Consider the following 70,642-nt stretch of genomic DNA (forward strand, 5'->3'; position numbering starts at 1 on the left):
ATCAAGCAGTGGTTTGTAGTTCTCCTTGAAGAGGTCCTTCTATCTGATCTTTGACAACATGACAAAAACAAGAAATGGGGAAAGGATTCCCTATTTAATAAATGGTGCTGGGAAAACTGGCTAGCCATATGTAGAAAGCTGAAACTGGATCCCTTCCTTACACCTTACACAAAAATTAATTCAAGATGGACTAAAGACTTAAATGTTAGACCTAAAACCATAAAAACCCTAGAAGAAAACCTAGGCAATACCATTCAGTACATAGGCATGGGCAAGGACTTCATGTCTAAAACACCAAAAGCAATGGCAACAAAAGCCAAAATCGACAAATGGGATATAATTAAACTAAAGCGCTTCTGCACAGCAAAAGAAACTACCATCAGAGTGAACAGTCAACCTACAGAATGGGAGAAAATTTTTGCAATCTACTCATCTGACAAAGGGCTAATATCCAGAATCTACATCTGACTAGTTTTTGTATTTTGAGTAGAGATGGGGTTTCGCCATGTTGGCCAGGCTGGTCTTGAACTCCTGACCTCAAGTGATCCACCTGCCTCAGCCTCCCAGAGTGCTGGGATTATAGGCACGAGCCACCGTGCCCGGCCCCCAACTCACTAATTCTCTCTTCAATTGTGTCTGACATGCATTAAACTTCTCCTGGGATATTAATATTGTAGCTTTGGTTCTAAAAATTATATATCATTTTTTTTCAAATCAACCCTGCCGCTCTTTACAATGCTTTATCCTTGAAGATATTTCCAAAATTACATTTCGTTATTTAAACTTCGTAAGCAATATTGTTTCATAGTCCTTGCCTGGTAATTCCAGTATCTGAAGTCTTTGTTGGACTGTTTCTGGAGCTATGGGGAACTGGGAGATTCTGAAGGTGTTGATACCTGGGTCATGGTGCACCCTGTCAAGTTTATGGGGAGGAAGAGGCAGAGCTAGAGCTCTCGGCCCCTCCACTCCATCTGGGCTTCCTGCAGGAACCTACCGTGTGACCTTGGCCTTGTTCCCTGCCCTCTGTGGGCTTTGTGTTCCCAGAGGCAACCATAGAGGATGCTTCTTCTGAGAATCACACCTCTGTGTCTCTCCAGATCCCTTTCCTGATATCCGTGGAGAAGAGACACCATCCTGGGAAACATCACCCAGAATCCAGTCCCATTTTTCCAAAATGCTTGGAATTGGGGCAGCCCAGCCCAGCCTCGCTGGCCGCAGGGGGTGGTGGTGGTGGTGGTGTCAGGGTTTGATGGTGAGATCTTTAGGGAGGAGGTGATGTAAAAACTGAAACCTCAAATGAGAACAGGACTGAGATAGGTGAGAGTGAGTAGTGGTGGAAGGGGTCCCAGGCAGGAGGAAGGGAGGAAAGATGGAAGAAGGGAAGAAGAGAGGAAGGAAGGAAGAGAAGGAAGAAAGGAGGGAGGGAAGCAGCAAAGGAAGGAGGGAGGCAGGAATGGAGAGGGCAATCCCAAGGTCCCCCGCCTCCCTCCTTGGACTTCGATTACCCTGCATCCTGCATCCCAGGCAGGCTCCTCAAGACACCTCTGGGAACCTGCCACTGGGGAAGACGCCTGCAGAGATGAAGCTCTCACCCTGGGTGCACTGTGCCCAGGGCCATTTACATTACATTTACAGGTCTTACAGGCCTGGCTGCAAGGCATCCCTAAAGGTCTCTGATGAAGGTAAGTGGAGTCGTCTATTTCCAAACCTGCTTTCCAGGATGAAGTGGCAAGAGTACTGGGAGGTGGAAGGGAGAAGGCAAGAGAAGCAGGGAAAATTGGAACAGAGGGAGGCACAGGTTTGGGAAAAGAAACCAGAGGGAGCATGGGATGATATGGAGTAGGGGTTCTATAGCCTCAGCCACCTGACTCCAGGCTGGGTCAGCCTGTCCTCACTCCAAGTCCCCCATAGAGTCCACCTACTGCCTAGAGCAGCCCCCTTTCCACAGCAGTCGTGGCCACCAGGGTCCATGCTGGGGTGGGGAGTGGTCTCTGTACTAAGTTGTGGAGGAGGGTGGTTCTGAGCCAAGAGGGCGACATTGAGTGTGTCACCATGCTTGTGGGTGTACTTAGGCATCACCCATGTGTACTCCTGCCTTCACTGTGTGTGTGCAGTTGTGTGCGCTTGTATGAGATTATTGTAGCTGCCATTTCAAAGTGCCGCAAACCTTGTGGCTTAAAACAAGATAAATGCATTCTTGCAGGGTTCTGGAGGCTAGACGTCTTAAGGCAAGACGTCTACAAAGCTACTCTCCCTCTGAAGATTCTAAGGGAGAAGATGCCTTGCCTCTTCCGGCTTCCGGGTGCTGCAGGCATTGATTGATTTGTAGCTGCATCGCTCCAATCTCTGCCTCTCTCTTCACGCGACCTTTTCCTCTGTGTGTCCTCCCCTCGTCTTTGAGGGGCACCAGTTGTTGGATTTAGTAAACAACCTAATTCAGAATAATCTCATTTTTATTTTTATTATTATTATTTTTTGGACAGGGTCTCGCTCTGTCACCCAGGCTGGAGTGCAGTGGCACGATCACAGCTCACTGCAGCCTCGACCTCCCAGGCTCAACTGATCCTCCCACTTGGCCTCCCAAGCAGCTGTTAGCGCAGGCACACAGCACCATGCCCAGCTAATTTTTGTAGAGATGGGGTTTTGCCATGTTGCTCAGGCTGGTCTCGAACTCCTGGATTCAAGCGATCCCCCACCCCACCCACCTTGGTCTCCCACAGTGCTGGGATTACAGGTGTGAGCCACCACACCCAGCCGATCTCATTTTTGGATCCTTACCTTAATGACATCTGCAAAAGACTCTATTGCCACCTAAGGTCACATTATTTTATTTTATTTTACTTTAGTTTAGTTTCAGGGTACATGAGCAGGATGTGCAGGTTTGTCACACAGGCAAATGTGTGCCATGGTGCTTTGCTGCACCTATCAACCTATCACCTAGGTATTATGCCCGGCATGCATTAGCTATTTTTCTGAGGTTCTCCCCACCCCTGCCCTACCCCAACAGGCCCCAGTGTATGTTGTTCCCCTCCCTGTCTCCAAAGGTCACATTCTGAGGTTCTGAGTGAACATGAATTTTGGAGGGACACGATTCAGCACACACAGTGCCCTCGCACATGGAATGGCTGTGTGTCTCCAGTTTATTCCAGCCCCAGATGAGCACCAGGCATTTGGCAAGGGCTCCGTAGGTGTGTGCAGAATGAGTGGTGGTGTCTCTGGTTCTGGCTGGGGGTGTCACCGCCAGTGCGCATTTCAGAGCCAGTGCGACTGTGTGGCATTGCTCAGATCTGTCTGCCTTTGCATCTGTGTGTTCAGTTGTATGATAAAGTGCATAAGCAGAAAGAGCTGGATGAGTTGAATTGTGTCTCCTTTGAGGAGAGAGGGCACTGGAGCAGGGTCTGGGAGCCTGCGTGTGTGCCAGCCTGGGATTCTGCATTTGCACCAGCCTGGGATTCTGCATTTGCGCCAGCCTGGGATTCTGTGTGTGCACCAGCCTAGGGTTCTGCGTGTGCACCAGTCTGGGGTTCTGCCTGGGAGCCCTCAGCTGGGAGAGGGACCCTGACCTTTCTCCTTCCCTAGGTCTAGACTTGTGGGACAGAATGTGCCAGAGAGCTGAGAGAGCCCTTTCTGTATTTCTCTTTTCTTTTTTTTTTTTTTTGAGACAGGGTCTCACTTTGTCACCCAGGCTGGAATGTAGTGGCATGAATATGGCTCACTGCAGCCTCGAATTCCTGTACTCAAGCAATCCTCTCACCTCAGCCTCCTGAGTAGCTGGAACTACAGATGCACATCACCACGCCTGGCTAATTTAGAAACAATTTTTTTGGTAACGATGGGATCTCACTATGTTGGTGAATCTCATAGTGGTGGACAGGAGGCGGAGCTCAAGTGGTAATGCTCACCCCACCCCACCCCTTCCGCCACTCTCCTGCTGTGTGGCCCAGATCTAACAGCCACAGACCGGTACCAGCTGGGCGTCTTGGGGAACCCCTGTCTTATGGGACACAACAAAACCAGTGCTGAAGAAGAAATATAACCTTGGCGTCTTCTTCAGTTGTGAGACTATTGTGACCGTGTCTGTGGGTGGCTGAGCTCTTATGTAGCTGCAGGGATTGGAGTAACTGAGGTCACTTACACTCATGACCTGGGTTCTGCCACTGCTTCCTCCACCATCTCACATCACAGCCGCTTGGGATCTCTGTTGACTCTTCGAAAGCATGGGTGGATGTGGATTCACAAAGACATTTTCCAGCCAGAAGGCTCAGAGAGGGGACTTAAACTGGAAAACTTAGGCCTAGAAATGGCCACAAGACTGGCACTGAAACAGTATGCCAGTGCTCAAGGATTAGGATGCCCCCAAGGAGGTATCACTTGGGGAAAACTGTTGATGATTATCTCTATGGAATTACAGAAATGCCAAATATATAACCCAAGAAACTTGGTGTGCATTCAATGACAGAGCATGGGAGGGAGACCTCTTACTTCTATCCAGATGTTTGTGATGTATGGGTATCTTTGGCCACCGGGTGCTCCTACCATCAAAAAGAGCTTCAAGACAGGCTTGTTGGGGCCCTGAGTCCTTTTACCCTAGTCTTTCAGCTCTTGCTAAGAAGAATCCCAGCTAAGTGTGGTGGCTCACATCTGTAAACCCAGCACTTTGGGAGGCCAAGGCAGGCGGATCACTTGAGGCCAGGAGTTCGAGACCAGCCTGGCCAACATGGTGAAACACCGTCTCTACCATAAATACAAAAAATAGCCGGCCATGGTGACACGTGCTTGTAATCCCAGCTATTTGGGAGGCTGAGGAAGGAGAATCACTTGAACCTGGGAGGCAGAGGCTGCAGTGAGCTGAGATCGTGCCACTGCACTCCAGCCTGGATGACAAGAGTGAGACCTTGCCACACACACCCATGCACACACACGAAACTGAAATGATTGTAGGCACTCCCACAGTGCCTACACACATTGGGTTTCTCTCCAGAATGAGATCATCCATGTATTCGAAATGAACTGGGAGAGTCAAAGGTTTTCCTACCCACCTTGCATTTGTAAGGTCCATCTCCACTATGCATTTTCACGTCTTTGAAGGTTTGGGGGGGAAGTGAATGTTTTCTGAAATTCCTAACATTCATAGAGGTTTTCTCCACTGTGAGGCCTTTCGTGTATGTGAAAGGAGTGGTGAAAACGAAAGGCATTCCCACATGGCTTACATGTACATGCCTTCTGTCTACATTCCTGATATTCACAGGGTTTGCGTCCGAGGCAATCTCTGATGTACCTTTCAGTGGATGGATAGCCCACACCTACCTCTCCACACACATGGCTTTCAGGTGGCTTTACTCCAGGAGGCGTTTTCTTATTCAGATTATGACCTGGAATCTGGCTGAAGGCTTCTCCACATTGACTACCTTCTTTATTTTCACAGGGTCTCTCTACCATATGATTTCTGTACAAAATAAGTACATTATTAAGTATTTTTATAAATAATTTATTTGTTATTGATGGGTATTGGATTTATGTGGAGTTTTTTGGAGACAGGGTCTCACTCACTCTGTTGCCAGGCTGGAGTGCAGTGGTGCGATCTCGGCTCACTGCAACCTCCGCCTCCCAGGTTCAAGCGATTCTCCTGCCTCAGCCTCCTAAGTAGCTGGGATTACAGGCACCCGCCACCACACCTGGCTAATTTTTGTATTTTTAGTAGATTCGGGGTTTCACCATGTTGGCCAGGCTGGTCTCAAACTCCTGACCTCAAGTGATCCACCTGCCTCAACCTCCTGGATTTATGTTTTTAACATCATCAGTGGAAGCGTAGGTAGGATTTCTAACCTGTTTCCACTGTTTGGCCATGAATGGATTGAATGGTCTGCAAGAGCGCCCAACTACAGCTGCTATGAAAATAGAAATATTAACATGGGGTTTCTTCTTCCTTTTTTTTTTTAAGACAGGGTCTAGCTCTGTCACCCAGGCTGGAGTGCAATGGCACAATCTTGGCTCACTGCAACCTCTACCTCCCAGGCTCAAGCAATCCTCCCACCTCAGCCTCCCAAGTAAGGGGTACTATAGGTGTGTGCTGGCACACCTAGCTAATTTTTTTTTTTTTTTTTTTGGTAGAGAATAGATCTCCTTATGTTGCCCAGGCTGGTCTCAAGCTCCTGACCTCAAGCAATCCACCCTTCTTGGCCTCCCAAAGTGCTGGGATTATAGGTGTGAGCCACTGCACCTAGCCTATATGTGGTTTCATAATAGTGTTTCCATGTAAACTTTTTTTGCAAACATATATATGTCTCATTTAAGTATACATTTATAGAGAAAGTTTTCTAAGAATAAACAGATTGAAACTGGGCTTGTTTTTAGAATTTCCTGACAGTCTACGATTCTCTTGACGGACACTGCTTTCTCTTGAAAATTACCTTAAATTTCTCCCAGGATTTGGGTACAGATCTTCAATGTTCTCATCTTCCCATTTCTTTCCTAAAATGCAGATAGAGAAAAATCATTATGAATTATTATAAAATTATTTTAAAATTATTGAATTCTAGGTTCATGGTACACCATGACCATGGTACACTGGACTGCAATGGCACAATCTTGGCTCACTGCCACTTCTACCTCCCAGGCTCAAGCAATCCTCCCACCTCAGCCTCCCAAGTTAGGGGGAGCTACAAGTGTGTGCCAGCACACCAGCTAATTTTTTTGCCTATTTATTTATCAAAGTATTTCCTTTCTACATTCCAAATCATTGAGCAGCTCAATTGATGAGTAAGAAAGACTTGTTCTCTAAATGACTAAGAAAAGAAATGTTGTCACCCTTAACTACAGAGGCCAGCATCCTGATGGTTTCCCGCATCACATCTCTGTAGAATTTCGTCTGGGAAGGACCCAGCAAAGCCCACTCCTCTAGGGTGAAGTTGAAAGCCACATCCTCAAAGGCCAGAGTCCTGAAGCATCCACATGTGTAGAAAAGGATGGTGAGACTGACGGCCCTGGGTATCTGTACTTACCACATAATAAGTTCACATGATTCCATGTTCTCCAAACATTTCTTCTATGACTTGGTTATCACACCTCTTACTCTGTGTATACTTACTTCCTCTCACATAGCAATTCCGATGCTAGAATTATTTGGTAAAGCAACCATGAAACAGGAATACAGCTCTCCTTGGTGGGTCCAGGGAGTAGGATGTACTGCCTGGGTCACCCTAATTTCTCTTCACACAGTGGGTCTATAGCACCTGTCATAAAAGTCCTCCTACCACCTAGTGTGCAGAAGAGACTTAACATTAGGAGTCCTGAAACTCCGTATCCTTAGAAATGTTTGTTCACAAAGTTTGATCTTTGATAACATATGGGATATGAAATTTGGATGGGATACCATGAACCCAACTGATAAAAGAGTCATATAATTTCCTAAAACTGAAACCAATAAGCAAAAACCTGTTTGGAAGCAGTAAAATTTAGGAAAACCTAAATTTGTATTGACGAATTGCTGGAGATAGTGTGGACAAATTTGAGAGTTAAAAATGCCAGGAGGCCCAGACCTAAGGGGTCCCCACTAATTAGTGACATGCACCTCCAGAAATCCTACCAGTTCTTCCAGTGAAGATGAGAGAAAAACTGCTTCCTGCTTTTGGCAGAAGATGTGAAAGATTAGCCATTTTGAAATATGCCCAGAGAATGCTATTCTTGACATCTCCTGCCTTCAAAAGAAACTATTTCCCAAAGCCTACCAACTGGGATGCTGGCAGAGCTGACCTCCTGAAGCAAGAGAAATACCCAATTCCACCCACTTCAATCTCCCTGCCACAACTAGGGAAGGGTGAGAATGAGAAGTACTTAAGAAAGCTACAACCCAGAAACACAGGATTCCAAAAAATGAGGCCAAAGCATAGGTCAATGGAATGCTTCCCCACACCCCACACCTTACTGCCACTTCAAGAGGGCTTCTGTATTACAACAGCAGAAAACAAGTGAGACAGCTGCATGCCTTATGCCACATTTACGAAGTCACTATGGGCACACATATAAGCTGAATAACATTGATGAAGTTGGCATATTTCTAGAAACACACAACATGTGACTAAGTCATAAAGAAAGAAAAAATTGGGCCAGGCGCGGTGGCTCATGCCTGTAATCCCAGCACTTCGGGAGGCTGAGGCAGGCGGATCACGAGGTCAGGACATTGAGACTATCCTGGCTAACACGGTGAAACCCCGTCTCTACTAAAAATACAAAAAAATTAGCTGGGCGTGGTGTCGGGTGCCTGTAGTCCCAGCTACTCGGGAGGCTGAGGCAGGAGAATGGCGTGAACCCTGGAGGCGGAGCTTGCAGTGAGCCAAGATCGCACCACTGCACTCCAGCCTGGGAGACAGAGCGAGACTCCGTCTCAAAAAAAAGAAAGAAAAAATTGGAGCAGATCTACAACTAATAAGGAGATTGATGCAGTAATCAAAACCCCTCAACTCACAAAAGCCCAGCACCATATAGTTTCAGCGATGAAACAGACCAAACACTTCAGGAAGATTAACAGCAATCCTCCTCAAACTCTTCCAAAAACTTTAGGAGGTAGGAACATATTCTAGTTTATTCCTTGAGGCCCCGAAATTGTGCTGACCATAAAGACAATGATACAATATTTGATTTGCAAATATCCCTTATGATTATTGATGCAACAATCCTCAAATAAATACTCCAAGGTACAGGAATCAAAACAGTGTGGTACTGGCCTAAAGACAGAGATATACATCACTGGAATAGATACAGGGGCCAAGAAAGATACCCATATATATATGGTGAAGTGATTTTTGACAAGAATGCTTAGATAATGCAATGGAAAAAGGCTGCTCTGTTTTAAAAAATGGTGCTGGGAAAACTGGATAGCCACATGTGAAAAAATAAAGTTGGACCCATAGTTTATATAACATAGAAAAATGAAATAAAAATGGATTAAAGACTTAAAGGGACCAGCTCAAACCAAACAACTCTTAGAAGAAAGTGTTAAACAAAACTTATGAGAGGCCACTGTTTTGGACTGAGCTCCTGCACTAGGCCCCAGCAGACCAGAACAAACCAAAATGGAGTCACTCAGGCTAAGTACCACATAATCAAACTGAACCTTTAAGGAAGGAGGCAAATCCTCAAATGCACCAGTTTTTCCTGAGAGCAGGAGAGTCACAGCAACCAATAAAAAAAACAAAAATAAAACCCAGCCAACCTGAGCTGGCATGATATATAATAAGGACGCTTACAATAAAAGTAACCTAATGATTTTTTAAATTGTTCTGTTTTGTTGTTCCTCTTACAAGAATCACCTATTCCATTATACAAAGCAGGAGTTCTTATTCTATTTTATAGAATGGGATGCTTCTTCGGTTCAGGAATTGCGAATAAAAGCTAAGTAGATCTTTAAATTTGTTTTAATTTTTTTTAAACCTAAGGCAAATGTTTAACCCACCCTTAGCCAAAATACAAGGCCTTCTTTATTTCCCTCTGAAGAAGAGGCAGACCTTAGGATAAAGCTTTCTTCTGGCCTCTGTCAACTCCCTGCCAACCACCACCACCACCATCACCTTCTCTCTAATCTTGTTTGCTCCTCCCTGTGAAAGAATCATTCCTAACCTTTGAGGTGTTTCTTCTTTTTCTCTCTTTTTTTTTTTTTTTTTTTTTTTTTTTTTTGAGACTGAGTCTTGCTCTATCGCCCAGGCTGGAGGCAGTGACGTGATCTCAGCTCACTCCAACCTCTGCCCCCTCTGGGATTCAAGCAATTCTCCTGCCTCAGCCTCCTGAGTAGCTGGGATTACAGGTTTCTGCCACCACGCCCAGCTAATTTTTGTATTTTTAGTAGAGACAGAGTTTTGCCATGTTACTCAGGCTGGTCTTGAACTCCTGACTTCAAGTGATCTACCCGCCTTGGCCTCCCAAAGAGCCGGGATTACAGGCGTGAGCCACCACGCCCAGCTGAGATGCTTTTTCAAGAGTCGCCTTAACATGAAGTCACTGTGTGAGGGTTTCGGCTCTCGAGTCAAGATTATTCACTTACTTTTAAAAGAAAATACTCAGCGTTTGAAGAAACCAACAAAATCCCTCAAACTCAGTGTTCATATAGATAGGCAGGGAAGACAAATTGTAAGGCGCTTGTATTTTATATAGCTCAACAAGAGAAGCACAAGTATCTATCCCTTTCAAACAACAAAGATGTGTCATTTAATTATTATTTCCATGACAATACACAGTTGAATAAATCATTATATTTGAATGCTTCTTGGTGTTGCCAAGTCCTGACCCACAGGATTTTGTATTAATCTCTGAAGTCCAGGTACCAGGAAAGAGAAGAGTTATTCACCGTCACAAGTTCTCACTCTGGAAAGGAGAAGAATGGATGTTTTAATGAATCTTTGTAATTTACCAATTTAACTATGACACTTTATTGTGGAAATGTATTCATTTCGCTGCAGCCATAATGGAAGAGTGATTTTCCTTACTTTGCTGAGATTCTCAGCCCCAGTAGCCTTCTCAAGGCTAAGCCCTGGAATTCCATTTGAAATCACCCAAAAGAAAAGAACAAATATGAGAAATGTATCACACGCCATCTGGGTAAGACAAAATGTAAATTAAAAGCTTTATCGGATGATGGGTGGCTCATGCCTGTAATCCGAGCACTTTGGGAGGCCAGCCGGTGGATCATTTGAGGTCAGAAGTTCGAGACCAGCCTGGCAAACATGGTGAAACACCATCTCTACTAAAAATACAAAAATTAGCCAGGTGTGGTGGCAGGTGCCTGTAATCCCAGCTACTCCGGAGGCTGAGGCAGGAGAATCACTTGAACCTGGGAGGCGGAGGTTGCAGTGAGCCGAGATGGCACCACTGTACTCCAGGCTGGGCAACAGATCAAGACTCTGTCTCAAAAAAAAAAAAAATTAATGGATGAAATATAAGGCTAGACATTTCTTTTCTTTTCTTTTTTCTTTTTTTCTGAAATACACCTCTTTCTTGCCTCCTTGGATATATTCTATCTTGTCTATCAAACTCTACTAATAAAATCCATTTGATATTTAATTTTTTAAAAACTGAGGTTCAGGCCGGGTGCAGTGGCTCACACCTGTAATCCCAGCACTTTGGGAGTTTGAGGCAGGAAGATTGCTTGAGCCCGGGAGTTTGAGGTCAGCCTGGGCAATGTAGCGAGACCCTGACTCTATTATAAGTAAGTAAGTGAAAAAAAAAATTTTCAAGGTGACAAACCCAGGGAGGGGTAGGGCAAACTGGAATACCGGCAAGTCTGACTCAAGTGTCAGATCAGGTCATCCTATATAACCTCAGACATGCCCCAAACCCTATGCTGCTCACATATATACTCAGTGACCACCCTCCCAGAAGACACTGCATTGTGTGCGTTTCAGCTTTTTGCATCACCTCAGTGAAGGTGGTTTTCCTGTCCTTAGCCATAGTTTTCTCCCTTCACTAGGCTAAGAGGATTCAAAGGACAGGGATCATTCCAGTCTTTTCCCTTCAATAGCAGCATCTGAGTGGCTGACCAGAGAGGTATTTCCAAGAAGTGAAAACTGGGCTTGGGGTGAGAAAAGCTAAATGTCCTAAAGGGTTTCCTTTTAGATGACGGAGGGAGATACCAGGAGACTCCTCCCTCCCAGGAGGTAGGGGGAGGGGGTGCACCCAGCGGCTCCCCTGAGAGGCCCCACAAGCACATCTCGGGCTGTCCTCTGGGAAGAAATGACCCAGGAGCTGATATTCATGACCCTCCAAGAGACCCGGCAGCTTGTGGGCATCTCAGATGAGCCCCAGGCAGTTCTGAAACCCAGGACCAGGAAAAGATAAGAGGGTGGGCTGAGGTCACATCACCCTGTAACGTTTCCAAAAGGGAACCGTCAGGCCTCTGAGCCGAAGCTCAGCCATTGTAACCCCTGTGACCTGCACATATATGTCCAGGTGGCCTACAGGAGCCAAGAAGTCTGGAGCAGCTGAAAAACAACAAGGAAGTGAAACAGCCAATTCCTGCCTTAACTAATTAACCCACCTTACGACATTCCACCATTATGACGTGTTCCTGCCCTGCCCCAACTGATCAATGGACCCTGTGACATTCTTCTGGACAATGAGTCCCATCATCTCTCCACCATGCACCTTGTGACTCCCTCCTCTGCTGACAACAGATAACCACCTTTAACTGTAACTTTCCACGGCCTACCCCAGCCCTATAAAGCTGCCCCTCTCCTATCTCCCTTCGCTGACTCTCTTTTCAGACTCAGCCCACTTGCACCCAAGTGAATTAACAGCCTTGTTGCTCACACAAAGTCTGTTTAGGTGGTCTTCTATATGGACATGCGTGACACTTGGTGCCAAAACCTGGGACAGGGGGACTCCTTCGTGAGACCGGCCCCCTGTCCTGGCCCTCACTCCGTGAAGAGATCCACCTGCGACCTCGGGTCCTCAGACCAGCCCAAGGAACATCTCACCAATTTCAAATCGGGTAAGTGGTCTCTTCACTCTTTTCTCCAGCCTCTCTCGCTACCCTCCAATCTCCCTCGCTACCCTCCAATCTCCCTGTCCAGTCTTTTTCTTCTCTAGTAGAGACAAAGGAGACACATTTTATCCATGGACCCAAAACTCCGGCGCTGGTCACAGACTCAGGAAGACAGTCTTCCCTTGGTGTCTAATCACTGCAGGGACGCCTGCCTAATTATTCACCCACATTCCACTGGTGTCTGATCACCGTGGGGATGCCTGCCTTGGTCATTCACCCACATTCCCATGGTGGCAAGTCATTTGCGGGGACGCCTGCTTTGGCTGCTCACCCCCACCCTTCTCCGTGTCTCTACTTTTCTCTTTAAACTTACCTCCTTCACTTTGGGCAATCTTCCGCCCTCCATTCCTCCCTCTTCCCCCTTAGCCTGTGTACTTAAAAACTTCTCTTAAACTAACACCTGATATAAAACTCAAACGTCTTATTTTCTTCTGCAATACTGCTTGGCCGCAATATAAACTTGACAATGGTTCCAAATGGCCAGAAAACGGCACTTTTGATTTCTCCATCCTACAAGACCTAGATCATTTTTTGTCAAAAAATGGGCAAATGGTCTGAGGTGCCTTGCGTCCAGGCATTTTTTACACTTCGCTCCCTCCCAAGCCTCTGCTCCCAATGTGACTCATCCCAAATTTTTCTTCTTTCTCTCCTGTCCGTTCCTTCAGTCTCTACCCCAACTTAGAGTCCCCTGAATCCCCCTTTTCTGCAGACCCCTCTGACCTCTCTCCCCCTCCCCAGGCCACTCCTTGGCAGGTTGAATCAAGTCCCAATTTTTCCTCAGCCTCCGCTCCCCCATCTTATAATTCTTCTATCACCTCCCCTCCTCAAACTTGGTCCGGCTTAGTTTCATTCCATGACTAGCTCTCCCCCACCTGCCCAACAATTTCCTCCTAGAGAGGTGGCTGGAGCTGAGGGCATAGTAAAGGTTCATATACCTTTTTCTCTATCAGACCTTTCCCAACCAGTCAGCGTCTGGGCTCTTTATCATCAGACCCCACTAAATATACACAGGAATTCCAATATTTGACTCAGTCCTACACTTTAACCTGCAGTGACCTAAATGTCATCCTGACCTCTACCCTCTCCCCAGATGAGCAGGAAAGAGTTTATACCCTAGCCCAATCTCACGCTAACACCTGCCGGCATCATGAGCCAGACCTCCAAGAAGGCATCAGGGCAGTTCCCTGAGAGGATCCCTGATGGGAATACCAGACAGGCTCCCCAGGTATAGCTAGGCGAGATTACATGGTCTCTTGCCTAGCTGAAGGGCTGAAAAAGGCAGCATACAAAGCTGTTAATTATGACAAGCTTTAAGAAGCCACCCAAGGTAAAGATGAAAATCCAGCCCAGTTCATGGCCTGTTTGGTGGCTACCCTTAGAAACTTTACAGCCCTAGACCTTGAAGGGCCAGAAGGCCATCTTATTCTCAATATGCATTTTATCACTCAGTCAGCTCCTGACATTACAAAAAAAGCTTCAAAAATTAGAATCTGGCCCTCAAACCCCACAACAGGAATTAATCAATCTCGCCTTCAAGGTGTTCAACAATAGAGAAGAGGCAGCCAAGCAGCAACGTATTTCAGAGCTGCAAGTGCTTGCCTCTGCTGTAAGACAAACCCCAGCCATGCCTTCGGCACACAAAAACTTCAGAGCAACCAAACCACAGCCTCTAGGCACTCCTTTAAAACCATCTCATGGACCTTACTTCAAGTGCCGCAAAACTGGCCACTGGGCCAAGGAATGCCTGCAGCCCGGGATTCCTCCTAAGCCTGTCCCACCTGTGCGGGACCCCACTGGAAATCGGACTGTCCAACTAATATCGCAGCCACTTCTAGGGTCCCTGGAGCTCTGGCTCAAAGCTCTCTGGCTGACTCCTTCCCAGATCTCCTTGGCTTAGTGGCTGAAGACTGATGCTGCCCCATCGCCTCAGAAGCCCCCTGGACCATCACAGATGCCGAGCTTCGGGTAACTCTTACGGTGGAGGGTAAGTCCATCCCCTTTTTAATCAATACGGGGGCTACCCACCCCACATTACCTTCTTTTCAAGGGCCTGTTTCCTTTGCCCCCATAACTGCTGTGGGTATTGACGGCCAAGCTTCTAAACCCCTTAAAGCTCCCCAACTCTGGTGCCAACTTGGACAACATTCTTTTATGCACTCCTTTTTAGTTATCCCCACCTGCCCAGTTCCCTTATTAGGCTGAGATATTTTAACCAAATTATCTGCTTCCCTGACTATTGCTGGGCTACAGCCACACCCCATTGCTGTCCTTTTCCCCAATTCAAGGCCTCTTTCGCATCCTCCCCTTGTATCTCCCCACCTTAATCCTCAAGTATAGGATACTTCTACTCTTTCTTTGGCAACTGACCATGCACTCCTTACCATTCCATTAAAACCTAATCACCCTTACCCTGCTCAATACCAGTATCCCAGCCTGCAGCAGGCTTTAAAGGGAACTGAAGCCTGTTATCACTTGCCTGTTACAACGTGGCCTTTTGAAGCCTACAAATTCTCCTTACAACTCCCCTATCCTATCCATCCAGAAACCAGACAAGTCCTAGAGGCTAGTTCAAGACCTTCACCTCATAAATCAGATTGTCCTTCCCATCCATCCTGTTGTGCCAAACCCTATACTCTCCTCTCCTCGATACCCCCTTCCACAACTCATTATTCTGTTATCACCTCAAAGATGCCTTCTTTACCATCCCCTTGCATCCCTCCTCCCAACCTCTTTTCACCTTTACTTGGACTGACCCTGACACCCACCAGTCCCAGCAATTCACCTGGATTGTCCTACCCCAAGGTTTCAGGGACAGCCCACACTACTTTGGTCAGGCCCTCTCTCATGACTTACTTTCTTCCTGCCCATCTGCCTCCCACCTTATTCAATATGTTGAAGACCTTCTTCTTTGCAGCCCTTCTTACCAATCTTCCCAGCAGGACACTATCCTATCCTACTTCTTCAATATCTCTACTCAAAGGGGTACCGAGTATCCCCCTCTAAAGCTCATATTTCCTCCCCTAGTGTTACATATCTCGACATAGTCCTCCATCAACATACACGCACTCTTCCTGCAGACTGTGTTCAGTTAATCTCCCAGACCCCATTCCCCACCACCAAACAACAACTCCTTTCCTTCTTAGGCATTGTTGGATACTTCTGACTCTGGGTACCAGGTTTTGCCATTCTAACCAAACTGCTTTACAAACTCACTAAAGGTAATTTAGCTGATCCCATAGACCGTAAGTCCTTTCCCCATGCTTCCTTTCATTCTCTCAAAAAGGCCCTAGAAACAGCTCCCACACTAGCACTCCCTGACTTGTCCCAACCTTTTTCCTTACACACAGCTGAAACACAAGGCTGTGCTGCTGGAGTTCTCACACAGGAGCCAGGCCCACGACCTATAGCCTTTCTATCCAAACAACTTGACCTCACAATTCTAGGCTGGCCCTCATGTCTACATGTGGTGGCAGCCGCCGCTTTAACACTTCCAGAGTCCCTCAAAATCACAGGCTATGCTCCACTTACCCTCTACAGTTCTCACAACCTTCAAGCATTAATATCCTCCTCACTCCTTTCACACTTATTGTCTGCCCCTCGACATCTCCAGCTCTATTCACTCTTTATTGAAACCCCAACAGTAACTACTGCCCACGGGCCCGATTTCAACCCAGCTTCTCACTTAGCACCCAACACAAGCCCTGGCCAACATGACTATATCTCCCTAATACACATAGCATCTTCCCCCTTTCCTCATATTTCTATTTTTCCAATCCCAAATCCAGACCACACTTGGTTTATTCATGGCAGTTCCTCTAAACCCAGTCAAATCTCGCCAGCTAAAGCTGGTTATGCTGTCGTGTCCCATACCTCTATTATTGAGGCTGCTGCACTTCCTCCCTCCACTACTTCCCAACAAGCCAAACTGATTGCTTTAACTTGTGCACTCTCTGTCGCCAAAGGAATGCACATTAAAATTTATATTGACTCCTAATACGCTTTCCACATCCTCCACAACCATGCTACCCTTTGGACTGAAAGAGGTTTTCTCACCACACAAGGCTCTTCCATTATCAATACCTCTCTAATAAAGGCCCTCCTTAATGCTGCTCTCTTGCTGGCCAAAGCTGGGGTCATTCATTGTAAAGGACACCAGAAACCAACTGATCTTATTGCTAAAGGAAATGCCTACGCCAACAGGACAGCAAAAGAAACAGCAAATGCCTCCACGCCTGCAAATATTCTAGCCCTCACCCCAAAAGGCCAGTACTTTTCTTTCTTCTCTATCACCCCCACCTACTCCTCTTCTAAAAAAACCTGCTCTACCAGTCTTTTCCAACTCAGGGCAAGTGGTTCTTAGATCATGGAAAATTCGTTCTTCCTGCCTCACAAGCCCAGCCTACTCTCTCTTCCCTTCATGACCATTTCCATATAGGATATAAGCCTCTGGCTGGCCTCCTACAGCCCCTCATTTCCTTCCCATCATGGCAATCCATCCTTAAAACCATCACCTCTCAATACTCTGTCTGCCATGCCACGAACCCCCAAGGTTTTCTCTGGCCTCCTCCTTTTCCTACGCATCAGGCTCATGGATTTCCTCTGACACAAGATTGGCAAATTGACTTTATTCATATGCTGCGTGTCTGTAAATTTAAGTACCTCCTGGTTTGGGCCAATACCTTCACCGGATGGGTTGAGGCCTTTCCCACTAGCTCTGAAAAGGCTACTACAGTCATTTCTTCCCTTCTGACAGATATAATCCCCCAGTTTGGCCTCCCTACTTCCACAGTTTCTCAGGCTCTTGGTATTCAGTGGAAACTTCATACCCCCTACCGTCCTCAATCTTCAGGAAAGGTAGAACGGATGAATGGTCTTTTAAAAACACACCACATCAAGCTCAGCCTCCAACTTAAAAAGGACTAGACAGTACTTTTCCCACTTGCCCTCCTCAGAATTAGGGTCTGTCCTTGAGAAGCCACAGGGTACAACCCATTTGAATTTTATATGGATGCACCTTCTTACTCAGCCACAATCTTGTTCCAGACACCAGCCCCCTGGGCAACTATCTTCCAGTCCTCTAGCAGGCTAGACAGGAAATTTGCCAAGCTGCTAATCTTCTCTTGCCTACTCCAGATTCCCAGCCATATGAAGACACCCTAGCTGGACGATCAGTCCTTGTCAAAAGTCTGACCCCTCAAACTCTACAGCCTCAATGGACCAGACCCTACCCAGTCATTTATAGCACACCAACTGCCGTCCATCTGCAGGACCCTCTCCATTGGGTTCACCATTCCAGAATAAAGCCATGCCCATCAGCCAGCCAGCTTGATCTCTCCTCTTCCTCCTGGAAGCCACAAGATTAGGCCGAGAGCCGATCAGACAAACAACCTACAACCCTTAAGCTCCTGGCAGCGCCCAGTCAAGGCCATGCTTCCATGCAACACTCCTTCCAAACGGCCATCCCAGCATGCTTCCAAGCAGGCTTCATCCGTTCCTCTGGACCCTCATCTCTTAAGACCTGCCGCCTATAAAAAGGATTATATCTTGAGACCCTATCCTCTAAAATTTTTTCCACACCCAAAACAAAAAAATCTCTGGGTCAAAAGTCTAAAACGCTTAGGCTGGCAACCATCAGATCCTTGCCCATGGTGTTCTCAAGCCTACTCTTATGAAATGGACAACAGTACATGCATACAGGGCCAGTTCCACATATTTGGCAACCAGACCAGCATCCAGGACAACACAAAGTATGTCGTTTGTTGTTAGAGGGCTTGGGACATTTCACTCTTTGCCAGCCTCAGCTTAATCCAGGAGACAAAGATTATTTTCCTTATTATCTCTCCTGCATAGGATCTGCAATCAGAACTATTGAACTTCTCCATTCAGACCGCCACTCACACCTATGGGAAAAGGGTAATATATCATCGGCTTAGCAACAGGGAATACTATTCGTATGACGGAAAATGGGGACAAAAGGCTTTGGTACATAAAACATTATTCCTTCCTTGGCCTAAAAACTCATCGCCACCTACATTAAAGCTAATATGCCTGATTACTGTTTTTAGAGAACTTATTTTATTAGGGCAGTTCCAAGCTCAAAAATACGCTAACTGGCACCTTGTTAGCTACATAAAAATGCACCCTAGACCCGAAACTTACTAGACTCATTATAAAATTTTCTTTAAGGTGTCCACGCAGTCCCTGGTCACACTTGAAGCAGTCCGGAGAAATATCAGCTCTACCCCAGTAATCCCCAGAAGGAACTTACACTTTTTTTTTTATCTTTTCCTACAACTTCATATTTTATAAATAAAAAGACAAAAATGTCAGGCCTGTGAGCCGAAGCTTAGCCATTGTAACCCCTGTGACCTGCACATATCCGTCCAGGTGGCCTGCAGGAGCCAAGAAGTCTGGAGCAGCCAAAAAACCACAAAGAAGTGAAACAGCCAGTTCCCGCCTTAGCTAATTAACCCACCTTACGACATTCCACCATTATGACTTGTCCACCATTATGACTTGTTCCTGCCCTGCCCCAACTGATCAATCAACCCTGTGACATTCTTCTCCTGGACAATGAGTCACATCATCTCTCCACCATGCACCTTGTGACCCCCTCCTCTGCTGAGGATAACCACCTTTAACTGTAACTTTCCACGCCTACCCAAGCCCTATAAAGCTGCCCCTCTCCTATCTCCCTTCGCTGACTCTCTTTTCGGACTCAGCCCACTTGCACCCAAGTGAATTAACAGCCTTGTTGCTCACACAAAGCCTGATTGGGTGTCTTCTATACGGACACGCGTGACAGGAACCTCAACCCAAAGGCAGTCTGATGAGGTGTCTAAGATAAAAGTAGCGGCACAAAGGCTTTTGTAAACAGAGGCGTTTCATGTGGTTTTCCTTTCCTTTCCTTATATGTGAAAAGGTGACAGAAAAGAAATCTTCCTAAAAGAGTCAGCCACTGCTCTGTGGAACGATGATCATTTAAATGCCACGTCGATTTGAAACGTACAACAAAGGGACTAACAGTTGAGAACCATGTGGATTGCAGTGGAGACGCTGGCGTTAGAGAATGCGGGGAGGGAAACGTTCATTACAGGATTTACGGCCAGCCCAAGGGCGAGCGAGGCTGGGGGACCGGGTCGCGGAGACCCGGCTTCGCACACCTTTTGGAAGACTCAGGGAGAAGCGGGGGCCGCCTTCGGGGGGAAAGGCGGGACTGGGGAGCCCACAGGCCATGGCTCCTCCCACAGGATCCCCAGGCCGGAGGCGGGATCCCCCCATGATCCTCCCGTGGCCCCCGCACAATCTGGGGAGATGCGGAGCTGCCCAGAGAGGGCTCTGGGGCGACAGTCACTGCGCAGGGACAGGACAGGACTCCCGGAGTCCCAGCTGCCGGCCCAGCCCCACCCTGCGGCCGAGAGGACCGAGGGCCGAGCCGCTCCAGGGGAACTCGGGTCCCAGACCCCGGAGTCGCAGCGGACAGGCCCGGGTCCCGCCACAGCCAGATCCGGCTGGTTCCACCAGCTCCTCCTCCGGTCTCGGGACGTCCGGCCCCGCACACTCAGCATTTCCGGCTTCCGGGTGTCCCGGCGTCTTCCCCTGGGCCTGCTCACGTCGCAGAGGGGCGGCGACGGGGATTAGCGGGGAGGAGGGCCTGCGCGAGCAGCAAAGACCCCAAACCCCAAAAAACAAAGAAACCGCCAGAAACTGAAGCTTCCACAGCCCGCCACGTCCGCCGGCTACGGCTACGCTCCTGATTGGATAGTTAGTACGGCCCCTAGTGCCCCTGATTGGATACCGCTTCAGGTCCCGCCCCCTGGGGTTAGAATGACAGGAGACCCGAGAAGACACTTGGCTGCGTGGAGCCCAAATGGGCGGTTCCTGGCAACTGGGCTTGTTGTCTTCCTCGTGTCAGGATGTAAAAAGAAAAGTAGAGGTTCTTCTTCAAAGACTTCCTTCTTCATCTAATTAAGAATAAATAGTGTTTGAAATGCTTGGTTTTTGGTGCCATAAAGAAATGGCACTTTAACATTAATTTATTTAGCAAGGCCATTTTTACTCCCTGCCGAAAGGGTACACTCGCCAGCAGTTTTGCCACGAGCGTACACCGAGCAAAGGAGACAGGGTCATTTATAACCTGAGGTGTCCACCCTACTGCTGTGTCCAGTTTCCATTGGCTGGAACGGGACCTCACATTCTGTGTTTGTCCCGATTGGCTAGCAACTTAGAACGTTTTAAAAGAGGCAAAGGTGGAGGAGAACAGAGGAAGAAGGAAGTAACTTGTGGATGCTGAGAAAGGTAAAAACACCTTCAAATAAGGAAGAGGAAGAGGCTATGACTTAATGCTTGCTTGGACCAGTATAAGCATGCCAGGGCAAATATTTAGGCTAAATTGTGGGAGCTAAGAACATAAAGTATATTGATTCCTTTATTATGGCTAGCAGATATTTAAGAATGTTAGCACAGGTCTTTGAATAAATTTTGCTTTTAAGAGAAGTTACTATTTATTCCTAATCGAATGGGAAGGAAAGCTTTTGAAGAGGAACCTCTACTTTACTTTTTACAAACAATAACTTGTTTTAGAAGCAAAATTTATTTAAAGACTTGTACTAATATTCTTAAATATTTGCTAGCTGTAATAAAGAAATCGATGTACTTTATGTTCCTAGCTTTTACATTTTAGCTTAAATATTTGCTTTGGCATGCGTATACCAGTCTAACCAAGTATTAGGTCGTAGCTTGTTCTTTATTTGAAGGTGTTTTTACTTTTCTTAGCGTTCTACAAGTTACTTCTTTCTTTTGTTTTCTTCTGCTTTTGCCTTTTTAAAAAAAGTTCTAAGTTGCTAGCTGATCGGGATAAATACAGAGTGTGAGGTCTTGTTCCAGCTAATGGTAACTGGACACAGCAGTAGGGTAGACGCGTCAAGTTATAAATGACCTTGTCTCTTTTGTTCAGTGTACTCTCGTGGCAAAAACTGCTAGCAAGTGTATCTTTTCTGCGGAAAGTAAGAAACTGGCCTTGCTGAAGAAATTAAATTCATGTTCAAGTGCTATTCTTTACAGCGCCCGAGAACAAGCATTTCAAACAAGGACCTCTGGGGATTGGGGGTGGGGGTGGGGTGACATTTGCAAGTGGACACTGGCATTCATCAGTACTCACTGGGCCCTTCCTCTTTCTTCCTCCTGGACTAGGGGAAATTCCACACAGTGTTGTCCATCAAGAAAAATGCCCAGACAAGGCTCAATCATTTTAGGAGGTTTATTTGCCAAAGTTAAGGACGTGCACCCCTGACACAGCCTCAGGAAGTTCTGACATGTGCCCAAGGTGGTCAGGGAACAGTTTGGTTTTATACATTTTAGGGAGACATGAGACATCAATCAATATATATAAGGAGTATTTGGTTCTATCCAGAAAGATGGGGACAATTCGAAGCAGGGAGGGGGCTTCCAGGTCACGGAGAGGCAAGTGGTTGCCTTCTCCTGAGTTTCCAATATGCCTTTCCAAAGGAGGCAATCAGAATATGCGTCTATCTCAGTGAGCTGGAGGGATGACTTCGAATAGAATGGAAGGCAGGTTTGTCCTGAGCAGTTCCCAGCTTGAATTTTCCCTTTAGCTCAGTGATTTTGGGGGCCCAGTGGAGCCAAGGATCCCGTGGCGTCAGAGCAGGAGGGGAGGCCAGGCCAGGCAAGACTGGAACAGGAGGGAGGACCTTTGGGATGAGGCTGTTGGCAACAAAAGTAAGGGTTTCTCATACCTTATCATTCAATCTATTCCTTTTCATACAAGAAGATAAAGACACAGCAGCAAGAACAATTATTAAATGCATGAAAAAAACAGAGTTATATGACAGCAATATTCCATAAAGGAATCAAAACACAAAAAGGCAAAAAATGAGCTTGTTCAGATAAGCAGGGTGCCACACCCACAGTTCAAAAAGAAAATCGCCTTCAAGGGGTTAAACTTATTCCCAAGCTTGAGAGCCAGGTTCTGCTGAAGTGGAGACCCAGGGTGGACCAGACCAGGGGTGACGAGGCAGGGAAACCTAAGGATTTAACTCTGTCAGCCTACCATGTTCTCTTGCCCCATTCTCACAGTGTGGAAATGCTTCCCTCCTTCAATGCCTTGGTTTTCGCCAACAGAAAATTCTCACAAGGAGTTGTTACAGGAGAGGGGTCCTGATCCAGACCCCAAGAGAGGGTTCTTGGATCTCACACAAGAAAAAATTCAGGGCAAGTCCCTAAGCTGAAAGCAAGTTTATTTAAAAAGTAGAGGAATAAGGGCTGGGCATGGTGGCTCATGCCTGTAATCCCAGCACTTAGGGAGGCCGAGGCAGACAGGTCACCTGAGGTCAGGAGTTCAAGACCAGCCTGACTAACATCTAGTGAAACTCTGTCTCTACTAAAAATACAAAAATTAGCTTGGCATAGGGGTGCACGCCTGTAATCCCAGCTACTTGGGAAGCTGAGGCAGAAGAATCGCTTGAATCCAGGAGGATGAAGTTGCAGTGAGCCGAGATAGCGCCACTGCAATCCAGTCTGGGTAACAGAGTGAGACTCTGTCTCTCAAAAAAAAAAAAAAAAAAAAAGTAAAGGAATAAAAGAATGGCTACTCCATAGAGCAGTCCCAAGGGCTGCTGGTGGCCCATTTTTATGGTTATTTCTTGATGATATGCTAAACAAGCGGTAGATTATTCATGCCTCCCCTTTTTAGACCATATATGGTAACTTCCTGACGTTGCTATGGCATTTGTAAACTGTCGTGGGTCTGGTGGGAGTGTAGCAGTGGGGACCACCAGAGGCCACTCTCGTCGCCATCTTGGTTTTGGCCAGCTTCTTTACTGCAACCTGTTTTATCAGCAAGCTCTTTATGACCTGTATCTTGTGCCAACGTCCTATCTCATCCAATGACTTAGACTGCCTTAACCACCTGGGAATGCAGCCCAGTAGGTCTCAGCCTCATTTTACCCAGCTCCTATTCAAGATGGAGTTGCTCTGGTTCACATGCCTCCGACAGACTCAGTTTAAGATTCAGACCTGAATAAACTGTCAAATTCAAAAACTGTTGTTACTGGAAAGGTGTCTCCATCCAAACCCCAAGAGAGGGTTCTTGGACCTCGTGCAAGAAAGAATTCAGAGCAAGTCCATAAAGTGAAAGCAAGTTTATTAAGAAAGCAAAAGGATGGGCCGGGCCCAGTGGCTCACGCCTGTAAATCCCAGCACTTTGGGAGGCAGAGGCGGGCAGATGACAAGGTCAAGAGATCGAGACCAGCCTGGCCAACATGGTGAAACCCCATCTGTACTAAAAATACAAAAATTAGCTGGGCATGGTGGTGCACGCCTGTAATCCCAGCTACTCAGGAGGCTGAGGCTGGAGATCGCTTGAACCCGGGAGGTAGAGGTTTCAGTGAGCCAAGATCGTGCCACCGCACTCCAGCCTAGAGACAGAGTGACACTCTGTCTCAAAAAAAAAAAAAGAAAGCAAAAGGATGAAACAGTGGCTACTCCATAGGCAGAGCAGCCCGAGAGCTGCTAGTTGGCTATTTTTATAGTTATTTCTTGATTATATGCTAACCAAGGGGTAGATTATTCGTGAGTTTTCTGGGGAAATAGGTGGGCAATTCCCAGAATAAGTGTTCCTCCCCTTTTTAGACCATATAGGGTATCTTCCTGACGTTGCCATGGCATTTGTAATCTGTCATGGTGCTGGTGGGAGTGTCTTTTAGCATGCTAATGTATTATAATTAATGCATAATGAGCAGTGAGGCCAACCAGAGGTCACTTTGGTCACCATCTTGGTTTTAGTGGGTTTTGGCTGGCAGCTTTTTTTTTTTTTTTTTTTTGAGATGGAGTCTCGCTCTGTCGCCCAGGCTGGAGTGCAGTGGCACCATCTCAGTTCACTGCAACCTTCACCTCCCGGGTTCAAGCGATTCTTCTGCCTCAGCCTCCTCAGTAGCTGAGACTACAGGCACGCGCCACCACGCCCAGCTAACTTCTGTATTTTTAGTAGCGATAGGGTTTGGCCATTTTGGCCAGTCTGATCTCAAACTCCTGACCTCAGGGATCTTACTGCCTCAGCCTCCCAAAGTGCTGGGATTACAGGCATGAGCCACCGCACCCGGCCAAAACAAGTATAACTAATTTATACATTCTATTACTTGATGTGTTTTTTAACCCTCTGGATGCTGCTATCGTTTTTCTTTCTTTCTTTCTTTCTTTCTTTCTTTCTTTTTTTTTTTTGAGACATAGGCTCGCTCTGTCACCCAGGCTGGAGTGCAGTGATGTTATCACGGCTCACTGCAACCTCCGCCTCCCAAGTTCAAGTGATTCTCACGCCTCAGCCTCCCGAGTAGTTGGGATTATAGGTGCCCGCCACCACGCCTAGCTAATTTTTGTATTTTTAGTAGAGACGGGGTTTCACCATATTGGACAGGCTGGTATTGAACTCCTGACCTCAAGTGATCCACCCGCCTGGGCCTCCCAAAGTGCTGGGATTACAGGCGTGAGACACCGGGCCTGGCCAGAGAAAAGTATTTTGTTGCTGCTTCTGGGTGCCCAGAGAAATGAGACATGGGGCTGGGTTCACAGGAAACGAGATGAGTTGTGAGACAGGGGCTGGGGTGGGGACACTAAGGTTGCAGTTCAGCTGCATCTTGCGGCCCTACCTGGTGGGGGCGCTGTGACCCTGGACCAGCAGCTTGGCCTCTCTGGACCTCATTTTCCATTTTGTAAAGTAGGCCTGGATTATTCCAGTAAGAGACACACTATGTGTGAGGATGCTGGCCCAGAGTAGGTGCTTGGTTGGGGTGAACGCTCCTTCGTCTTTCCCCATTTCATTTTTCTCTTGAACTGTGCACATTATTCCTTCATTCGTCCCACAAATATTTGTTGAGTGCCTGCTATGTACCCAGCAGTGTGTGGCAAATAAGCAAAAAGTCCCTTTGAACCTCAGCCTTGTGGCTCCACTCAGCTTTTCTCCCAGGCAGGACCCTTGCATTTCTGAATCTCTCCACTGGGCTTCACCCAGGGATGACCAAAAAATATGAGTTCCAGAAGATACAGTCCCCAAACGTGCATCAGCCCTTCCTTTGCACCAGAACCTGTGCTCACAGCTGCAAAGAGGCGTGGATGAGACCCATCCCTCCCTCAAGAAACATCTTCTCCATCTACTTCCCTTCACTGCACCCTGCCCTTGAGTCAGGGACTATGATACGATTTTCCTCATTTATTCAATCTGATCCCAAATACATTTATCTGATCCCAAACACATGAAATCTGGCAGATGCTCATTTTTAAATTGACAAAGAAAATATGCATATGGGCCAAGGGCAGTGGCTCACACCTGTAATCCCAGCACTTTGGGAGGCCCAGGCAGGCAGATCACTTGAGGCCAGGAGTTCGAGACCAGCCTGGGCAACATGGCGAAACCCCATCTCTACTAAAAATACAAAAATTAGCCAGGCATGGTGGTGCACGCCTCCTAGCTACTTGGGAGGCTGAGGCACGAGAATCACTTGAATCCAGGAGGCTGAGGTTGCAATGAGCCAAAATCACGCCACTGCACTCCAGCCTGGGTGACAGAGCGACACTCTGTTTCTAAATGAATGAATGAATAAATAAATAAAATATCCATGTGGCTAGCCAGTTAACCCAGTGCCATTTATCGAATATGTCAACTTAAAAAAGAGTATCTGCCAGATTTCATGTGTTTGGGATCAGATACATGAAATAAGTGTATTTTATTGGAAATAAAAATATATTTATTTATTTGTATATATTTATGCTGCACAACACAACATTTGGATATATGTATACGTAGTGGAATGGCTCCATCAAGCCAGTTAATATATGCATTACCTCACACATTTATCATTTCTTTTGGTGGTGAGCATGCTTAAAATCTACTCTCAATAATTTTCAAATATACAATAGATTGTTATAACTATAGTCACCATCATGTATACTAGATCTCTTGGTCCTCCTGCCTAACTGAAATTGTGTGTGCTTTGATCAACATCAAAAAGATGAAAGATAACAAGTGTTGGCAAGAAAGTGAAGAGATCATGTTAAAACCCTCAACAAATAAGGCATTAAAGGAACATACCTGAAAATAATAAGAGCCATCTATGGTCAACCCACAGCCAACATCACACTGAATGAGCAAACGCTGGAAGTATTCCCTTTGAGAACCAGAATAAGACAAGGATACCCACTCTTATCACTCCTATTCGACATAGTACTAAAAGTCCTAGCCAGAGCAATCAGGCAAGAGAAAGAAATAAAAGACATCCAAATAGGAAGAGAGGAAGTCAAACTATCTCTGTTTGCAGATGATATGAGTTTATACTTAGAAAACTCCATAGTCTCTGCCCAAAAGCTCCTCAATCTGATAAACAACTGGTAAAGTTTCAGAATAAAAACCAATGTGCAAAAACTCAATAGGATTTCTATAAACCAACAATGTCCAAGCTGAGTGCCAAATCAAAAACACCATCTCATTCACAATAGCCACACAAAAAAATAAAATACTGAGGAATACAGCTAACAGGGAAGGTGAAATATCTGCCTGTGGTCCCAGCTACTTAGGAGGCTGAGGCAGGAGGATCACTTGAGCCTGGAAAGTCAAGGCTGCAGTGAGCTGTGATTGCGCCACCGCACTCCAGGCTGGGAATGGACTGAGAGCTTGTCTTTTTTTTTTTGATCTAGAGTTTCGCTCTTGCTGCCAAGGCTGGAGTGCAATGGTGTGATCTCAGCTCACTGCAACCTCCACCTACCGAGTTCAAGTGATTTTCCTGCCTCAGCCTCTCGAGTAGCTGGGGTTACAGGCGCACACAACCACGCCTGGCTAGTTTTTTGTATTTTTAGTAGAAACAGAGTCTCACCATGTTGGCCAGGCTGGTCTTGAACTCCTGACCTCAGGTGATCCACCTGCCTCAGCCTCCCAAAGTGCCAGGATTATGCGTGAGCCACCGCACCCAGCCTCTAAATTTAAAAAAAAAAAAAAAGTTATAAAAGGTCCAGGCACAGTGGTTCACACCCATAGTCCCAGCCCTTTGGGAGGCCAAGATGGGAGGATCACTTGAGTTCAGGAGTTCAAGACCAGCCTGGGCAACATGGTAAGACCCCAACTTTACAAAAAAATTTTTTTCAATTAAAAAATAAAAACATCTTGCTAAAGAGGTCTCCTCTTTCTGAGATAAACGGCTGCTTGACAGTAAATAGAGGCAGGAAACCTCATGTTTGATCTGCTGCTTGATAACAGGAAGACATCAAAACCACCACACTAGCTGCTTAAGATGATACAAATGACCATCCTCAGTACATAAAGACTGTGCATGAAATAACTTCTCTCCAGCTTAGAGGAAGTTCTGCCCCAGCTACCACACATTTAACAGATCTTCCCAGAACATCTGAGCTCATCACTGAGCCAGGAGCTGGGGTGACTGCAGTGGCCAGGGCAGACATGATACCTGCTCTTGTGGACTTTACACTGGACGGAGAAGGCGGAGGATGAATTATTGGCTGAGTTTTAGAAAAGAGCATGAGGTGTGTGAGGAAGAGACGGCAGTGGCTATGGGGGCTGAACAACCTCGTCCTCAGAAATCAGGGCACGTGGTTGGGACTTCACGGAGGAGATGGCATTTCAGCCAAGACATTCTGCTCCAGGAGCAGAGGGAGAGGAAAGGGTGCACCAGGCAGAGGGAAGAGCATGTTCCAAGGACCTGAGGTGGGAAGATGATTGCCCATCCAAGGAAAAGAAGAAAGACAATATGGGCCGGGTGTGATGGCTCATGCTTGTAATCCCAGCACTTTGGGAGGCCGAGATGGGTGGATCACTTGAGGTCAGGAGTTCAAGACCAGCCTGGCCAACATGATGAAATTCTGTCTCTATTAAAAATAGGAAAATTAGCCAGGCATGGTGATGCACACCTGTAATCCCAGCTACTCAGGAGGCTGAGGCAGGAGAATTGCTTGAACCCAGGAGGCGGAGGTTGCAGTGAGCTGAGATCGTGCCACTGCACTCCAGCCTGGGCGACAGAGTGAGACTCCATCTCAAGAAGAAGAAGAAAGAGAAGGAGAAGGAAAAGGAGAAGAAGAAGGAGAAGCAGAAGGAGAAGAAGAGGAAGAAGAGAGAGAAGGAAGAAGGAGGAGGATGAGAAGGAGAAGGAGAAGAAAGCCAATATGGGCCGGGCACGGTTGCTCACACCCGTAATCCCAGCACTTTGGGAGGCTGAGGCGGGTGGAACACTTGAGCCCAGGGGTTCGAGACCAGCCTGGCCAACATGGTGAAATTCCGTCTCCACTGAAAGTAGGACAATTAGCCCGGTGTGGTGATGCGTGCCTGTAATCCCAGCTACTCAGGAGGCTGAGGCAGGAGAATCGCTTGAACCCAGAAGGCGGAAGTTGCAGTGATCTGAGATCATGCCACTGCACTCCAACCTAGGCAATAGAGCAAGACTCCATCTCAAAAAAAAAAAAAAAGAAAAGAAAAGAGAAAGAAAAAAAGAAGAAGAAGAGGAAGAAAGAAAGACAGACAGACAATATGACAGGGGCCTTGGGCAGCAAGGAGTGGGGAGTGGCTCATGGAGCCAAAACAGACAGTCAGGGGTCTGATTTCAAAGGGTCCCAACAGCCCCAAGATTACACTCATCTACACGGGCCATACTGTCTGTCCGTGACAAACACAGAAGGAACAGTGGGTTCAAATGAGGTCAATCACACCTGGAAAATGAATTTCAAATAAACTCAGGAATAGCCATTCACATTTCAGAAGGATTTTGCAACTCACAAATCTCCATAGCATTGGAATGAGAGAGTCATTTGCTTGTTTTCTCAGCAAGTATTTATTGAGCACCTATTAGATGCTGGGTGGTGGGACACAATGATGAGCGAGTCCAAAGTGGTCCTGCCTCCTCAGGTGGCCAGTCTAGTGGAAGGAACAAGGGATATGTCTATTAAGTAACTTATATGACATAATGCAGTTAGCATCACAATAGAAGTAGAAGCCTCGGCCCCTCTCAGAGCTCTGGAAACCTTCCCCTCCATCTACTCCGGCAGCATGGGAAGTTCATGGGGGCCACAGTTGGCACCAAGTGTTTTCCACGCTTTGCTTCTGAGGGCCAAGATGCCATGGTGCTTTCTGTAGCATTTAACTGTGTGGAGCTCTGGGACTCTTGTGTCTTGGGGGAAGAAAGGACCACTTTTTTTTTTTTTTTGACAGAATCTTGCTCTGTCTTGCCCAGGCTGGAGGGCAGCAAATGATCTCGGCTCACTGCAGCCTCCGCCTCCTAGGTGCAAGTGATTCTCCTACCTCAGCCTCTTGAGTAGCTGGGATTACAGGCGCCTGCCACCACACCCGACTAATTTTTGTATTTTTAGTAGAGATGGGGTTTCACCATGTTAGCCAGGCTGGTCTTGACTTCAGGTGATCCACCCGCCTCGGCCTCCCAATGTGCTGGGATTACAGGCATGAGCCACTGCGCCCAGCTGAAGGACCACTTCTAATTCCTACCTATGTCTCTTGCTGCTAATTAAACATCTAAGTTTAGAGGCTAAGGGGGATACTACCTGGGGACCATTCCTCCGGACTGGAGTGAGCCTGTGTTTCTGTCTTCATCTTAGCCCCGAGCTATGGATCAAACCTCATCTGCCTGCAGCTCTGTGGTTGATCCTGAGGGACTCCTTCATTTGCACAAATGAAGTGTAGATAAGAATTGTGTGTCAACTTTTAATGAGCCCTCAAGGGTCATTGAAAAATTCCATGGCTTTTTCACTGATGAAACTTAGAATTGGCTTCCCAGGGATTGTTATGACAATAGAGTTTGGTAGATCATGCCAGCAGGTGTTCCATTGGGCTGTTTGATGCCACTCAAGGCTCTAGCCAAGCGCATCTCTGATGTGTCCTCCAGAAAGGGTGTCCAGGGGCTTTGACCGATGAGCACGGGGAGTTTTGGAGGAGGGCTGGACGTGGCGAGTTCAGATGAATTCTACTAATTGCTTGGTATGTGGACCCCATGACATCACTTCAACTGAATTCTCTGGGAGTTTGTTTTTTTTGTTTTTTTTTTTCTGAGATGGAGTCTCGCTCTGTCACCCAGGTTGGAATGCAGTGGCACAATCTCGGTTCACTGCAACCACTGCCTCCAGGGTTCAAGTGATTCTTCTGCCTCAGCCTCCTGAGTAGCTGCGATTACAGGCACCTGCTACCACACCCAGCTAATTTTTGTATTTTTAGTAGAGATGGCATTTTGCCATGTTGGCCAGGCTGGTCTTGAACTCCTGAACTTAAGTGATCCTCCCACCTTGGCCTCCCAAAGTGCTGGGATTACAGGCATGAACCACTGCGCCCAGCCATTGTTTTCTTTGTTTCAGCAGAGATCCACTGGCCGTATGAATTGTTGATTTCTCTTTGGGTTCTTAAACACAGATTAACAGGCAGAGGGTGACTTGTATAATAGTCTAAGTGGCTTCATGCCTCAGGACCCTGGCTCACATCAGATAAACTTGACTCGAATCCTGGCCTACCTATTTCCTGGTTGTGTGACCTTAGTGAAGTGAATTGACCTCTCTGAACCTCTGTCTGCAAATGGGGAGGCCAATAATAATAGCACCTGCCCCACAGCATGATGCCTGTAAACGTATCAGCATTTCATAAATCCTCAATACGTGCTAGATAGTATGATTGTGTCACCCAGTAGAGTCTTGTAGGGATCTGGGTACAATTGATGGAGTCAGCTCATGGCTTTACTTACCTCACCCCCATGCCTTTAAAACTCATCTATTCATGCCTGTATTAAGGATTTATTCAACACTTTTTGTGTTCCAGGCTGTAGGAACCAAACCTTGTCTGCCTGCAGCTCAAACAAGAGAACAAGCAAGATGAGATCCTCTGCCCTGCTGGTGTTTTTTTTTTTTTGTTCTCATGGGGAGAAAATGTATTAAAATATGAGTTACTGCATCAGACATATAAAATAATAATTTCAAGAAAATGGATCTGTGATTGTAAATATTGGGTAAAATTTAGCCTCAGAGTAAACAAATAAATGGATATTATGTCACAATCAGGGCGGACTGTAATTAAATGACTTTCTAGGGTGCGGCTGCATCCCCATGAAGCTCAGACTCCATTGTTGCCTTTTTATTTTATTTTATTTTATTTATTTATTTTTGAGACAGAGCCTGTTGCCCAGGCTGGAGTGCAATGGCGTGATCTCAGCTCACTGCAGCCTCTGCCTCCTGGGTTCAAGCGATTCTCCTGCCTCAGCCTCCCGAGTAGCTGGGATTACAGGCGCCTGCCATCACACCTGGCTAATTTTTTGTATTTTTAGTAGAGATGGGGTTTTACCATGTTGGCCAGGCTGGTCTCAAACTCTTGGCCTCAGCCTCCCAAAGAGCTGAGATTACAGGCGTGAGCTGCCGCTCCCGATCTGGTCTTGATTTCTCTTTTTTTAAGGACACTAACCCCACTGGGCGACCCTACTTTCTTGGCTTAATCTTAACCTAATTACATTCCAAAGGCCCCATCTCCAAGTATTATCACATGGGGGGTTAGGGCTTCAACACATGAATTTTTGGGGATACACACATTCAGCTCATAACCCTGATCTGAAGCTAAGTTTCTGAACCAGGAGCAAGAAACTACTCTTAGTTTCTGATAGCTTGTCTCCATGACCCTGGAAGAAAAATCAAACATTATGTTTCTCTTCTCTGCAGCAAGGATGCAGGCATCTATCTCATTCCCACACAGTTCCAGGTTCAGTTCCCTTGCAGTCCTAAGGTTCAGGGCAGTGAGAGCAAGAACCAGACCAGGTTCCTATTTGACCTAATTCCTTTTTTCTTTTTTTTCTTTTTTTGAGACAAGGTCTACTCCGTCACCCAGGCTGGGGTGCAGTGTTATGGTACGATCAAGGCTCACTGCAGCCTCAAAGTCCTGGCCTCAAGCAACCCTCCTGCCTCTGCCTCCTGAGTACTCGGGAGTACAAGTGAGTGCCACCATGCCTGGATAACTTTAGTATTTTATTTTATATTTTATTTTATTTATAGAGATGGGGTTTCACCATGTTTCCCAGGCTGGTCTTGAACTCCTGGGCTCAAGCGACCTGCCCGCCTCGGCTTTTCAAAGTCCTGGGATTACAGGCATGAGCCACTGACCATGGCCTAATCCAAAATGATATTTGTTGGGGAAGAAGTGTTCCTACGGATCGTGACCTTGTTATGCCATGACTGTTCGGCTGTGAGTGATATTCCTGTAAATATGTGAGTTTGAGCCAGGTTCAAGGAACGATCACACCTAATTCTTTTTTTATTCTTTCAATAAATATTTATTGAGCAAGGATTCTGATGGGTTTGAACGGGGCCTGGATGCAGCAACAGGACTGGGAGGATCACATCCCTTAGCCAGTTCCTCACATTGATCCACCATTGCCTCACAGACTTTGGTCTTTTACTGCCTTAATAATTTTCACTAAGAACCATCTGCACTATGATGTGTTTCTCTCGATGGACTCACTCTCTTTTTTTTTTTTTTTTGAGACAAGGTGTTTGTTGCCCAGGCTGGGGTGCAATGGCACAATCTCAGTTCACTGCAACCTCTACCTTTGGGTTCGAGTGATCCTCCTGCCTCAGCCTCCTGAGTAGCTGGAATTACAGGCACATGCCACCATGCCAAGCTAATTTTTGTATTTTTAGTAGAGATGGGGTTTCACCATGTTGGCCAGGCTGGTCTTAAACTCCTGGCCTCAAGCGATTCACCTGCTTTGGCCTCCCAAAGTGCTGGGATTACAGGCATGAGCCACTGCACCTGGCCAAAGCTGCCACTTTTAAACCATCAGATCTCGTGAGAACTCACTCACTATCATGAGAACAGCATGGGGGAAACCACCCCCATGAGCCAATCACCTCCCACCAGGTCCCTCCCTCCATGAGTGGGGATTACAATTCGAGATGAGATTTGGGTGGGGACAGACAGCCAAACTATATCAGGACCTGAGGGGCTCAGCTATCTTTTTCCTGAAAGCTTCAGGCTAATTGCATCAGAAGAAAGCCTCTGATCTGGGTGTTTAGTGAAATGGAACTTGGTCCCCTGTGTTGGTCAACCTAGGTTTGGAATGCTGCAGTAACAAGTAGTGACCTTGAAATTTTAGCAACCATAAACCAAAACTAAAATTCTAAGGCCTCCCAACCACCTGAAAGGACTCCTCCTTTCTCGGCCAAGGGTATTCCAAAGTTAACCTGAAAAACCTGGACCTAGTTCAGGCCATGATGGGAAGAGAAGGTAGAAGTAGAAGGGGCCAGACATGCCTCATTACAGCCTCCTCCCTTTTGGTATTCAGGAAAAGCTGACCAGCATAAACGTCAATGCAGACCTTAAGTCTGATAAGAAACATTTACCATCTATTCTCTCTGAGGCCTGCTACCTGGAGACTTCATCTACATAATAAAACCTTGGTCTCCACAACCCTGTATCATAACCCAGACATTCCTTTCTATTGATAATAACTCTTTCAACGAATTGCCAATCAGAATTTTTTTTTTTTTGAGACACAGTCTTCCTCTGTCACCCAGGCTAGAATGCAACGTTACAATCTTGGCCCACTGCAACCTCTGCCTCCCAGGTTCAAGTGATTCTTCTGCCTCAGCCTCTGAGTAGCTGGGATTACAGGTGCCCACCACCACGCCCAGTTAATTTTTTGGTATTTTTAGTAGAGATGGGATTTCACCAGGTTTGCCAGGCTGGTCTCAAACTCCTGACCTCAGGTGATCCACCTGACTCAGCCTCCCAAAGTGCAGGGATTACAGGCATGAGTCACCGCACCTGGCCTGCCAATCAGAAAATTTTTAAATCTACTTATGACCGGGAAGCCCCTACTCTGCCAACCCTGCACCGCTGCCCAGCTTCAAGTCATCCCACACTTCCAGATTCAACTAATGTAAATCTTACATGTATTGACTGATGTATTATGTCTCCCTAAAATGTATAAAGCCAAGCTGTACCCTAACCACCTTGGGCACATGTTGTCAGTACCTCCTGAGGCTGTTTCAGGGGTACATCCTTAACCTGGGCAAAATAAACTTTCTAAATTGATTGAGACCTGTCTCAGATACTTTCGGATTCACACAACTGACAACCACAAAGCTTCATTTCTTGGCTACATTTATATCCATAGTGGGTCCACAGAAGCTCTGTTCTGCAGGGTCTTCTTCCTTGCAGGACCAAGCGTGAAAAAGTGGCCTCTCTCTGGGATGGGCTGTTCTTGTAGCAAGGGAAAAGCAAAGATAATATAACCACATAAGGCTCTTAAGGCTCCTGCTCAGTGGTGGTACATGCCAATTCCCATTCCATCTCATTACCCCAAGCAGGAGCATGGCCAAGCCTGGCTTTAATGGGAGTGGGAACTACAATCCCCTTGCAGGGATAGACGGACCCAACATTGCTCCTGGGGCGTTTCTTCCACTCAGCAGAAATCAGAAAAGGACATGAAAAGTGAGCAAGCCTTGTGCCAAGAAAGACTCTAGGCTTTGGAGAAACGTCCTTTATTGTTGCCTCTGGGGATTCAGAGCCCAGAGAGGGCAGAGATGGAGGTTGGGGATGCACAACAAGAGGTTTACATCAATCTTATGGGGTAGGGGCCTAGGTCAGCAGCTCTGCCTCTTCTCACAGATGTAAACAGGAGACTCTGATTTGCAAGAGGAGTTGCTCCAGTGTCCCTGGTAAAGCATCATCACACAGGCTTGGGTGGTTCCATTATCATCCAATTTCCCGGAGTCCAAGTTTCTGTGAAGAGATGCCCACCACATCCCTTTCTGATGGGACCAGAGCCTGAAGCCCCAACTCCTGCCCTCTGTGAGTCAGGATCTGCCACCTGAAGCTCAAGAGGCCCCCAGTGGGAGCCACTTATTGAGCCCATTGTATGGTAACCATCTGGTCAACCCCTTCCCATTTTTTTTTCCAAGTGGAGCTGAGATAGGAGTAGCAACAAGGCCACAGTCTTCAGAAAAGCTGAAAGTCTTCCAGCTCCTGGGCCACCATCCGACTGCCCCATCTCTCTGGGCTTCTCCCCTTCTCCAAGGTCCATTCCGCTTGAAACCAGACAGACCCCATTCAAATTCCAGCTCTGCCACTTGTATCTGTTTGACTACGGTCTTAATGTCTATGAGCTGCCGTTTCCTGTTTTGCAAAATAGAAATTCATTCTGAGGATATGATGACCAGTGCACATAAGGTATACAGAAAGTGCTCAGATTGCAGATCAATCTGCCAATGAGACAACTTCTGCCCTAAGCCTGGCCCCGTGCAGAGCAGCTTGCCAGTCAGGGAAGGTGATGCAGGAAGTAGGAAATGTCGCAGAAAAAGGCATACAGTGTGAGGATGCAAGACAATGCCAGGAGGTATAGTGAATTAAAGTGTCCTCTCCAAAAATATATGCCACGTCCAACCCCCTAATACCTGTGCATGTGACCTTACTTGGAAAGGGGGTCTTTACAGCTGTAATTAAATGAAAGATCTCAAGATGAGATCATCCTGGGTTTGTCAGGTGGGCCCTAAATCCAATGATGAGTATCCTTATAACAGACAGAAAAAAGGAGACACAGAGGCAAGGAGAAGGCCGTGAGAAGACAGAGGCAGACAGTGGAGTGATGCCGCCACAAGCCAAGGAATGTCTGGAGCCACCAGAAGCTGGAAAACACAGGGAAAGATTCTTCCTTAGACCCTTTGGAAGGGTCATGGCCCTACCAACATTTTGACTAGAAACCTCTGGCCTCCAGAACAGTGAAAGAACACATTTCTGTTGTTTTAAGCCACCCAGTTTGCAGTACTTTGCTATGGCAGCCATGGGAAAGTCATACAGTTGGCAAATGCTACATTGTTTCACTCCTTCTGAATAGGCTTAGTGCTCATTAGCACATTCAAGGCTCTGAAAAGTCCTGCAACAAAGAAAGCAGTTTGACAACAGGTGCTGGCAAGGTTGCAGAGAAACAGGAATGCTTTTATGCTGTTGGTGGGAATGTAAATTAATTCAACCATTGTGGAATTCCTCAAAGATCTAGAACCAGAAATATCATTTGACCCAGCAATCCCATTACTGGGTATATGCCCAGAGGAATATAAATCATTCTGTTACAAAGATACATGCACGCCTGTGTTCATTGCAGCACTATTTAAGACATGGAATTAACCCAAATGACCATCCATGATAGACTGGATAAAGAAAATGTGGTACATATACACCATGGAATACTATACAATCATAAAAAGGAACGAGATCGTGTCCTTTACAGGGATACAGATGGAGCTGGAAGCCATTATTTTCAGTGAACTAATGCAGGAACAGAAAACCAAACACAGCGTGTTCTCACTTATAAGTGGGAGCCGAACAATGAGAACACATGGACACAGGGAGGGGAACAACACACACTGAGGCCTGTCAGGAGGTGGGGTTGGGGGAGGGAGAGCATTAGGAAAAATAGCTAATGCATGCTGGGTTTAATATCTAGGTGATGAGTTGATAGGTGCAGCAAACAATCATAGCACACATTTACCTATGTAACCAACCTGCATATCCTGCACATGTACCCCAGAAATTAAAATTAAAATTAAATTTTAAAAAGATTATGACTCTCTCTGAAGGCTCAGATGATTGTTAGCACTTTTTAGCAATAAAGTATATTTAAATTAAAAAAAAAGAGTTTGACATTGAACCCATAATTTCTCAAGCACCAAACTGGGAACACTCTTGTCAAGTAACAAAATAACAATAACTAGGGTAATAGAAAGGATGTCGGCTGGGCACGGTGGTTCACGCCTGTAATCCCAGCACTTCGGGAGGCCGAGGCGGGCAAATCACCTGAGGTCAGCAGTTTGAGACCAGCCTGGCCAACATGATGAAACCCCGTCTCTACTAAAAATACAAAAAATTAGCTGGGTGTGGTGGCGGGTGCCTGTAATTCCAGCTACTCAGAAAGCTGAGGCAGGAGAATCACTTGAACCCATGAGGCAGAGGTGGCAGTGAGCCAAGATCACACCACTGCACTCCAGCCTGGGCAACAAGAGTGAAACTCCATCTCAAAAAAAAACAAAAAACAGAAAGGATATCAGGCAGTTTGGGAGCTACCACGGGTACTTCATTGTGAATGAATGAAAGAGAAACACCTACAGTGGTCATAACTTACTGTCTGAAAGCCATGCCCGCCTCTTAGGGGAGACTATCTTGGGTGTCAAAGGAGATACTCACATGTAGGTGGGGGCTGAGCCATCCATCCACCTGTGGGCACTTCCTTGGCCATCTTTGAAGAGGCCTATCCAGGATGTCGCCTGGTTAGTTGATGTCAGGAAGTCCTGGAGGGAAGAAGTTACATTTGGGAGGTGGAATTCCTTGGAAGCTGAAAGGATGGAGGCAGGGGTGGCCAGAGGGTGAGAGGAGTAAGATGCAGAGATCACAGTTAGATGGGCAGGCAGACAGAGGCAGGCAGGGAATTCACTGCCCTTGAATCTTGACTTTGAATCCCAGATCTACTACGTATTAGGTTGGTGCAAACGTTATCATGGTTTTACCACTATAGAAAACAGTGTGGAGATTCCTTAAAGAACTAAAAATAGGGCCGGATGTGGTGGCTCACGCCTGTAATCCCAGCACTTTGAGAGGCCAAGGCGGGCGGATCACCTGAGGTCAGGAGTTGGAGACCAGCCTGACCAACATGGAGAAATCCCGTCTCTACTAAAAATACAAAATTAGCTGGGCATGGTGGCACATGCCTGTAATCTCAGCTACTCGGGAGGCTGCAGCAGGAGAATTGCTTGAAGCTGGGAGGTGAAGGTTGCGGTGAGCCGAGATCACACCATTGTACTCCAGCCCGGGCACCAAGAGCAAAACTCTGTCTCAAAAAGAAAAGAAAAGAAAAGAAAAAAAAGAACTAAAAATAGAACTACCATCTGATCCACCAATCCCACTACTGGATATCTACCCAGAGGAAAAGAAGTCATTATACGAAAAAGATATTTGCACAAGCACTTTTATAGCAGCACAACTCACTATTGCAAAAATATGGAACCAGCCCAAACGCCCATCAATCAATGAGTGGATAAAGAGACTGTGAGATAGATATATACTGTGAGATAGATACATACTGTGAGATATATATATACACATATATACACACATATATACATATATACACATATGTATACTGTGAGATTATACATATATACATATGTGTATATATACATATGTGTATATGGTCAGGAGATCGAGACCATTCTTGCCAACATAGTGAAACCTCGTCTCTACTAAAAATACAAAACTTAGCTGGGCATGGTAGCACGTGCCTGTAGTCCCAGCTACTTGGGAGGCTGAGGCAGGAGAATCGCTTGAACCTGGGAGATGGAGGTTGCAGTGAGCTGAGATTGCGCCACTGCACTCCAGCCTGGCGACAGAGCGAGACTTCATCTTAAAAAAAAAAAATCTCTGATGATGCCACAAGAGGATGTGGAGGAAGGGATGTTTGTATTGGGCTTTTGAGGGATGAATAAGAGTTCTCCATGCAGATGGCAAAGGAAAGGACTCTCCAGAGAGTGACCCACAGGAATCAGAGCTTCGAGACAAGACTACAGTGCACAGGGTCCGTTCCCTGAATGACGGAGCAGTGAGATTGGGTTGGGGCAAGAGAAGGCAGATCTTCAAGATCCCACTAAGAGTACTGTACATGATCCCAAAGGGGATAAGGATAGGAATCCCAAAATTCTTGTAGAATCCTTCCTCCACCTCCACTAAGGCCTTACCTTTCCGTTTCCCACCTGTTCTGCTCGGCTGTTGATGATAACCAAGTGAGCTTGGTTCTGGGCACAAGAATCATTGGCCTGGGGCCAGGTGAGTTTGTCTGAAAAGAAGCTGTAACAGGAGCCCTGGAAGGCCTTCCAGCTCTTGGGGCAGGGCAGGCAGGAGGATTCTGTGAGGATGGAGCCATTAGCAAATTTAGTGTATCCAGCTTTCCACCCAGTTGCCCACCCACTCGCTTCTGGCCACATTCCTAATGGCTTCCACTTGAATACACCCAACAATGGGGAACTCACTACCTAGACAGTTGGTGCTTGACATTACTGAAACATATCAGAAGGACATACTAAAATGCCATAAATATCCTACTGGGTGTGTTGGCTCACGCCTGTAATCCAAACACTTTGGGAAGCCAAGGCAGGTGGATCACTTGGGGTCAGGAGTTTGAGACCAACCTGGCCAACATGGTGAAACCCCATCTCTACCAAAAAAATACAAAAATTAGCTGGGCATGTTGGCACGCACCTAGTCCCGGCTACTTGGGAGGCTGAGGTGGGAGAATTGCTTGAATCCAGGAGTTGGAGATTGCAGTAAGCCAAGATGGCATCACTGCATTCCACCCTGGGTGACAGAGTGAAGCCCTGTCTCAAAAAAAAAAAAAAAAAAAAAAAAAGCCATAAATATCCTATTAAGTGGAAAAGGCAACTCTAGGAATAATGTGCCAGGCGCGGTTGGCTCACGCCTGTAATCCCAGCACATTGGGAGGCCGGGGCGGGTGGATCACTTGAGGTCAGGAGTTCAAGACCAGCCTGTCCAACATGGTGAAACCCCATCTCTACTAAAAATACAAAAATTGGCTGGGTGTGGTGGCGGGTGCCCATAATACCAGCTACTCAGGACCCTGAGGCAGGAGATTGCTTGAACACAGGAGGCAGAGGTTGCAGTGAGCTGAGATCACACCATTGCACTCCAGCCTGAGAGAATGTGAATAATATACTACCTTTAAATAAAATAGAAAAGCATATGTTTGACATTCCTTGTTTTCTTAAAGAAACTCTACGGCTGGGCACAGTGGCTCACGCCTGTAATCCCAACACTTTGGGAGGTCGAGGCAGGTAGATCACGAGGTCAGGAGATCGAGACCATCCTGGCTAACATGGTGAAACCCCGTCTGTACTAAAAATACAAAAAAAAAAAAAAATTACCCGGGCGTGGTCGTAGGCACCTGTAGTCCCAGCTACTTGGGAGGCTGAGGCAGAGAACTGCTTGAACCCGGGAGGCAGAGCTTGCAGTGAGCCGAGATTGCGCCACTGCACCCCAGCCTGGGCAACAGAGCGAGTCTCCGTCTCAAAAAAAAAAAAAAAGAGACTGTAAAGCAGTGGTCCCCAGTCAGGGGCGATTTTGTCCCCAGCGGACATCTGGCAATGTCTGAAGGCATTTTTATTCACCACAACTAGGGGAGAGGTACCACTGGCATGGAGAAGCCAGGGGTGCACCAGGGGTGCTGCTAAACACCCTGCAATGTACAGGACAGCCCCTTACTGCAAAGAATGATTCATCCCCACATGTCAATCGTATTGAGTTTGAGAAAGGCTGCCCTAAAGGAATAAAGCCCAGCTAATTCCAGTAGTTCTTGGGAGTTTGTGTTGGGGCTTAGGTGGGGAACATGGCAATGAGGTTTCAGGAGTGGGAGGGAAAATTCTCACTGATTTTATCTATATCCATCTACAGAACACATACACCATCAATCATTACTTGTGGGTTCCATATTTACAAATCCACCTACTCACTGAAATGTATTTGTAACCCCAGAGCAGATACTTATGTCATTTTGGGGGTCATTTGTGCAGATAAGCAGAGTAGTGAAAAGTTTGAGTCTGAGATAGAAGAAAAGAACTCTCTGCTGTCTTGTTTCAGCTTTCCTGCTGTAAACAAGTGTCCTTTTCATGGACTATTGAATGCCATGTTTTTCACATTTTTGTGCTTTTCTTTCTTTCTTTCTTTCTTTTTTTTTTTTTTTTTTTGAGACGGAGTCTCATTCTGTCGCCCAGGCAGGAGTGCAGTGGTGCGACCTCAGCTCACTGCAACCTCTGCCTCCGGGGTTCAAGTGATTCTCCAGCCTCAGCCTCCCGAGTGGCTGGGACTACAGGCGCACGCCACCGCGTCCGGCTAATTTTTGTATTTTTAGTAGAGATGGGGTTTCACCATGTTGGCCAGGCTGGTCTCGAACTCCTGACCTTGTGCTTTTTGTCGATGACTGTTGTTGAAAATGGCCCTGGCATAATGCTGAAGCACTGTCTAGTGTTCCTAAATGCAAGAAGGCTGTGATGTGCCTCGTGGAGAAAATATGTGTATTAGAGCAGCTTCATTCAGGCTTGAGCTATAGTGCTGTTGACCATAATTCAAAATCAATGAATTAACAATACATATAACATGTATTTAAACAGAGCCTGTAATCCAGCACTTTGAGAGGCCAAGTTGGGTGGATCACTTGAGGCCAGGAGTTCAAGACCAGCCTGGGCAATACGGCGAAACACCGTCTCTACTAAAAATACAAAAATTAGCCGGGCATGGTGGTGCATGCCTGTATTCCCAGCTGCTTGGGAGGCTGAGGCAGGAGAATCACTTGAACCTCGGAGGCAGAGGTTGCAGTGAGCCAAGATCGTGCTGGTGCACTGCAGCCTGGGTGGCAGAGGGAGACTCTGTCTCAAAAAAAAAAAATGTATTTAAACAGAAACACACACAAACAAGGCTACGTAATGATCAGTTGACAAAATGTTGTGATGAGAGTCTCGCTGGAACCTAACTGTGTATTTTCTCCTGGGACCTGTGGTTCTGGATTCATGAAATCAGTTCTCTCTGGACTTCATAGTGTGTAGCAATGGTGGATACTAAGACTCAATGGCATATACAGCATGTCTCATCCTGTCATTCAAAAGTTCTATTTACATTCTGTTAAGTGAAATAAGCTAGGCACAGAAAGATAAATCCTGCATGATCTCACTTATCCGTGGAATCTAAAAAATCTAATTCATAGAAGCAGAGAGTACAACCGTGGTTACCAGGGAATGGGGGACGGGGGGTGGGATAAGGAGATGTTGGTCAAAGGATGCAGAGTTTCCATCAGACAGGAGAAGTAAGTTTGGTTGTGATCCACTGCACAGCATGGTGACCATAGTTAATAATAATGTCATCTCTATTCCAAAATTCCTCAAAGAGTAGATTTTATTTTTTCTTTTTTTCTTTCTTTCTTTCTTTCTTTCTTTCTTTCCTTCCTTCCTTCTTTCTTTCTTGCTTTTTGTTTTGTTTGTTTGTTTGAGACAGAGTTTCACTCCTGTTGCCCAGGCTGGAATGCAACGGCACAATCTTGGCTCGCTGCAACCTCTGCCTACGGGGTTCAAGGGATTCTTCTGCCTCAGCCTCCCAAGTACCTAGGATTACAGGCTCCCATCACTACGCCCGGCTAATTTTTTGTATTTAGTAGAGACGGGGTTTCACCATGTTGGCCAGGCTGGTCTCGAACTCCTGACCTCAGGTGATCCACCCGTCTTGGCCTCCCAGAGTGCTGGGATTATAGGCATGAGGCACCACGCCCAGCCAAGAGTAGATTTTAACTGTTCTCACCACATACACACAAAAGAATATGTGGGTGAGGTGATAGGTTCATTAGCTTGATTTGCTGATAGATATGTTCATTAGCTTGTGGAAGGATTATTCCACAATGTATGCATTTTAAATTTTTATTTTTATTTTTATTTTTTTGAGACAGAGTCTTTCTCTGTCACCCAGGCTGCAGTGCAGTTGCCCGATCTCAGCTCACTGAAGCCTGTGCATCCTGGGTTCAAGCAATTCTTGGCCTCCCAAGAAACTGGGATTACAGGCATAGGCCATCACACCTGGCTAATTTTTGTATTTTTAGTAGAGACAGGGTCTCACCATGGTGCCGAGGCTGGTCTCAAACTCCTGGCCTCAAGTGATCCACCTGCCTTCCTTGGCCTCCCAAAGTGCTGGGATTACAGGTGTGAGTCACTGTGCCTGACCCACAATGTGTACCTTTATCAAAACCTCACATTATACCCCATGGATCTATACAATTATCCATTGAAATTTTATAAAACATTTCATTTAATTAAATGTTCATTTAAATTTAAATTAAACTTGCATTAAAGTCAATTAAATATTTTTTAAAGTTTTATTAATTTTTTGATATCGACTTAATTTTTTTTAGTTTTGGGAAGGAAAAGAATTCTACTTAAAATATGTAGCACAAAGGTACCACCTACAACGGAATGTGATCCAATAGGGTTGTGTGGAACCCAGGCATCTGCATTTTAGCAAACTCGCTGCATTCATCTGACAGGCTGCAGAGGACCCACCGTATTTTGCAGCACACTGATGTGGTGATTTAAAGTGGAGGCTCCGGTCAGAGGTAGATTTACGGCAGACACCTGTAATCCCAGCACTTTTGGAGGCCAAAGTGGGAGGATCGCTTGAGCCCAGGAATGTGAGACAAGGCTGGGCAACATAGTCCAGGAGAAGAGGAGGGGAGGGAAGGGGAGGGGGAGGGGGAAGGGAGGAGGAGGGAGAGGGGAGGGAGAGGGGGAGGGGGAGGGGAAGAAGAAGGGGAGGGGAAGGTGGAAGGGAGGGGAGGGAAAAAGAAAAGAGGAGGCTCTGAATCCTGACAATGACTCTTGAGAATGACACTGCTCATTTCCCCCCGATTCTGCAGCTGAGGGAACTGAGGCTGAGAGCGGTTAAAGGGGCTGTCCCCGCGGTTGCACACAGCCACACCTGCAGAGCAAGTCTCACTGTCCTCAAAGCCTTACTTTTCTGGTATCCCTTCACTATCCGTTGGTCTGACCATGTCACCTCAACTTTCTCCATGTTCTGCTAGCACTAAAAAAGACCCAAGAATCCCCCGGGCATTGGGCTGCCTTTCCGAGATCCCTGCTACAGGAAGCCCCCGTCACCAGTGCCGAAAGGAGCAGAGTCCCCGCCCTTCCCCCACCTCCCCTTCCTCACTCCTCACCATTGCGTGCCTGGACAACCTTTATTTGCCTGAACATTTCACCCCAAATGAAGTCTCGGTCATGTCCGGTGTCTGCCAGCCCCAGTGTCACTGAGAGACCCAAAGAGAACGCGCTGGTAAAGGTCTTGGCAGAGTTGAGGGTGGCGGGATGTGATTAAAGTTCGGGGGGCGGGGCATCTCCTTGGACACCCACTCACTTTTTCATCCCGCACATCCTTCGTCATCCTCAAGACTGGGGAGAGACGCCAGCAGCGTGTTCTAGACGCTCCCCTCACTCAAAGAACCTCCCTGGGGTTTCTCTCTGTTCCCTCAACTCCCGGAGTCCAAGACTTTCTTCCAGCCCCAGGGCAAGGCACTTTGGAGCTCTGAAATGTTCCACTCATTTTGCGGATGAGAAAACCCAGGCCCAGGGACATAAAGTTTCTTGTCTAAAAGCAACCAGCTAGTGAGTAGTAAGGAGGGAATTTCATTCCAGTGTGTCTGGACTGTTTAGGGAATGCAGGCAGCCTGGAGGTTCTAATCCCAGCTCAGGGCTGGGCTTGGGGGAGGTACTCACCAATGACTCAAACTTGCTCACTAATGATTCTGCTCCTTCAGTTCATACACACCCCCGCATGCCTCCCTCTGAGGCTGGTGAGGAGGTCAGCTCCCTCCTGTGTCACCATGGTCATCCCCAGGGACACGACCAGCAGCCCCTCCGGCTCCACCCCATCCCAGCGTTTCCGAATCCGACCCACCCTACAGGTTGGGAGCCCTCATGGCTCCCGTCCCGGGGCCACCCGGTCCCCCTGATTCAGCCGCCTTACCTCTGGACAGAAGCACACTGAGGAGAACAACCAGGAGAAGCAGGATCAGAGACACCACCGGGCAGAGATACTTCCAGGTCTTTTTTTATTTTTTATTTTATTTTATTTTATTTTTTTCCGAGACGGAATCTTGCTCTGTCGCCCAGGCTGGAGTGCAGTGGCGCGATCTCCGCTCTCTGCAAGCTTTGCCTCCTGGGTTCACACCTTTCTCCTGCCTCAGCCTCCCGAGTAGCTGGGACTACAGGCGCCCGCCACCGCGCCCGGCTAATTTTTTGTATTTTTAGTAGAGATGGGGTTTCACCATGTTAGCCAGGATGGTCTCGATCTCCTGACCTCGTGATCCACCCGTCTCGGCCTCCCAAAGTGCTGGGATTACAGGCGTGAGCCACCGCGCCCGGCATTTCCAGGTCTTGTCATGGGGCTTCTGTGCCCGTTGCCCTGGGTGGAAACCAGGTCAGCTTCCCCTCCCTTCAGGGATACCCACTCTTTTCCTTAGATGCCCGAGTCTCCTCTCAGGCTGCAGGGAAATCGCTGAATCCCCCGTGCTCTTCTGGGACCCCTGCTGAATGCATCGGATGTTGAGGACTCAGAAAAGACTAGAAAAAGAAGCCTGTCCCTCTGGGATGTGGAGTAATGACGAGGAAGCCTCAGAAAGATGGGAACTCCATGTCCTCTCTTTCTCCTGCCTATGGTTAGAGTGCAGGGGCAACCCAGCACCCAGCTCTTTTTTTTTTTTTTTTTTTTTTTTTTGAGATGGAGTCTCGCACTGTCACCTGGCCTGGAGTGCAGTGGCACGATCTCAGCTCACTGCAACCTCCGCCTCCAGGGTTCAAGAGATTTTCCTGCCTCAGCCTCCCAAGTAGCTGGGATTACAGGCGCCCACCACCACACCCAGCTAATTTTTTTGTATTTTTTAGTAGAGATGGGTTTTCGCCATGGTGGCCAGGCTGGTCTTGAACTCCTGACCTTGTGATTCGCCTACCTCGGCCTCCCAAAGTGCTGGGATTATAAGTGTGAGCCTCCGCGCCCGGCCCACCAAGCTCTTAATTGCACATAAAAGGGTTTCTGGTCCCAGCTTCTTGACTCACCAGTTTCCCCCAGCCTGGGGGAAGTTTGGGCCCCAATGCTGATAATTCTTTGGGGTCCTTGCTGCTAGCATCCCTGCCTTCAATCATGACCGCAGCTCACTCTGTTCTGAGATGCTCCTACTCTACATGCTTATTTCTGGGAAACTCCACCCAGCCCTTGGAAGGAAACGCTCCCCTTCAACTCTCTTACACTGCTCCTCCTTCCTGGCTTAGAGTGTGGCCCGAGATCCTGAGATATCTGGTCATCTGTTAACACAGCCAGAAAGAGGACCTGGGTCTCTGAGCTCAGGAGGCAGTGGGCACCAAGTCTCCTCTGCAAAGCTGATTTCTGTCCAAGGTGATTGAAACACACAGCAACAGAGAACGGAATCTCGGATCCCTGTACTGACACCCCCACCGCCACTCTCTGCTTCTCACAGCTTAGCGTGAAAAGTGCTCTTGGCTTCTCACGATGAAGTGGTGGACATTTCAACCTAGGAAATGATTTGTGTGACTCTTTTCTTGGACACCGAGGACAATGACATTTCCCAACAGCTTTCATTCATCTCCCCAGCTAGGTAGCTACTTGTAGTTTTAAGACATACATGTGGCCAACAAGCATATGAAAAAAAAAATCTTTACATCACCGATCACTAGAGAAATGCAAATCAAAGCCATAATGAGATTCTATCTCACATCAGTCAGAATGGCTATTACTACAAAGCCAAAAAAATAACAGATGCTGGGGGCAGGGGGTTGCAGAGAAAATGGAATGCTTATACACTGTTGGTGGGGGGGTGTAAATTAGTTCAACCATGGTGAAAAGCAGTGTGGCGATTCCTCAAAGAGCTAAAAACAGAGCTACCATTTGACCCAGCAACCTGATTATTGAGTATTTATCCAAAGGAATATAAATCATTCTACCATAAAGACACACACATGAGAATATTTATCATAGCACTATTCACAATAGCAAAGACATGGAATCAACCTAAATGCCCATCAATGATAGACTGGATAAAGAAAATGTTGTACAGATACACCGTGGAATACTATGCAGCCATACAAAAGAACAAGATCATGTCCTTTGTAGGAACATGGATGGAGCTGGGGTCCATTATCTTAAGCAAACTAACGTAGGAACAGAAAACCAAATACCACATGTTCTCACTTATATGTGGGAGCTAAATGATTTGAACACACGGACACATAGAGGGGAACAACACACGCTGGGGCCTATTGGAGGCTGGAGGGTAGGAGGAGTGAGCGGATCAGGAAAAATAACTAATGAGTACTAGGCCTAATACCTGGGTGACAAAAATAATCTGTAGAACAAACCCCCGTGACACAGGTTTACCTGTATAACAAACCTGCACATGTACCCCTGAATGTAAAATGATATTTTTAAAAAATGAATACAGGCCAGGTGCGGTGGCTCCTACTTGTAATCCCAGCACTTTGGGAGGCCGAGGCAGACAGATCACCTGAGGTCAGGAGTTCAAGACCAGTCTGGCCAACATGGTGAAACCCTGTCTCTACTAAAAATACAAAAATTGGCTGGGCGTGAGGGTGGGTCCCTGTAGTCCCAGCTACTCGGGAGGCTGAGGCAGGAGAATCACTTGAACCTGGGAGGTGGAGGTTGCAGTGAGCTGAGATCGTACCACTGCACTCCAGCCTGGGCGACAGAGCAAGACTCCGTCTCAAAAATAAAAGGTTTTAAAAAATGAATACAATGAAACAAATAAGAAAGGAGGAACTAACATATATTGACTGCCTTTATGTGTCAAACATCATGATATTCCATTTACACATCTTATTTCATCTTCTCACAAACTGTCTAAGATACAGCGGTTCAACACAGAATAGGCTGCAGGCTCAGCACTTAAATCACAAGCTAACAAGAGGCACAGTTAGGATTTGAATCAGCCCTTTCTAACACCAAAACTTTTTTCCTCTGTTATTCTCTGCTGTTTCAAATATCTATACTATATGTTTGAAAGAAGGGAAAGAAAAATTACCTAGCCAGTTGCTATAAGTCAAATCATGTCCCCTCAAAAATTCATACGTTGAGGCCGGGTGCAGTGGCTCATGCCTATAATCCCAGCACTTTGGGAGGCTGAGGTGAGTGGATCACTTGTGGTCAGAAGTTTGAGACCAGCCTGGCCAACAAGGTAAAACTTTGTCTCTACCAAAAACATAAAAATTAGCTGGGTGTGGTGATATGCCTGTAATCCCAGCTACTCAGGAGACTGAGGCACGAGAATCACTTGAACCTCGGAGGCAGAGGCTGCAGTGAGCTGAGATTACCCCCACTGTACTCCAGCCTGGGTGACAGAGCAAGACTTCATCCAAAAAAAACAAAAAAAAATCATATGTTGAACTCTTGACTCCTGGTATCTCAAAATGTGAGCTTATTGGGAAACAGAGTCATTGCAGATGTAATTAGTTAAATTAAGATGAGGTCTTGCTGAAATGGGGTGAACCCCTAATCCAATATAACAGTTGTCCTTCTTTTTCCCCACTCTGTCTCCCAGGCTGGGGTGCAGTGGTGCGATCTCAGCTCACTGCAGCCTCCACCTCCTGGGTTCAAGCAATTCTCCTGCCTCAGCCTCCAGAGTAGCTGGGATTACAGGCATGCGCCACTACACCAGTCTAATTTTTGTATTTTTAGTGGAGACGGGGCTTCACCATGTTGGCCAGGCTGGTCTCAAACTCCTGGCCACAAGTGATCTGCCCGCCTTGGCCTCCTAAAGTGCTGGGATTACAGGTGTGAGCCACCACACCCGGCCGTCCTTATTTTAAAAAGGGAAATCTAGAGACAAACACAGATACACGTAGGAAGAACACCACGTGGACATGAAGGCAGAGATGGGGTGATGCTTCCAAAAGCCAACAAACTCCAAAAATGGCCAGAAAACCACCAGAAGCTAAGAGAGAAGCATGGGACACATTCTCCCTCAGCCTCAGAAGAAACTAACCCTGCCGGTCCCTTGATCTAGGATTTCTGGTCTCCAGGACCGTGAGACAACCATTTCCTGTTGTTTAACCCGCTCATTTCATGGTACTTTGTTACAGAACCCCAGGGAACTAACACACCACCTATTTTGCCTATTGTTTTGCAATCCTTTGCCACATGCAGGTATGTTTTACACTATTATGGCCATAATAGTATAGGTCATAAGAGTTCCCCATGCTTCTAGGTTCCTAACAGTTTTTGAAACAGGAAAAATGTGCTCACACTCATTAGTAGTCACAGAAATGCAAATGAGATGACCAGGAGATATTATTCCATGCACACCACATTGGGGAAAATTAAGAAGACTCACTAAGTATTGGTGAAGATATGGAGCAACCAGGGCATTCATACACTGCTTGTGTGAGTATAAATTGGAGCAATTGGTCTGGAAGCAGTTCAGCTCTGTACAGTTGAGTTGAGGGCACACACACCCTTGCAGGTCCACTCCTAGGTGTATGTCTAAGAGGATTGTGTGCTTATTTGCACCAGGAGGCATGTATAACAATGTTCATCACGAAAAAACTCTAATCCGAAGGACTGTGTGGTAGATAGAGCTCCCTCTCCCCTCTCCCCTCTCCCCTCTCCCCTCTCCCCTCCCCCCTCTCCCCTCTCCCCTCCCCCCTCTCCCCTCTCCCCTCTCCCCTCTCCCCTCTCCCTCCCCCCTCCCCCCTCTCCCCTCTCCCCTCTTTCCACGGTCTCCCTCTGATGCCGAGCAGAAGCTGGACGGTACTGCTGCCATCTCAGCTCACTGCAACCTCCCTGCCCGATTCTCCTGCCTCAGCCTGCCGAGTGCCTGCGATTGCAGGCGTGCGCCACCACGCCTGACTGGTTTTCGTATTTTTTTGGTGGAGACGGGGTTTTGATGTGTCGGCTGGGCTGGTCTCCAGCTCCTAACCGCGAGTGATCCGCCAGCCTCGGCCTCCCGAGGTGCCGGGATTGCAGACGGAGTCTCGTTAACTCAGTGCTCAATGGCGCCCAGGCTGGAGTGCAGTGGCGTGATCTCGGCTCGCTACAACCACCTCCCAGCCGCCTGCCTTGGCCTCCCTAAGTGCCGAGATTGCAGCCTCTGCCCGGCAGCCACCCCGTCTGGGAAGTGAGGAGCGTCTCCGCCTGACTGCCCATCGTCTGGGATGTGAGGAGCCCCTCTGCCTGGCTGCCCAGTCTGGAAAGTGAGGAGCGTCTCTGCCCAGCCGCCATCCCATCTAGGAAGTGAGGAGCGCCTCTTCCCGGCCGCCATCACATCTGGGAAGTGAGGAGCGTCTCTGCCCGGCCGCCCATCGTCTGAGATGTGGGGAGCACCTCTGCCCTGCCGCCCCGTCCGGGATGTGAGGAGTGTCTCTGCCCGGCCGCCCTGTCTGAGAAGTGAGGAGACCCTCTGCCTGGCAACCGCCCCGTCTGAGAAGTGAGGAGCCCCTCCGCCCGGCAGCCACCCCGTCTGAGAAGTGAGGAGCGTCCTCCCTCCTCGTCTGGGAGGGAGGTGGGGGGGTCAGCCCCCCACCCGGCCAGCCGCCCCGTCCGGGAGGTGAGGGGCACCTCTGCCCGGCCGCCCCTACTGGGAAGTGAGGAGCCCCTCTGCCCGGCCAGCCGCCTTGTCCGGGAGGGAGGTGGGGGGGTCAGCCCCCCGCCTGGCCAGCCGCCCCATCCGGGAGGCGAGGGGTGCCTCTGCCCGGCCGCCCCTACTGGGAAGTGAGGAGCCCCTCTGCCCGGCCAGCCGCCCCGTCCGGGAGGGAGGTGGGGGGGTCAGCCCCCCTCCCGGCCAGCCGCCCCATCCGGGAGGGAGGTGGGGGGGTCAGCCCCCCGCCCGGCCAGCCGCCCCGTCCGGGAGGGAGGTGGGGGGATCAGCCCCCCGCCTGGCCAGCCGCCCCGTCCGGGAGGGAGGTGGGGGGATCAGCCCCCTGCCCGGCCAGCCGCCCTGTCCAGGAGGTGGGGGGGGCGCCTCTGCCCGGCCGCCCCTACTGGGAAGTGAGGAGCCCCTCTGCCCGGCCAGCCGCTCTGTCTGGGAGGGAGGTGGGGGGGTCAGCCCCCGGCCCGGCCAGCTGCCCCGTCCGGGAGGGAGGTGGGGGGGTTAGCCCCCCGCCTGGCCAGCCGCCCCATCCGGGAGGTGAGGGGCGCCTCTGCCCGGCCGCCCCTTCTGGGAAGTGAGGAGCCCCTCTGCCCGGCCAGCCGCCCCGTCCGGGAGGGAGGTGGGGGGGTCAGCCCCCCACCCGGCCAGCCGCCCCGTCCGGGAGGGAGGTGGGGGGGTCAGCCCCCCGCCCGGCCAGCCGCCCCGTCCGGGAGGGAGGTGGGGGGATCAGCCCCCCGCCCGGCCAGCCACCCTGTCCGGGAGGTGAGGGGCGCCTCTGCCCGGCCGCCCCTACCGGGAAGTGAGGAGCCCCTCTGCCCAGCCAGCTGCCCCCTCCGGGAGGGAGGTGGGGGGGTCAGCCCCCCGCCGGGCCAGCCACCCCGTCGGGGAAGTGAGGGGCACCTCTGCCCGGCCGCCCCTACTGGGAAGTGAGGAGCCCCTCTGCCCGGCCAGCCGCCCTGTCCGGGAGGGAGGTGGGGGGTCAGCCCCCCGCCCGGCCAGCCGCCCCGTCCGGGAGGGAGGTGGGGGGGGTCAGCCCCCCGCCCGGCCAGCCGCCCCGTCCGGGAGGTGAGGGGCGCTTCTGCCCGGCCGCCCCTACTGGGAAGTGAGGAGCTCCTCTGCCCGGCCACCACCCCATCTGGGAGGTGTACTCAACAGCTCATTGAGAACGGGCCATGAAGACAATGGCGGTTTTGTGGAATAGAAAGGGGGGAAAGGTGGGGAAAAGATTGAGAAATCGGATGGTTGCTGTGTCTGTGTAGAAAGAGGTAGACATGGGAGACTTTTCATTTTGTTCTGTACTAAGAAAAATTCTTCTGCCTTGGGATCCTGTTGATCTGTGACCTTACCCCCAACCCTGTGCTCTCTGAAACATGTGCTGTATCCACTCAGGGTTGAATGGATTAAGGGCGGTGCAAGATGTGCTTTGTTAAACAGATGCTTGAAGGCAGCATGTTCGTTAAGAGTCATCACCACTCCTTAATCTCAAGTACCCAGGGACACAAACACTGCGGAAGGCCGCAGGGTCCTCTGCCTAGGAAAACCAGAGAACTTTGTTCACTTGTTTACCTGCTGACCTTCCCTCCACTATTGTCCTGTGACCCTGCCAAATCCCCCTCTGCGAGAAACACCCAAGAATGATCAATAAAAAAGAAAAAAAAAAAAAAAAGACTAAAAAAAAAAAAAAAAAAAACTCTAATCCCCAAATTCTCAGGGAGACTATTTTGAGTAATAATAAAACTCTAGTCTCCCATACAGCTGGCCCTGCATGAATTACTCTTTCTCTATTGCAATTCCCCTGTCTTGATAAATTGGCCTTGTCTAGGCAGCAGGCAACATGAACCTGTTGGGTGGTTACATTGCGGTTATCTTTGAAACATAAATCATAAATTAAATTATAACATGCTTCTGATTCAAAAAAAAAAAAAAACAATGTTCATCACAATTTTTTGTAATAGACAAAATGAAGAATAAGCCAAATACCCACTTGGGTACAATGAGGAATAAACGGTGTTATATCCAAACAATGGAGAAGCATACATCAATGAAAATGAGCTCACTAAAACTACATACGAGCACTTGGAGGAATCTTCCACATTTTATAATGTTGAGCGACAAACAAATGAAAAAGACATGAAATGCTACATAAACAGTGTCTATTCATAAGTCAAAAAAAATTGTTCAGGCCAAGTGTGGTGACACATACCTGTAGTCCTAGCAATTTGGGATGCTGAGGCAGGAGGATCACTTGGGGCCAGGAGTTCAAGGTTGTGGTGAGTTAGAATTGCACAACTGCACTCCAGCCTGGGTGACAGAAGGAGACCCTATCTTTAAAAAAAGAGAAAAAAAGTGTTCAAAGCAGTTCTTGCAATTTACTCTTAAAAGAATCAGCAATGGGCCGGGTGCAGTGGCTCACGCCTGTAATCCCAGCACTTTGGGAGGCCAAGGCGGGCAGATCACAAGGTCAGGAGATCAAGACCATCCTGGCCAACATGGTGAAACCCCGTCTCCACTAAAAATACAAAAATCAGCTGCGTGTGATGGCGGGTGCCTGTAGTCCCAGCTACTCTGGAGGCTGAGGCAGGAGAATTGCTTGGACCTGGGAGGCGGAGATTGCGGTGAGCCAAGATCGTGCCGTTGCACTCCAGCCTGGGTGACAGAGCAAGACTCTGTTACACACACACGCACACACACACACAAAAGAATCAGCAATGAAGAGTATGAAATAGATACATAGGTAGGTAGGTAGATAGATGATAGGTAGATAGATAGATAGATAGATAGATAGATAGATAGATAGACAGATACCTCAATAATACAAACGTGGCAGAGTGTTAGCAAAGAGTGAATCTAGTTGAAGGGCATACCAGTTCATTGTACTATTTCATGGGTCTCAATTTTTTTTATTGTTTCAACCTTTATTTTAGATTCAGGAGGTACAAGTGCAGGTTTGGGGTATGGATGCCATCACCCAGGGAGTGAAAATAGTACTCAATAGGTAGTTTTTCGACCTATGCCCTCCTCTTTCCCTCCCTGCTTAAGTAGTCCCCAGGGTCTACTGTTTCATCTTTATGTCCATGTGTACTCAGTGTTTAGGTGAGAAGATGCGGTATTTGGTTTTCTGTTCCTTCATTAATTCGCTTAGGATAATGGTTTCCAGCTCCATCTATGTTGCCGCAAAGGACATGATTTCATTCTTTTTCATGGCTGCATAGTATTCCGTGATGTATATGTACCACATTTAAACAGGTGGCACGCACCTGTAGTCCCAGCTACTCAGGAGGCTGAGGCAGGAGAATCGCTTGAACCCAGGAGGCAGAGGTTGCCGTGAGCCAAGATCGCACCATTGCACTCCAGCCTGGGTGACAGAGCAAGACTGCATCTCAAAAAAAAAAAAAAAAAAGCCAATCCACTGTTAATGGGCACCTAGGCTGATTCCACGTCTTTGCTATTGTGAATAGTGCTGCAGTAAACATACAAGTGCATGTGTCTACCTAGTAGAATAACGTATTTTCTTTTGGGTAGATACTCACTAATAGGATTGCTGGGTCAAATGGTAGCTCTGTTCTAAGTTCTTTGAGAAATCTCCAAACTGCTTTCCACAGTGGCTAGACCAATTTACGTTCTCACCAGCAGTGTTCCCTTCTCTCTGCAGTTTTACCAGTATCTGTTTTTTTTTTTTTTTTTCACTTTTTAGTAACAGCCATTCTGACGGGTGTGAGATGGTATCTTATTGTGGTTTTGACTTGCATTTGTCTGATGATTAACGAAGAGGAACATTTTTTCATTTGTTTGTTGGCTGCTTCCCTATTCAATAAATGTTCGTGGGATAACTGGCTAACCATGTGCAGAAGAATGAACCGGGACCCTGACCTTTCACCATGTACAAAAATTAACTCGAGATGAATTACAGATTTAAATGTAAGACCTCAAAGTATTAAAATCTTAGAAGAAAACCTAAGAAACATCCTTCTTGACATCAGCCTTGGCAAATAATTTTTGGCAAATCCCAAAAACCAATTACAACAAAAACAACAGAGTGAGACTCTTTCTCATATTTATATTGAGTATCACGGTCTTCTAAATAATTCCAATGTATAGAAATATAATGCCCTAATCCTGATATTTGTTGTTTTAGGTCACTACGTTTTGGTGGGGGGCTGACTTGTTACATAGTAATAGACAACTATTACACAGGCTTAAGCACTTAATAAATATCTTTTTTTTTTTTGAGACAGAGTCTCACTCTGTCACCCAGGCTGGAGTGCAGTGGTATGATCTCAGCTCACTGCAACCTCCACCTCCCGGGTTCAAGCAAAGCTCCTGCCTCAGCCTCCCTAGTAAAGTAGCTGGGACTACAGGCATGCACCACCATACCCGGCTAATTTTTGTATTTTTAGTAGAGACGAGGTTTCACCATGTTGGCCAGGCTGGTCTTGAACTCCCAACCTCAAGCGATCCCCCCGCTTCAGCCTCCCAAAGTACTGGGATTACAGGTGTGAGTCCTTTTTTTTTTTTTTTTTTCTTAAGATACAGGGTCTCACTCTGTTGCCCAAGATGGAGTGCAGTGGTGCCTGGCCTTAATAAGTACCTTTTGAAAGCACAAATGAAGTATACAATTGGAGTTTATCATACAGAAGCACAGTCCGACTGGGACCCAACTGTGTCAGCGTCACTCCCAGATACCTTGCCTATCAGCACTTCCTTATGACAACCACGTTAAAAGCATATGTTACCTGTTCATGAAATAAATCGCAATTAAAGGACAACTGCTCAAGTTCTAGCCAACTTCTTGGGGGTGAGTCTGGGGAGAAGTTTAGAAGCAATATTTCTGACAAATAAATGGCGATATCGTGTGGTACTAGTGTTGATCGTGTTTGTCATTTATTCAGAAATGTTTACTGAACCGGCTGGGGGTGATGGCTCATACCTATAATCCCAGCAGTTTGGGAGGCTGAGACGGGCAGATCACTTGAGACCAAGAGTTTGAGACTAGCCTGGCCAACATGGCGAAACCCCGTCTCTACTAAAAATACAAAAACTAGCTAGGCGTGGTGGCACACACCTGTAATCCTAGCTACTCGGGAGGCTTAGGCATGAGAATCTCTTGAGCCCGGGAGGCAGAGGTTGCAGAGAGCCAAGACTGCACCACCGTACTCCAGCCTGGGCGACAGAGTGAGATGAAAAGAAAGGAAGAGAGAGAGAGAAAGAGAGAGACAGAGAGAGAGAGAAAGAAGGAAAGAAAGAGAGAGAAGAAAGAAAGAAAGAAAGAAAGAAAGAAAGAAAGAAAGAAAGAAAGAAAGAAAGGAAGGAAGGAAGGAAGGAAGGAAGGAAGGAAGGAAGAAAGAAAGGGAAAGGAAAGGAAAGGAAGGAAAAAAGAGCAAAAACAAAAAGAGGGGAGTGGAGGGGGATCATGCCACTGCACTCCAACCTGTTGACAGAGTGAGACTCCATCTAAAAAAAAATGCTATTTTATATTTTATTTTTTGAGATAGTCTCACTCTGTTGCCCAGGCTGGAGTGCAGTGGCGCAATCTTGGCTCACTGCAACCTCCACCAACCAGGTTCAAGTGATTATCTTGCCTCAGCCTCCCATGGAGCTGAGACTACAGGCGTGCGCCACCACGCCTGGCTACATATTTTGTATTTTTAGTAGAGATGGGGTTTTGCCATGTTGGCCAGGCTGGCCTCGAACTCATGGCCTCAAGTGATCCACCCACCTCGGCTTCCCAAAGTGCTGGGATTGCAGGTGTGAGCCACCGTGTCCAGCCTAAAAATGCTGTTTTAAACACTGGGAAGCACAGGAAAAGATGCTCAACATTATTGGTCATTAGAGAGGGGAAGGAAGTGAGGGGAGGGGAGAGAAGGGGAAATATTTACTGCATTATGTCTAGGCTCTCTTCAAGCAGGTGTCTTAGATGGGTCTCCAGAAGCAGATTGAGATAAAGAGCCTGGTGTTGGGCCTATTGTTAAGTGTGAGCCTTAATCAGAGAGGGGGTGCAGTTCACTGGGAACCTCTAGAGGACAGTGTAGGAAATGCACTGAGTTATTCCAGGAAAAGGGCTGGAGGGTGGGGGGTTGAAGGATTCATCTGCCAGTTCCCATCAGTCCTTGGTTAAGAACCAATCCATGAGAGGTTAATTTCCCAACACTTCTGGGCTTGTCTGAAAGGCAGAGTGAGATCCAGCTACAGGAAGCTCTGCAGCAAAGAGACGTTGGCAGTTGGAAGACAGGATAGTAAATATTGCAACAGCAATATGCAAAGAGTTACAGGCAGAGCTCTAACAGAATCTACTATAATTGAATAAACAGAACAAGAACAGACAGGACAAAACAGATCTCTCTGCCTTATGGAACTTGCAGCTCGATGAAGAAGACAAACGATAAAGGATTGCGTACCCTATCTGCTTTCAATAAACTAGGAAACAAACACTCTCTCAGAGCAATAAAATGCTATGACAAAAACGGATCATGGGATAAAAATTATCTGGGATGGGGGGCTCTTTAGATAAAGGAGGAAGAGCCTGGATGGGAAGGTGCCATTTCAGCCAATCCCGGAATCAGATGAGACTCAGTCACAAAAGAGCTGGGAGAAAAGCATTCCAAGCACAGGGAACCGCAAATCCAAAGAATGTGGGACAAGAACAGACTGAGTCTATTAGGGAATCAGAATTGAGCCCAGGGTGGCCAAGTGCAGCGAGGGAGGGAGAGAAGCTGGGAAGGAGGTTTGAGGGGTCTGCAGGGATCAGTGGTGCCGAGTCCCTTATGCTAAGAGATAAATGTTTGTAGCAGGATCTTACTGGGAGACATTAACTCCCATCCCCTTGCACTTCCAGGTGCCCCCATCACTTTCAGAAAAAAAAGAAGCGCCTCCTATATGCACAGCAGAGAGGGCAGGCAGAGCTCATGCAATGAGCACACGTTAGAATTCTTGGCCAGGCACAGTGGCTCACGCCTGTAATCCCAACACTTTGGGAGGCCGAGGCAGGCAGATCACGAGGTCAGAAGTTCGAGACCAGCCTGACCAACATGGCAAAACCCTGTCTCTACTAATAATACAAAAATTAGCTGGGCGTAGTGGCACGCGCTTGTAATCCCAGCTACTCCAGAGGCTGAGGCAGGAGAATGGCTTGAACCCAGGAGGCGGAGGTTGCAGTGAGCCGAGATTGTGCCACTGTACTCCAGCCTGGGTGACAGAGCGAGACTCTGTCTCAAAACAAAAAACAAAACAAAGAAACAAAAAGAATTCTTGCCGGATAGGCGTGGTGGCTCATGCCTGTAATCCCAGAACTTTGGGAGGCTAAGGCAGGCAGATCACTTGAAGCCAGGAGTTTGAGACCAGCCTGGACAACGTGGTGAAACCCCATCTCTACTGAAAATACAAAAATCAGCCATGCATGGTGGCGTGCACCTGTAATCTCAGCTACTTAGGAGGCTGAGGCAGGAGAATCATTTGAATCTGGGAGGCAGAGGTCACAGTGAACCGAGATCACACCACTGCACTCTAGCCTGGGTGACAGAGTGAGACTCTGTCTCAAAAAAAAAAAAAAAAAAAAAAAAAATTGTTGCCATTGATTTCCAAGATACACAAATAACAGTCTCAAAAGACCTTTTGAGATCTGCAAGAGCCAGGCTTTCTGAGGCAGGAAGTAATAATGGCCACGTTTATAGTGCATTTTTTATAAAGTGGCACAGCTCTGAGCCCCTTATATTTAGTCCCTGGGATGAGTCTGATTTAAGTGCTGTTGTCTCCATTATATGGTTGGGAAACCAAAGCACAGAGAAGGGAATTAACTTGCCCAAGTCACACAGCAGAGCTGAGGCTTGTGGCCAAGCAGTCTGGCTCCAGATCCCATGCCTTTGGGTGATGTTTGCATCCAGTGGTCTGGCTTTGAATCTCTAGAGCCAAACGGGATGACCCTGACCCTGACCCCACCCCAAAATGGGCCAGGGAGGCCTGTGCTGGGAATGGAGGAGGAACTTAGAGGTGAAAGGATGGGGATGCACCTTCCCCCCGACACTCTTATGAGAGCACCTGGCACACAGTTGGGAGGGAGGGGTGCTCAGGTAGCATCTGCTGGACAGGCTGCCTGTGCAGCATCAGGGACCCAGAAGAGAAAGGGACTCAGAGCCTCAATATTGCCCCTTAAATCCATCCTAAAACCTGGTCCCTCTCCTGCTCAAGCACCTCCCATAGCTCCTTATTGCCCACATGATAAAGTCCATTGTTGGGCTCTGAACCTGCGATCCATGTGGTCAGCCAGAGAAGCAGTCAGGGTCTTGGCCTCAGAGACCCTGCCCCACTTCCACCCACACACACCCTGGATCCTTGCAGTCCCCAAGCAGCCCCTGCTGGCTTTAGATGAGACTCAGGCAGAGGTGACAAACATTTTATTCCTGGGAATCTGCAAAGGTGGGTGGGTGGGGTTAGGGTGGATCCCTGCAGGCCTCAGCTCAGTGGCTCCACCAGCAGCTAAAGTCCGCCCTCCGCATGCATGATCAGCTCTGGCTTCCTGCCGGGCTCCATGTGGTGCCGCAGGAAGCGGAAGCCCAGCAGCGTGAGCGCCAGGACCACCTTCATCTCGGCCACGGCGAACACCTGCCCCATGCAGATCCTGCGGGCGGATAAGAGGACTCTGACTGTGCCCAAGACCCGCATCCTGGCCCCATCTCGGCACCATCCCCCGAACCAGGCACAGCTCTGAGAGGATTACTGTCTGCAAAATAGAAAAGCAATGCTGCAAAATGAAATAAATATACATTAGATATATAGCCTAAGTTATGTCACATTCATTTCTCTTTGCCTTTAGAGTTCATAGTAAAATTTTTTATTCCAAAATGATGAATATTCCCATAAAAAAGACAAGTAAGCAAAAGTAAGAAATAGAAGTTATCCACAACCCATGTCAAAATAATCACTGTAAATATTCTCTCACACTTCCAGGTTTTTAAATTTATATATAATCTTTTTATCTGGGAAAATGCTTATTAATATCTAAATTTATTACATTTACATGCAATATTTTTGTTTAAAAATGCTATTTTAGGCCGGGTGTGGTGGCTCATGCCTGTAATCCCAGCACTTTGGGAGGCCGAGGCAGGTGGATCACAAGGTCAAGAGATGGAGACCATCCTGGCCAACATGGTGAAACCCCGTCTCTACAAAAAATACAAAAATTAGCTGGGTGTGGTGGCACACTCCTGTAGTCCCAGCTACTCGGAAGGCTGAGGCAGGAGAATCGCTTGAACCCAGGAGGCAGAGGTTGCAGTGAGCTGAGATCATGCCACTGTACTCCAACCTGGCCACAGAGTGAGACTCTATCTAAAACAAAAAATGCTATTTTATATTTTATTTTATCTTATTTTATTTTTTGAGACAGTCTCACTCTGTTGCCCAGGCTGGAATGCAGTGGCGCAATCTTGGCTCACTGCAACCTCCACTACCCAGGTTCAAGTGATTCTCCTGCCTCAGCCTCCCAACCAGCTGAGACTACAGGCATGCACCACCACGCCTGGCTACATATTTTGTATTTTTAGTAGAGTCAGGGTTTCGCCATGTTGGCCAGGCTGGTCTCAAACTCGTGGCCTCAAGTGATCCACCCACCTCGGCTTCCCAAAGTGCTGGGATTACAGGTGTGAGCCACTGCGTTCAGCCTGAAAGTGCTGTTTTAAACACTGGGGAGCACAGGAAAAGATGCTCAACATTATTGGTCATTAGAGAGAAGCAAATCAGAACCACAGTGTGATGCTTCTTCACAGCTCCTAGGATGGCTGGAATCTAAACATGGGAAAATAACAAACAGCTAGTATGAAAGTGAGGCTAAGAGAAGAACTGTTTTAAGATTGAGGAAATATAGCATTATATGTATTCCAACAGGAATGATCAAACAGAGTGCAGGATACACGGTCAATAAACAAAACTCAATTATATTTCTACATCCCACATATTTCACTGTTACAGATAAGAACTCTTTGGCCGGGCATGGTGGCTCGCACCTGTAATCCCAGCACTTTGGGAAGCCGAGGCTGGCGGATCACTTGAGCCCAAGAGTTCAAGACCAGCCTGGCCAACATGGTGAAACCCCATCTCTACTAAAAATGCAAAAATTAGCTGGACATGGTGGCACGCCCCTGTAATCCCAGCTACTCAGGAGGCTGAGGCATGGGAATTGCTTGAACCTGGGAGGTGGAGGTTGCAGTGAGCCAAGATTGCACCACTGCATTCTAGCCTGGGCGACAGAGCGAGAATCTGTCTTAAAAAAAAAAACACCAAAACAACAACAACAAAAACAAACAAACAAAAACCTGTTTGCCTAACCCGTATATCCCAGGGATACAGAAATATTTCAACCCCCGGGACATAGGGATTAGGCAAAGAGTTCTTAAATATAATGGCGTAAAAGTAATCCATAAAAAACAAAATTGATAAAGGGTACTTCATAAACATTAAAACCTTTCACTCTATAAAAGAAACTTCAGGGCTGGGCTCGGTGGCTCACACCTGTAATCCCAGCACTGTGGGAGACTGAGGCAGGTGTGTTAGATATGAGTTCTAAATTTCTTTTCAAAGAATCAATATGTCAGGATGTTCAATTCTTTGCCTTCTACTTTTAAATTTAACTTCCTCATAAAGCAACCTTTTTGGACTACCTGTTCCACCCTGACTCATTCCTATTACCTACTCCACCGTGACTCATTCTGATTACCTGCTCTGTCATAACCATTTTTCCCGCCAAACCACTCATCCCGCCACTCTCTTTAAATTAGCTAATCGGAATTAGTTTAGCCTGTGTGGTCTAACCCTAGCCAATAGGGGAACAACACAGCAGCAGGGGCCACGTGCATCAAGGATAAGAACCCCTTCCCCTCCCTTGTCCAAGTGTGAGCTCACCATTGCTCCATCTGTAAGGGTGCACCCTTCTATAGAAGTACCTTTCCTTGCTGAGAATTAAAAAGAAAATTTTATATTCGAGTGATATTTCTTTTGCGGCACCGAAACTTTACTTATAACAGGTGGATCACCTGAGGTCAGGAGTTCGAGATCAGCCTGGTCAACAACGTGAAACCCCGTCTATACTAAAAATACAAAAATTAGCAGGGCATGGTGGCAGGCACCTGTAGTCCCAAGGCTGAGACAGGAGAATTGCTTGAACCCAGGAGATGGAGATTGCAGTGAGCCAAGATGGCGCCACTGCACTCCAGCTGGGGTGACAGAGTGAGACTCTGTCTTAATAAGGAAAAAGAAAAAAAAAACAGATAATGAAAAGGCCAGCCGCAGACTAGGGGAAAATACTTGCAAATCACACATCTGACAAAAGACTTGTTTGCAAAATATAATCTATAAAGAACTCTCAAAATCCAAAAATAAGAAAGCAAACAACCCAAGGAAAATTAATGGACAAAAGATTAGAACAGACACTTTACCAAAGAAAATACAGGAGTGGGCCAGAAGGCATATGAAAAGATGGAGAAATGCAGATTAAAATCTCTGTGACATACCGCAGCATACCCACAAGGAAGACTGGAAAAAAAAAAAACTGACACCATCAAGTACAGGTGAGTATTTGGAGGAACTAGAATTCTCATACCAATATGGGAGCTAGAAAGAAATTATTGTGGCAGATAGTGAGGATAAGACAGTTATCAGTAAGGTTTCCTTTTCATAAAAAGCAGCCCCCAAGTCATTTCTTTTCTAACAAAAAGCAGCCTGAAATATCAAGCTGCAAGCACAGATAAGCAAGCTGGAAGTTTGCATGGGTAAATGCCGGCAGCTGTGCCAATAGAAAAGGGACATCTGGAAGCCAGGTGTATTCAACGTGGAGGTTCCCTCTTCCCTTTTCTTTGTCGCCATGTGTGTAGTGAAAAGCAGGCAACAGGTAGAAAAAGCACCAGCCAGGTAGAGACCCCTATCTGTAAAATAAAAGATTAGGGTGGGATAGCCAGCTTCCTCCCATGCTATGCAAACAGCACACCTGGTCTGACCAATCTTTCATGCCCTATGTAAATCAGGCACTGCCTCCTCAAGCTTGTCTATAAAACCCCGTGCATTTCACCACAAAACCAGAAGACCCATTCAGGAGCCCCTCTTTCTCTGCAGAAGAGAGAGCTTTTCTCTTTTCTCTTGCCTATTAAACCTCTACTCTTTTTTTTATTTTTATTTTTTGAGATGGAGTTTTGCTCTTGTTGCCCAGGCTGGAGTGCAATGGCACGATCTCAGCTCGCTGTAACCTCTGCCTCCAGGGTTCAAGTGATCCTCCTGCCTCAGCCTCCCGAGTAGCACACTACAGGTGTGCGCCACCACACCTGGCTAATTTTTTGTATTTTTAGTAGAGACAGGGTTTCACCATGTTGGTCAGGCTGGTCTCGAACTCCTGACCTCAGGTAATCCACCTGCCCCAGCCTCCCAAAGTGCTGGATTACAGGCATGAGCCACTGCGCTCAGCCTAAACCTCAATTCTTAAGCTTATTTCTTGTGTGTCTGTGTCCTTGATTTCCTTGATGTGAGATGATGAACATTGGGTATTTACCCCAGACAATGACGCCACTTCAATACATTCCTGATAGGAATTAAAAATGACATGGACCTTTTGCAAACAGTTTGATAGTTTCTCATCATGGTAAACATACACTGATAATATGCCCCAGCCATCCCATTCTAACAGCAATGGGAATTTAGTTTCCCTGAAGAACCTCTGTACAAATATCCATAACAGTTTTATTCATAATATCCAAAAACCAGAAACAATCCACTTGCCCTTCAGCCACTGAACAAAGAGTGTCCTATCCATGCCCAGAAATTCTACCCAGCAATAAGAGGAAACAAGGTTTTGATACAGACAACATGGGAGACTCTCAGATGCTTTATACTAAGTGAAAGCAGCAAGACTCCTAGGCTCCCAATGGCATAACCCCATTCACACAACTATAGGAAGAAAGCAAATCTATGGGAAGACAGAAAACAGCAGTGGTTTTCAGGGGTCAGGAGTGGAAGGAGGTTTTTGACCACCAAGGGTGGCTGTGGCAGTGGTGGTTACATGACTCTAGCCATTTGTTAAAACTCTGAACTATCTCACGCCTGTAATCCCAGCACTTTGGGAGGCTGAGGGGGCAGATCACCTGAGGTCAGGAGTTTGAGACCAGCCTGGCCAACATGGCAAAACCCCATCTCTATTAAAAATACAAAAATTAGCTGGGTGTGGTGGTGCGCACCTGTAATTCCAGTTACTTGGGAGGCTGAGGCGGGAGAACCGCTTGAACCCAGGAGGTGGAGGTTGCAGTGAGCTGAGATTGCACCACTGTACTCCAGCCTGGGTGACAGAGTGAGACTCTGTCTCGAAAAACAAACTGAACTAAGCACCAAAGAAAACAAATTCTGAAAACTTAATGTGATTTTAAGATGAGCCATGAAAATACAGGAGTGGCAAGTAAGCACACTCATTGTAATGTAGGCATGCTAATATGTAATTAGGGTGACTAATTACATATATTGTTTGGCTAAATATACTATGAAAGGATGCACTAGGTGTGAAAGTATTTACCTTTATACACATGAAGAAACTGGGCAGATGAAGGGCATATGTAGCACCACTACTTCTCACTGGGTATTTTATTTTTTACACGAGTGAATGTACTTCTGGTCAACAATATTATATTTAAAAACTTGGGGCTGGGTGCAGTGGCTCACGCCTGTAACCCCAGCACTTTGGGAGGCCAGGGCAGGTGGATCATCTGAGGTCAGGAGTTCAAGACCAGCCTGGCCAACATGGTGTAACCCCGTCTCTACTAAAAATACAAAAAATTAGCTGGGTGCGGTAGAGCGTACCTGTAATTTCAGCTACTCGGGAGGCTGAGGCAGGAGAATCGCTGGAACCCAGAAGGCAGAGGTTTCAGTGAGCCAAGACTGTGCCACTGCCCTCCAGCCTGGGCGACATAGTGAGACTCCATCTCAAAAAAAAAAAAAAATCGGGACTGGGAGGAGGGGCTCACACCTTTAATACCATCACTTTGGCCAGTAGTTTGAGGTTGCAGTGAGCTATGATTGTGCCACTGCACTCTAGCCTGAGAGACTGAGGGAGACTCTGTCTCAAAAAGACAAAATGAATTTAAAAAAAAAAAAAAGAAAAAGAAACAAAAAACAAAACAAAGCAAATGTAGGCACCACCTGTCAAAGAGTCTCATCTACTCAGTCTAGAGTCTGTAGGGGTTCCCAGGTGATCTGATGTGCCTAGGGCTGAGACTCGCTTTGAAAATCATGTCCTTAATACGATAAGGCATGACCTCTGATGCCCAACTGCTCAGATTCACCCCCGACTCCACCCTTCACTGAGTGACCTTGAACAAGTGAGTTCATCTACAATCTGTAAGATCGATGTGAGGATGAAATCAGCATTTACCTGGGGGAGCTGAAAAGTCACCTCCTCCCTTCTCAGTGATCTACTTCTGTTAATACGACCAAAATATTCAGTGTCTGTGGAATTTCCAGATCATAACTGTTCTATGAAAGGTGTCTAACCACACCTGTATCTTACATGAATATTTGTGCATCTATTGCTGTGAAAATGAGATCTCTACCCCAAAAGTTACTTGATGAAGAATAACTCAATTTGTTACTAATAGTCAATGTATATGAAGCTAATTCTTACAAAGTGAGACAAAACACTTTTATTTTCTAATATGATGTCTTTTTTTAAATTAAGACTGATTTGAACACTTAACACACACATTTTGAGGACCACAAAATAATGTTTCCTAAGATGATTTAATGTCATGGAAAGATGCTCACAGCACATTATTATATGAACAACCTGGACAGAAAAAAAAATGTATGTGAGATAAAATAGCAAACTTTTTTGATTGAGGTAGAATTCACATACCACGAAATTCACCATTTCAAAGTGTCCAATTCAATAGCATTTAGTGCACTCACAGTGTCGTGCTACCTTCGTCACTATCTAGGTCCGGAACATTTTCACCATCCCGGGAGGAAACCCCATCCTGATTAGCAGTCGCTCCTCAGTCCCACCTCCCCACAGCTGCTGAAAGCCACCAATCCGCTATGCATCTCTTCAGATTGGCCTGTTCTGGAAATTTCGTATAAAAGGACCGTACACTATGTGACCTTTTGCATCTGATGTCTTTCATTCAGTATCATGCATTCAAGGTTCATCCACAGTGTAGTAGGGATCACTGCTTCATTCCTTTTTATGGCTGTGTAATACTCCATTGTATGGATGGACCACATTTTGTTTATCCTTTCATCTGGTAATATATACCTTGGGGTTGTTTTCATCGTTTGGCTACTGTGAATAGGGCTGCCATGAACATTCACACACAAGCGTCTTTCTGTTTGAACACTTGTCTCAATTATTTTGAGTAGATATCTAGGATGGAATACAGGACTGTGGAACAGGGTCTTAGGGTAATTCTAGGCTTCACTTTTGATGAATCAGGGGTCGTTTTAGTGGGGTCAGAGTGGGTCTCTGCAGAACTCAGCTCAGGGGCTCCACCCGCAGCCAAAGTCCGCCCTCTGCGCGCAGGACCAGCTCCGGCTTCCTGCGGGGCTCGGTGTGGTCAGGCAGGACGCGGAAGCGCAGCAGCGTGAGCGCCAGGACCACCTTCATCTCCGCCATCGCGAACGTCTGCCCGATGCAGTTCCTAGGGGAGGGAGGTGGGAACTCTGACTGCAACCAAGAACCCCATCCTGGCCCCATCAAGCCGGTAACCTGGCCTGGGACACCCAACCCCACCTAGAGCAGTTTGAGGAATAGAGAAGGGGGTATCCGTGCCTGGATCCCCATGCGGGCTTGCATATCCTGCAAGCCTAGCCCAGATCCAGCCCCCAGCCTAGACCAAGGTGGGGTAGGAGGGGGCTCTGAGCACACCACAGACCCTTCTAGGACCAAGCCAACCGTACTCTATGGACCTTTTCCTATAAACTCCAGAGGAGGTGAGGGAAGGAGAGCTGGAACTCGGACCATCTACAATGTCCCCCTTTTCCCCACTGTCATGTCCAGACCCCTGCACCCATCAACCCGTTCCCACCTCAGACACAGGCCGCCCTTACCTGGGCCCTGCCGAGAAGGGAATAAAAGCCAGAGGTGACCTCTCCTTGATGTTCTCTGGGTCAAAGCGAAAGGGGTCGTAGACCTGGAGGTGAGACCAAGAAGGGTTGTTGGGTGGGGTCTCCCAGTCCGCCAGCCTTGGAGAGACAGACAGTTGTGTGTGTCTTCGAGGGAGGTGATGTTGGATACTCCTGATCAAAACCCTGCCCCCTCCTCTAGGAGCCTTGGAATGGACAAAAACAGAGAGAGGGGCCCCGCACCTCAGGGTCCGGCCACACAGCTGGGTTGTGATGGGTTCCGAAAACACTGATGAGGCAGATAATGCCTGTGGGAGAGAAGGGAGCAGTCAGGACAAGGCCTCCTTCACTGAGGGGCCCCTCTTCCTACCCAGGAGACTCCTCCCCGTGAGGCTGTGAGCACCTTTGGGGATGACCCGGCCGTCTGGGAGCACAATGTCCTGGGTGACATGGCGGGAGATGACCGGGACTGGGGGATGCAGCCGCAGGCTCTCCTTCATGCACATGGTCAGGAAGGGCAAATGGGCCAGGTCGTCCCTAAGGAAACACCCCAGCCCCAATCCTTATCAAGGGAGCAAAGACACAATTCTCCAGCTTCTCTCTGTTTGCAAGTGAGACCTTTTCTCCCCGCAATAAAATAAACTTTTAACAAGAATTGTTACAAAGTCGCAAGAATAAAAATAGTGTGGCACTGTGGCAAAAATGAGAAAACAGACCCATGGAACATGAGGGAGAGCTCAGAAAAAGACATGAGAATAAGTGAAAACTTAACATTTGATAAAGACAGCCCCTGCCCAAACCAAAATCCTGGGAAACTGATGGATTTTACAGTTGTAAAAGAAAAAAGTGGACCAATTTAACTTCACAGAAGTTGAATATGCTCAAGATGGTAGTTTTTGCAGATAAAGGATAGTAATGAAAAGTACCCTCCAAAAGTTGAAAGGCAATATTTTGCAACCCAAGACAGAAAAAAAAAAATCAATTTTGGCCGGGCGTGGTGGCTCACGCCTGTAATCCCAGCACTTTGGGAGGCTAAGGCAGGTGGATCACAACATGAGGAGATCGAGACCATCCTAGCTAACACAGTGAAACCCCGTCTCTACTAAAAATACAAAAACTTAGCGGGGTATGGTGGAGGGCGCCTGTAGTCCCAGCTACTCGGGAGGCTGAGGCGAGAGAATGGCTTGAACCTGGGAGGGGGAGGTTGCAGTGAGCTGAGATCACACCACTGCACTCCAGCCTGGGTGATAGAGACTGCATCTCAAAAAAAAAAATCAATTTTAATACACATCCTTAAAAGTAAATATTTTTAAAGAATCCAAAGAAAAAGAGCAAAAAAATAAAGGAACCACTTCCATAAAAAGAAACAAACATCAACATGTGAAAGAGATGTTCAACCTCACTCTTATTTAAAACAATGTCCATCAAAAGAAGAAATATGAAGATTGGCATAGATTTTAAAATTTAATAATACATTAGTAGTATTGGTAAAGTTATGGGAAAACTTGTGCCATCAAACTCAGCTAATAGGAAAGGATTTGCAATGATAATTAAAATTGTACAATGCAAATGTTCTTTGATTCAGCAATTGCACTTCAGGGAATTTGTCCTGCAGAGATGCTTATACATGCAAGGAATGGTCACTGTGCACACATGCTGACTGCCTCATGTCCACTTTTAGCAAAAGGTTGGAAACAAGCCACATACACATTGATGGGAAGATGTTTAGATAAACAGCCACACGATGGAATACTATACAGCTACACAAAAGGAAGAAATAGGGATCACTAGTCTCATCACATTCTGCAGGCTGGAAGGTAAATCAGTACAGACACTGTGGAAGGCAAATTGGAAATATCTACTATAACTGAAAATGTTTATGTGCATTCAACATAGGAATGAGCTGAATAAATAAGGAATAAAATATTTAGCACTCAGAAAAAAATAGCATTAAGACACACTGTTGAGTGAAAACAAGTTACAAATATATACATATGTGCACATAAAAAGGGCAAAAAGTATATGAATATTTATGAAATTAATGATTCAGAGAGAGATGATAGATTGATAGATGACAGATAATAGATAAGAGATATAGAGAGAGAGAATAGATAGATACATACATAGATGATAGAAACAGAGATACATAGATGATATATAGATAGTAGATAGGTATATAGATACATAGATGATGGATGGATAGATAGATAGATAGATAGATAACAAATCTATGGCTCTGGAGACACCTTTGGAGAATGAGAAAGGATTAGGTGGGGTGGCAGGATTGTCAAGGAAAACGCTAGTCTTATCTGTAATATCTCATTTGGTGCAAGAAGAATCTGTTCTTATCACTGGTTTTGTAATTTAATGCTCATTTTCCATGTGGTGTGTATATACAATGGAATACCATTCAGCCTTAAAAAAAAAAAAAACTTATTTTATTTGCCACAACGTGAAAGAACCTGGAGGAACTTATGCTAAGTGAAGTAAGCTAGGCTCAGAAACACAAACACACATGATCTTACTTATCTTGGGACCTAAAATAGTCAAGCTCATAGAAACAGGAGTGGAGGCCGGGCGCGGTGGCTCACGCCTGTAATCCCAGCACTTTGGGAGGCCAAGGGTGGCAGATCACAAGGTCAGGAGTTCAAGACCAGCCTGTCCAATATGGTGAAACCCCGTCTCTAATAAAAATACAAAAAAATTAGCCAGGCGTGGTGGCGGGAGCCTGTAATCCCAGCTACTCAGGAGGCTGAGGCAGGAGAATCACTTGAACCTGGGAGGCAGAGGTCGCAGTAAGTTGAGATCGTGCCACTGCACTCCAGCCTGGGTGACAGAGCGAGACTCCATCTCAAAAATGAAAAAAAAAAAAAAGAAAGAAAAGAAAAGAAATAGAAGCAGAATGATGGTTACCAGAGGCCAGGGCTGAGGGAGGGATAGAGAAGGGTGAGATGTTGGTCAAAGGATAGAAGCTTCAGTTAGACAAGAGGAATAGTTTTTGAGATCTACTGCACAGCATGGTGATTTAGTGAACAATGTATTAATTGAAATTGCTAAGAGAGTAAATTTCAAATGTTCTCAACATAAAAATGATAAATATATGAAGTGATGGATTTGTTCATTACCTTGATTTAATAATTTCAGGTTGTATACATACATCATAACATCACATTGTACCTCTAATATATATAATTAAAATTTATCAATGAAAGAACAATTTAAAAACAAACTCATTTTTGAAAACTCATATTTTAAGAAAAATAGATCTCAGAGATAATGTCCAGAACTGAGTCTATTTTGTATAGTTTTCTTTACAAAGAAAAACACAGTATGTGTTCATATAAATAAAAATCACAGTGTGAATTCATATAAATGTGGGCATTGGGATAGCCATTTTCCGGAAGAATACACAGAAAACTGTTGACCATAGTCACTGCTAAGGTGGAGCTTAATAAGGAAGCTCATTCTTATCATAAAATTTTTTGGACCCTTTCTTTTAACCACATCCATAATTTTGCTTCAAATCTGGATTTTATACTCCAGGACATGGGTCCAGGCAAAGATTTTCTGTGTAAGACCTCAAAAGCACAGGCAATAGACAAATGAGATTACATCAAGGTAAAAAGCTTCTGCACAGCAAAGGAAACAGTCAACAAAGTGAAGAATCAACTTACAGAATGGCAGACAATATTCGCAAATTACTCATCTGACAAGCGATTAATAACCAGAATATATTATATAAGGAGCTCAAACAACTCAATAGGGGAAAAAGAACTCAAATCATCTT

The 70,642-nt window shown here is 46.9% G+C and overlaps 3 protein-coding genes and 1 long non-coding RNA gene across 10 annotated transcripts in view; 1 reads left to right on the plus strand and 3 right to left on the minus strand.

Moving 5' to 3' along the window:
• Positions 1-2,849: 2,849 nt before the first annotated feature.
• LOC129138037 (putative zinc finger protein 861) lies at positions 2,850-20,222 on the minus strand. 6 transcript variants are annotated; one of them, XR_010153554.1, is made up of 3 exons: positions 18,801-18,973; positions 6,411-6,471; positions 2,850-5,446 (listed from the first exon to the last, which is right to left on the minus strand). XR_010153554.1 is itself a non-coding variant. In XM_063800585.1 (3 exons), the coding sequence occupies exons 1-3, from the start codon at positions 19,811-19,813 to the stop codon at positions 5,122-5,124; spliced, it is 504 nt and encodes a 167-aa protein (XP_063656655.1). In that variant the 5' UTR covers positions 19,814-20,222; the 3' UTR covers positions 2,874-5,121. The 6 variants fall into 6 exon arrangements, 2 of the variants coding, with proteins under 2 accessions (XP_063656655.1, XP_063656656.1); XM_063800585.1 differs by lacking the exon at positions 18,801-18,973 and adding an exon at positions 19,696-20,222 and having other exon boundaries at positions 2,874-5,446; XR_010153553.1 differs by having other exon boundaries at positions 3,659-5,446; positions 18,692-18,971.
• Positions 20,223-29,460: 9,238 nt separating this feature from the next.
• Positions 29,461-31,490, plus strand: LOC107969612 (uncharacterized). The gene is made up of 2 exons (XR_001711546.3): positions 29,461-30,530; positions 31,356-31,490. It is a non-coding gene; the product is annotated as an uncharacterized LOC107969612 (long non-coding RNA).
• Positions 31,491-35,046: 3,556 nt separating this feature from the next.
• Positions 35,047-46,330, minus strand: CLEC4OP (C-type lectin domain family 4 member O). 2 transcript variants are annotated; one of them, XR_008540963.1, is made up of 3 exons: positions 44,329-44,450; positions 37,761-37,864; positions 35,047-35,303 (listed from the first exon to the last, which is right to left on the minus strand). XR_008540963.1 is itself a non-coding variant. In XM_016934444.2 (3 exons), the coding sequence occupies exons 1-3, from the start codon at positions 46,307-46,309 to the stop codon at positions 35,165-35,167; spliced, it is 330 nt and encodes a 109-aa protein (XP_016789933.2). In that variant the 5' UTR covers positions 46,310-46,330; the 3' UTR covers positions 35,047-35,164. The 2 variants fall into 2 exon arrangements, 1 of the variants encoding a protein (XP_016789933.2); XM_016934444.2 differs by lacking the exon at positions 44,329-44,450 and adding an exon at positions 46,223-46,330.
• A 19,186-nt stretch (positions 46,331-65,516) lies between these two features.
• The window catches only part of CYP4F2 (cytochrome P450 family 4 subfamily F member 2), a 20,035-nt gene continuing 14,909 nt past the window's right edge, over positions 65,517-70,642 (minus strand). Inside the window, exons 10-13 of the mRNA XM_001172541.8 lie at positions 67,259-67,392; positions 67,099-67,163; positions 66,841-66,923; positions 65,517-66,431 (exon numbers count right to left, since the gene is read on the minus strand). Coding sequence (XP_001172541.1) covers positions 66,266-66,431; positions 66,841-66,923; positions 67,099-67,163; positions 67,259-67,392 — 448 coding nt within the window. The 3' untranslated portion in view covers positions 65,517-66,265. The remainder of the gene's footprint in view (positions 66,432-66,840; positions 66,924-67,098; positions 67,164-67,258; positions 67,393-70,642) is intronic.

The sequence above is a fragment of the Pan troglodytes genome, chromosome 20, assembly GCF_028858775.2.
Source record: "Pan troglodytes isolate AG18354 chromosome 20, NHGRI_mPanTro3-v2.0_pri, whole genome shotgun sequence".
NCBI classification, from domain to species: domain Eukaryota; kingdom Metazoa; phylum Chordata; class Mammalia; order Primates; family Hominidae; genus Pan; species Pan troglodytes.

Bases quoted from the DNA above. Each gene is read 5' to 3' on its own strand.
- LOC129138037 (XM_063800585.1), bottom strand. From the start codon at position 19,813: ATGGGGGGATCCCGCCTCCGGCCTGGGGATCCTGTGGGAGGAGCCATG. The intron at 6,472-19,695 runs GTGTGCGAAGCC...TCTGCATTTTAG, and splicing joins CTCCCTGAGTCTTCCAAAAG to GAAAGAAATGGGAAGATGAG. The intron at 5,447-6,410 runs GTAATTTTCAAG...TATTTTGTACAG, and splicing joins AATCCTGGGAGAAATTTAAG to AAATCATATGGTAGAGAGAC.
- CLEC4OP (XM_016934444.2), bottom strand. From the start codon at position 46,309: ATGATTGAAGGCAGGGATGCTAGCAGCAAGGACCCCAAAGAATTATCA. The intron at 37,865-46,222 runs GTGAGTCAAGAA...TCTTCCCTCCAG, and splicing joins CCCCAGGCTGGGGGAAACTG to GACTTCCTGACATCAACTAA. The intron at 35,304-37,760 runs GTGAGTATCTCC...ATCTCTTCACAG, and splicing joins GGCTCAGCCCCCACCTACAT to AAACTTGGACTCCGGGAAAT.